Genomic DNA, 72,089 nt, shown 5'->3' on the forward strand with positions numbered 1-72,089 from the left:
TTCAGCGGCTGTTAAAAGGGTTGAGGGATCGAATGGTATTCCTGAGGAGTCCATGGTGGTGGATAGGCCTTCACTGCAGGCTGGAGTTAACTTGTCTTTCACTAACAGGACCCAGATATTTTAAAGGTTAAGAATCGACTTTGTGACCTTTTATAGCTATAGTGATTAATGGCACTGCCAAGGTGGAGAGGAAGTCCAGGAAAATAGATATTACTGTGGATGTGGCGGAGCGGTTCCTAGGACTGAAAGACTTCTCAGGGGAGTGAGTTGCATGGAGTATTGTCACAAGCCGTACCACCCTCTCAGTCCCTAGAGCCTGAGAATGGAAATACGTTGATTTGAAGGAAGGAATAAGTGTGAGTTTTGTTTTTGTCAACGTACTATTTTTATTTGGTTGCATTAAGTTAGTTTTCCCTATCAAATGGATTTTCTTTTTACCTTGTTCTTTTCAACCCCGTCCAGTTGGCAATACACCTTTTTGGGTTGTAGTCTGCCATGAAACCTACAGAAGAAGAAGAAAACAATGACATCTTCCTCGTACCATGTAAACGCTGCATAACGTTACTTGCATAGTGTTGGCTCAATTTATAACGTTTGTCGTTAGCTAGCTAGCTACCGCAGCTCTGCGGTTAGCATGATTTCAATCCACTTTTACTTGGTGATACTTTCTCCTCGATTTGGACGGCTCCGATGTCAAATAGTCCTTTAACTAGTTCCCGGTGGAACTTCGATAAGCAAACTATTTCTAATATGAAATCCACTTTTTGTGGCATGAAGTAATCCATATGTGGCCATCTATCTCGAAACGACACAACGCTCACGTGTCTTGACAGGAAAGAAGAGAAATCGTAGTAACAGTTTTGTAGCTAGTAACAATTGAAAACAAATTACATTTTGGGGAAATAAGATATGGCTGCAATCTTAACTATCGAGAATCGAATATTACTCTTTATCTACAGTTTCCAAGATGGCTTGGACTCAAGGTGTATCGTTTTGTGGTTCCAGGGGGGCCAGCTTTTCCCAAATCCTCAAAAAAATAATTTGTGCCCCACCTGGATTGATGGGGGCATACACGTCTCTGGCTGTCTCAGAAGCTAACAACAACCTCCTTGACCCAGCATGTAACACACCCAATGGTAAGCCTAAGTATTCTTGTGAAAGGGATCGTGTTGGTTTCTGTGGGCACAGTTTGTGAGGGCCTGAGCATGGTCACCCATCCCACTTCGACACTGTAGCACCAGAAGCTGACGTTTGGTTGTGTTGTTGTTCTACCACAGGTGGTGGCATCAGACCGTAAAGCATTCCCCAAGAGTTAATTGACTGGTACAAGCGAGGTGAGACCCACGCGGTGTCAGCTCTGTACCGGCTTTCTCAGGTTCTACAGTTTAAAGGTTGAGTAAAAGGAAAGGGTAACCACAGGTAAGTTCTCATTTTACAGGCTTAGACTCAGTGTACAGGCTTAGAGACCCATCCTGGAAGAGACATTTATTTGATTCTATGTTTCGTAGTTGTTGGAAAGCACATTGTTTGTCATAGTTGCTCACAGCTATTCGATTTTGATCGCCAACAATGACATTTTAAGGGTTGTTTCTGAACTTTAAGCAGTGATGGTACTGTTTCCCCTTTTACTGTACTGCAGAGCGTAAGAACCCCATCAACGAACATGTTCCCCAGGCGGTGAGAGAGTTGCTGAGTAAGATGATTGACAGCCACCTCGAGTTCTCTGTCTGTGGGAGCACAGTGGCAGCATTTGTCACTCAGTCATGTATGCAAGGAGGCGTAGTCTTCTACAATGAGAATTCCAAGAGTGTCCAAAGCTGTCATCAAGGCAAAGGGTGGCTACTTTGAAGAATCTAAAATGTAAAATATATTTCAAATTTGGTTACTACATGATTCCATATGTGTTATTTCATAGTTTTGATGTCTTCACTTTTATTCTACAACGTAGAAAATAGGAAAAAATAAGGAAAAACCCTTGAATGAGCAGGTGTGTCCAAACTTTTGACTAGTACTGTATATTGGCTACATTTTCATATTTAAGATACTATTAGTTACATTTTATATTCATTTTATTGGTTATGTTTTAAGTAGCTATTATAAACATTGCTGGTAAATGTGTTCTGTGTGTGGCCTATGATCGTCAATCCAGCCGTGTGAAGTGGTGGCCGTTGGAACAGGGAATTACAACACCGAGGAGCGCTACACCAAATGGACGGGTTCTTTACGACTCCCGTGTAGTGGTAACAGCAAGGAGTTCACTGATGCGTTACGTTTATCTCAATTGGTTTACTCATGATTTTAAATTAATGTGAAAAAAAAAACATTTAACAAACAACCCTTCAAAACACCTTCAATACACATTAATATAACAAAGCTTGGTATATTTTACACAACCTCTCTCCCTACACTGTCCCATGGATATTACTTTTAATTAATTAACATCCTCATACAATGTTCCCATACATTCACCTACACTTTCAAATTACTTTCAGGTGTGGCTGTCTACTCCTATGGGGTTTTATGTGCAGTTATCTGTACAGCCACTTGTTGCTGTTCTTCAGTAAGGATCGCAGGACGAGAACACCAAGTTGCTCAGTCTGAAAAGCAACATCACGCTCCACCTGTACATGAATCAGGTGCCCAAAGGAGCCGCTCGGATCCCTTCCAATCTGTTCGACTGGCACCTCTAAAAATCCTTATGCACCACCAGTACTCAGCTAAATCAAAAATACATACCTCTGCAGGACATAGGTGAGCAGAAAAGAATGGGATGACACGATGCCCTTAAACTGCAAGTTATTGTTCCACAGCCTACAAGGTTAAGTGTATTTTAAAAACAAAATGTTTCAATAGGTCCCAAGAAGAGGGTTTTATTTGTTGTGTCACAATGGGAAGGCAAAAAAGCTCAGTTTTCTGAAGATGTTTTGCAGAAATTGTAACGGTGCTCTAGCTCTTCCTCCTCCTCGGACGAGGAGAGGAGAGAAGGATCGGAGGACCAATACGCAGCGAGGTATGATGACATAATATTTATTTAACAAGACAAAGACGAAACGAAATACTCTTAAACAAACTACAAAACAACAAACGAAGTAGACAGACCTGGACTACGAACTTACACGTAACGAAGAACGAACAAACAAGTACTGACTACAAACAAAACGAACTCACGATACAGTCCCGTATGGTGCAACAAACACTGACACAGGAAACAACCACCCACAACAATCAAAGTGAAAACACCTACCTTAATATGGCTCTCAATCAGAGGAAATGAAAACCACCTGCCTCTAATTGAGAGCCATATCAGGTCACCCTTAAACCAACACAGAAACACATAACAAAGACTACCCACCCAAACTCACGCCCTGACCGTCAAACACATACAAAACAACAGAAAACAGGTCAGGAACGTGACAGAACCCCCCCCTCAAGGTGCGGACTCCGGGCGCACCACCAAAAGTCTAGGGAAGGGTCTGGGTGGGCGTCTGACCACGGTGGTGGCTCAGGCTCTGGGCGAGGTCCCCACCCCACCATAGTCAAACCCAACTTCCGTCTTCCCCTCTGAATGACCACCCTCCTATTCCACCCACTTACTTTAAAGGGTACCGTCGATATAAGGGGCAGCACCGGGATAAGGTAGCTCAAGACAGAGAGGTAGGTCAGGATAGAGAGGTAGGTCAGGATAGAGAGGTAGGTCAGGATAGAGGGGCAACTCCGGACTGAAGGGCAGCTCCGGACAGAGAGACAGCTCTGGACAGAGAGACAGCTCTGGACTGAGGGGCAGTTCTGGATGGCTGGCTCTGGCGGATCCTGGCTGGACGGCTCTGGCGGATCCTGGCTGGACGGCTCTGGCGGATCCTGGCTGGACAGCTCATGGCTGGCTGACGGATCTGGCTGCTCATGGCTAGCTGACGGATCTAGCTGCTCATGGCTGGCTGACGGATCTGGCTGCTCATGGCTGGCTGGCGGCTCTGGACGCTCAAGGCTGGCTGGCGGCTCTGGACGCTCAAGGCTGGCTGACGGCTCTGGACGCTCATGGCTGGCTGACGGCTCTGGACGCTCATGGCTCACTGGCGGTTCTGGACGCTCATGGCTCACTGGCGGCGCTGGCAGATCCTGTCTGGTTGGCGGCGCTGGCAGATCCTGTCCGGTTGGCGGCGCTGGCAGATCCTGTCTGGTTGGCGGCTCTGGCAGATCCTGTCTGGTTGGCGGCTCTGGCAGATCCTGTCTGGTTGGCGGCTCTGGCAGATCCTGTCTGGTTGGCGGCTCTGGCAGATCCTGTCTGGTTGGCGGATCTGGCAGATCCTGTCTGGTTGGCGGCTCTGGCAGATCCTGTCTGGTTGGCGGCTCTGGCAGATCCTGTCTGACGAATGGCTCTAGCGGCTCCTGACTGACTATCGGCTCTGACGGCTCGGGACAGACTGTAACGGTGCTCTAGCTCTTCCTCCTCCTCGGACGAGGAGAGGAGAGAAGGATCGGAGGACCAATACGCAGCGAGGTATGATTACATAATATTTATTTAACAAGACAAAGACGAAACGAAATACTCTTAAACAAACTACAAAACAACAAACGAAGTAGACAGACCTGGACTACGAACTTACACGTAACGAAGAACGAACGAACAAGTACTGACTACAAACAAAACGAACTCACGATACAGTCCCGTATGGTGCAACAAACACTGACACAGGAAACAACCACCCACAACAATCAAAGTGAAAACACCTACCTTAATATGGCTCTCAATCAGAGGAAATGAAAACCACCTGCCTCTAATTGAGAGCCATATCAGGTCACCCTTAAACCAACACAGAAACACATAACAAAGACTACCCACCCAAACTCACGCCCTGACCGTCAAACACATACAAAACAACAGAAAACAGGTCAGGAACGTGACAGAAATATATTTAGCTGATTTGCAATTTAGTTCTGTTTGCAGATACGGAATTGAATTGAAAGAAGAAAAAAAAATTATATCGAAGAAAAATATTTAGCAATTTATTTGATAGTGTGCTTTATGACAAAGAACAAAGTTGAAGATAATACTTTTTCTTCTGTAATATAGCCAAGATATTGTATGAACAAGCCCAGTCAACTCGTGATGAATAAATAAACTGCAGTAGGCATGCATCCAAAGCAATTACAAATAATATTCATGAATTTAGACTAAGGATATGCAATGCACCACTAAAGAATCCAATGTGCACTTATCAGAAGTAGTCAGCATGCACCTTGACATTGCAATTGAGAATGAAAGCCAATTGCATATCGAAGTATTATCAGCTTGTATGAAGCCATGTTATGCGTGTTCTTAGAGGTCCGTACATTATCTCACCTTGTTTGTACCGTCAGTGGCTTTCACAAGCTGGTCCCACCATCTAAGAACTAACACAGCGTCTTTACTATAGACAGCCACACACAAACAGGAAATGCTATGGTTTCCTGTGCAGGCAATGCAGCCTATATTGCTCATTCTTTTAACGTTTACACAGCCTTGTTGATGTATTAACCTGGCTTCTTTTTACTTCCTTGTACACAGGAAGAGTCTCCCGTGCATTAATGGACCCGATGCGCCAGGATCAAACGCCTGAATAGTATGTATGAACCACTCTAGATTGGATGTTTGTGTATGGGTTATCACAGAAAGCCTTTGATGTATGTAAATATGCTGCAAGGCTGGATGCAAAATTGTACATAGTGAAAGTGTCAATATGATGATATGAATGACGTTTTAAACATGAATTGACGAGTGATTATTATCAAGGCTTCGTTTGGATGCATGGAATTGCACTTTCATGTTGATAGTATATAGAAGATACTGTGGTGTTTGATGCATTTGGTTATTGACATATTCGAGTCAAGGTGGTTGTCCAAAGACCCTATGGTTGTACACACAGGGTTGGTAAGAGTGACCCTTTCTCTGATTTCATTATTCATAATCTGATTCTGAAATCACCAACTTCCAAACAACTGATCCAGATCTTTGTTATCAGGTGGGTAAATCATAGAATTAGAATACTAGAATGGACATTAACCTTATGGTAGGATAAAGCTCAGCCATTTTGGTGAGGGAGATGGTAAACCATTGTTTGCCAGTGCTGTGATAAGATATTGTGTAAAATAATTAATTTGGGGGCCTCCCGAGTGGTGCAGTGGTCTAACGCACTGCATCGCAGTTGCTAGCTGTGCCACTAGAGATTCTGGTTCGAGTCCAGGCTCTGTTGCAGCCAGCCGCGACCGGGAAACCCACTGGGTGGTGCACAATTGGCCCAGCGTCGTCCAGGTTAGGGGAGGGTTTGGCCGGCAGGGCTAGGGTGTTTCCTCTGACACATTGGTGTGGCTGGCTTCTGGGTTAAGCGGGCATTGTGTCAAGAAGCAGTGAGGCTTTGTCGTGTTTCAGAGGACACGTGGCTCTTGACCTTTGCCTCTCCTGAGTCCGTATGGGAGTTGCAGTGATGAGACAAGACTGTAACTACCAATTGGGGTGAAAAATTGGTAAAAAATAACATTTTGTCTGTACTGTACAGTATGTTTGCTGGCTAGCTAGCAACGATTCCATACATTTTTTTCAAATGAACTGCCAATATGCCAACATTCCATTCAAACAATGCAGTCAATACTTAAGTGATGATGCCCGAGAAGGCGGTGTTTGGAGGATAAATTAGCACGGGTGCTGTTAAACACCGGCTTCAGGGCATTATCACTTTTATACAACGGGTTCCCAACATATTCAAATAATGATTGACATATTTTCATAAAAAAACATTATTTTGATGAATTTATTCCCGACACAAATCTAGGGTTGTTACCCAAGCCGGCTGGTCGTTCCTTCTATCGGTTTGGTTGCCAGAGATACGACTCAGTCGTTCAGTCTTTTTGTTCTGTATCTAAAGACGCGACCCAGTCGTTTGTTCTTAATGTTCCATTGCCATACTGGCTGGCAACGTTCTTATCCCTTGCTTGCTAGCTAGCCAACTACAGCTAACTTACAGGCACGTCAAGTGCAGATAGAATAACAGCAAAGTATTTGCATTTGTTTAAGCTGTTTTCTGCAACATTTATTTGGACAAATCCATAACACGAGGCGCGATTTCGCCTGGCATAAAAAATGTGCTCACCCGTCAGGACACTGTTGTTCAGGGGAGCTAGCCAACAACACAGCTAACACAATCACTTCAAACTGAAGCTGGAAAGACTGCAAACCTTTTTTTTCCAATTTACATTTCTTTGTATATATATATCGATAAAAATGATGCCAGCTGATTCAGGATTTCGACTGGCTAAGAAACGTTGCCTGTCTCGTCCCGACTCCCAACATGTTCATTACTATGGGACAGCTGGAAATCGAATTTGAACATGGAAACAACGTTGCAAATGTCAGAGAGACAGACAGCAAAGTTTATACAAATCTCCACTGTTGAAAACTAAATGTTAGTCTAAATGAAATGTGAGATAATGTCTAATGCTTTTTATAGTGGAGATCAAGTTTATAAATTGCTTGTATGTGATGATGAGACAGTGGATTGCGCAGTCAGATGGAACAGAGTAAATTAGTCTTTTAATGTCATAGATTTAGCCGGTGGTAACATGTGGTATAGACACCGGCTGGAAAGGCAGTTTTAACCAATCAGCACTCAGGATTAGACCCACCCGTTGTATAAACAGCCATACACTGGCCAAAATCAGTTGAGGACTTAGACACGTTGTAAATGCAACAAGTAATGATATTATGTCATATATTAATAGCACAGTTTTCCAAGAAAACTGAAACAGTTAGACATTTATGGTCTAGTTCCATGTATTTTAGAAGCTATTTATACAGAAAATGTGTATAAAACCCTATATAAACTGCATTTATAATTTTATGACAATATTTTAGATTGCCAATTCTATTGAATTCCATTCAGGGAATTTTGAGTGTTTATGTCATAGCCCCTCTAGTAATTGAATAGGAACTCTATGGTGTGAATAAAGTTACACTATATATATAATAACTCTACCTACATTGACTCTGTACCGGTACCCCCCTGTATATATTGTCATTTTTTACTGCTGCTCTTTAATTACTTGTTACTTTTATCTCTTATTCTTATCCATATTTTTTTTGAAACTGCACTGTTGTTTAGGGGCTCGTAAGTAAGCATTTCACTGTAAGGTCTACTACACCTGTTGTATTCGGCGCATGTGACTAATAAAATTGGATTTGATTTATATACAAAAGTATGTGGACTCCCCTTCAAATTAGTGGATTCGGCGATTTCAGCCACACCAGTTGCTGACAGGTGTATAAAATCGAGCACACAGCCATAAAATCTCCATAGACAAACGTTTGCTGCAGAATGGCCTTACTGAAGAGCTCAGTGAATTTCAACACGGCACCGTTATAGGATGTCACCTTTTCAACAAGTCAGTTCATCAAATTTCTGCCCTGCTAGAGCTGCCCCGGTCAACTGTAAGTGCTTTTATTGTGAAGTGAAAACATCTAGGAGCAACAACGACTCAGCCGCGAAGTGGTAGGCCACACAAGCTCACAGAATGGGACCGCCGAGTGCTGAAGCGCGTAGCATTAAAAATTGTCTGTCCTCGGTTACAACACTCACTACCACTACTATTCCAAACTGCCTCTGTAAGCAACGTCAGCACAATAACTGAGGGAGCTTCATGAAATGAGCTTCATGAAATGGGTTTCCATGGCCGAGCAGCCGCACACAAGCCTAAAATCACCATGCACAATGCCAAGTGTTGGCTGGAGTGGTGTAAAGCTTGCCGCCAATGGACTCTGGAGCATTGGAAACGTGCTCTCTGGAGTGATGAATCATGCTTCACAATCTGGCAGTCCGACCAACTAATCTGAGTTTGGCAGATGACAGGAGAATGTTACCTGCCAGATTGTGAAGCATGACAGTTGACACTAAGCACTGCATAGCACTGCAGCAGTGTCAACTGTAAAGTTTGGTGGAGGAGGAACAATGGTATGGGGCTGTTTTTCATGGTTCGTGCTAGGCCCCTTAGTTCCAGTGAAGTGAAATATTAACACTACAGCATACAATGACATTCTAGACGATTCTGTGCTTACAACTTTGTGGCAACAATTTGGGGAAGGCCCTTTCCTATTTCAGCATGAAAACACACCTGTGCACAATGTGAAGTCCATACAGAAATGGTTTGTCGAGATCGGTGTGGAAGAACTTGGAAGAACCCCATTGAACACCTTTGGGATGAATTGGAACGCAGACTGCGAGCCAGGCCTAATCACCCAACACCAGTGCCCGACCTCACTAATGCTCTTGTGGTTGAATGGAAGCAAGTCCTTGCAGCAATGTTCCAGCATCTAGTGGAAAGGCTTCCCAGAAGAGTGGAGGCTATTGTAGCAGCAAAGGGGGGACGAACTCTATAATAATGCCCATCATTTTGGAAGGAGATGTTCGACGAGCAGGTGTCCACATACTTTTAGTCATGTAGTGTACTTGTCACATCAGCTCTGTCAAAATAGATGGAGATGAACAGGATTTACAATTCTCTTGATGTGGTTCCACACCGCTTTTAGACCTGCCTCTCATGTGAGTGGATAGATTTAGGTCATACAGCCCCTATCAAAAGTAGTGCTGTACATTTCATACACTCATGTTTGAGGTGGCAATGGCAATGAGTTTTCTTTTAGGCCAGTTGCAGAAGTCCAGTCCATCTTAAACATGAATCAGTTGCCTGTAACACTATTTTGTATGAGGTAATTTTCCATCCATGTACTTTATTGGTTTATTGCCCTTTAACTGACAGGGAATTTCCCCCTCCTACATGTCACATATAGGAACCCTCCTCTCATCATTGAGACGTTGGCCTGCCATTCACTCTCAATTTAGCATAGACATGCAACAACTTAGTATGACACAGTACGACTCCCCATAGTACGCAGTCCGATATTTTCATATTCAATTGAAACATACAGTAAGAGAGGGGAGGATGCTCAGTAGAGGTTCATTTAGATACAATTGAGTCGGGCTGAGAGCCCCCAGATCCTGACACGTCAGAATTTTCCCCACGTGCCAATAATCAATTTATGCTGGTACAATTAAGTGGTCCCACGAGCCTCATACGTAGGAACCCACCTATGTCTTGGCGATAAGGATTCCAGATTCGGGTGAAAGGGCATCCGACTCGTGGTCAGACTGTTCCCAGACTCTAATTCACATAAGCAACGGTAAAACAAATACACTGAACTGAACAAAAATATAAAACGCAACATGCAACAATTTCTACGATTTGACTGAGTTACAGTTCATATGAGGATATCAGTCAATTGAAATAAATAAATTAGGCCCTAATTTATGGATTTCACACGACTGGGAATAAGAGATATGTATTTTTTGGTCACAGATACCTTAAAAAATGGGCCTCGGGATCTTGTCACGGTATTTTTGTGCACTCAAATTGTCATTGATAAAATGCAATTGTATTCGTTGTCCGTAGCTTATGCCTGGCCATACCTTAACCCCACCGCCACCATGGGGCAATCTGTTCACAACGTTGGCATTAGCAAACCGCTCGCCCACACGACGCCATACACATGGTCTGCGGTTGTGAGGCCAGTTGGATGTACTGCCAAATTCTCTACAACGTCGTTGGAGGCGGCTTATGTAGAGAAATGAACATTCAATTCTCTGGCAACAGCTCTGGGGGACATTCCTGCAGTCAGCATGCCAATTGCACGCTCCCTCAAAACTTGAGACAACTGTGGCATTGCGCTGTGTGACAAAACTGCACATTTTAGAGTGGCCTTTTATTGTCCCCAACACAAGGTACACCTGTGTGATGATCATGCTGTTTAATCAGCTTCTTGATATACCACACCTGTCAGGTGGATTAATTATCTTGGCAAAGAAGAAATGCTCACTAACAGGGATGTAACTTTTGAGATAAATAAGCTTTTTGTGCATATGGAACACTTCTGGGATCTTTTATTTCAGCTCGTGAAACCAACACTTTACATGTTGCGTTTATATTTTTGTTCAGTGTATAAATGTACCTAGTTAACTACATTAGTGCTAGCAATGTTTAACACCTAAAAAAACAGCAGGCCTATTCATTTTAAATACTTTTAAATGCAACTTTATTATCAAGGTTTCGGAACAGTCCATGTGCAGAAATGAAAATATATAATAAATACGTAATAAATACATAAATAAATAACTTAATTAGAGCTTTTTAGGAGATAATTTCAAATGCATTCTAATTGAAACAGACATTGAGAACTCTGAAACACTGGCATTCAGGCACAGTATATGGAAATCACATAATGAAACAAAACATAATTAATAACATCCGTAGCACCTTCCTTCATTATGGAGGGCTTGCTATCTCCGGTTAAGGACATCCAGTGAGACATACATGACCAATGAAATTAACTGTTTTTCACATAAAAAAATGGGCCTCTAATTGTTAGAGATTATAGATTATACACATTAGAGTACCGGTGCAATGACAAACTTCCTATAACCCCCCCCCCCCCCCCCCATATAACTGTTCAGCAACTGGAAGCTACTAGAGCTTCTTTATCACTGGAACAGATAGACATGGTACTACTGTGCAATTTGGTATGGCATGTATTTTGTCCCAATTACGTAATGTTCCATATATTACAACAATCACTCTATTGCCAGCATTTATGGACTTATCCATGCTTTTCAGCATAAGCTCCAGTTAAATGTCTTATGTTCTGAATGAAGTCCTTGAAAGACTTTTCAAACCGTGTGTCTTCACAGATGCATTCTGAAGTGTCCGTTGTGCTCTGAGGAGGTAATGTAGGATTTAGTGTGATGGCATGTGAAGTGCTTAACAACACTATATGAGCTGTACATGTTTAGATGCTTGGAATAAGTAAGAATACTTACGTTCTCCTCATCAATCATCTTTTGCAGGTCCTTGGCAGTCATGTTGATCTGGTGTTGCATATTTACCAGATTGGTCGTGTTATCGAGGCATTCTTCTTTCACAGTGTACAGTTCCTTAATGGAACAGGCCAATGCTGCAACAATGCAACTACCCTGGAACCGAGAAAGAGAGCTGTTTGTCCTGGGGCTCTTTGATTTTGTGACACAGAAAGCGAGGCGGTGGTTTAATTGTAGTGAATTGCAATTGCCAAGAGAGGGGTGGGTTTTAGTTGTTCAAAGTGCTATGTGAAGTGAGAGTTGAAACACTTTCAGCAGCCTTGCTGTGTTTCCTGTACTAGTGGTCTTCTATGTGAACTGTTGAAGCGGAAATAATGCCTTAGCAACTCAGCACTAGGGCAACAGGCTGTATGTGAGTGGAAAAGGTAAAGGGCTACTGTCTTGTTCATATGCAAATATATGTTGTCAAACATATTTAGTGAGCCTTACCTCTACATCAGTTGGAGTATAGAAGACTGAATCTGGCTACAATAGGGAGAAAGATACATGTTAGTTGATCACAAAAATACAGAAAGAAATGAAATAAATTTTAACACCACTTAGCCATGAAGTGACTTACACATGTAATTTCTTTTTCTAGAAGCTCGATTCCAACGATTACAGCTTTGAGTCTGTTAATTGGTTTTCCTTGTAGACAACCGGCGAGAAAAAGCGTCAAAAAGGAAATCCTGTAAAGACGGTCCATGATAATCTGAAGGGCTTGTAGGTAGTGTCCTGTAAGGTGTACACAAGGGGAGATCTGTAAATGTTTGTCATCTCAGATTGTTAGCAGTGTTTTATATACCCTGCTGTGTGGAAAATCAAAGGGTGGGCTGAATTACTCTAGATATTACCAAATGCAAACAGCTGTATTTTTCCTCTTGATGACTGTTGGGATTTTTCTTGCTACAAGATGGTAAAATCCCTTTGGTGACCTATAGTGGCAAAGCATTAGACTGTACACAGTATTTACAGTGGTTTCAACATGTGGTGGATCAGGGCTGGTTCTTGAGCTGACGTGTGGCTTTACTAACAGGTCATATGGAGTTTGGTAATTGGTCAGTTCTAAGCAACACCTGCAAAAGTGTTGTTTGCTAAGATTTTAACTTCAAGGAGGTGGAGAGACCACAAAATATCAAATGTTGCTTTGCCAATAGCTCATTTGAAAAAAATCTCTGGTTAAGTAAAGATGTGCCAGTTGAAAAGGCATTACAACAAAGAAACTACAGCACAATGGTGCATACAGATAGCAAAATGTTCCTGTAGGATCAGCCGATATTATTTACTGCTATTATAATATGATCAGTACATTTTATTGCTGTCAATATGTTTTTAAAGGGGCAATCTGCATATATTTTTCGACTTGCAAATGAACGATATGTACCCATTGATTCTTGAGAATATCCCTCGTGAGCTTAGTTCAACTGTCTTGACCCATCAGAACCCAAAATACACTTCCCGCCATATGTATTTGGAAAGTGAAGTTAACATTTTAAATGTAGCTTTATACTTCAGCATTTTGGATTTGAGATCAAATGTTTCATTAGAGGCGACAGTACAGAATGTAATATTTTATTTGAGGATATTTTCATATCTGTTTTACCGTTTGAAAAATGTAAGCACTTTTAGGCCTCCCCATGTGAGGAAGACATAAGTATTTGGACAAATTCACTTAAGTAATGTATGCAGCATTTAATCAGCTCACAGCCATTACTATTAACATATACACTATTAACATTATCCATTTTACATGTTTGGAGAATATTGCAAATATTATCTTCAGAATTCAGCGATTCAGACAACGTTTTGTGCACATTCTTACCACAATTCTGTGAATAATTTAACATATTTATATCTGCCACACCTGGCTCATGTGGTTATGTATTCTACATCACTATAAACATTTGAAGAGTTTTTGGGGCATACTACAATTGTATTTCATATACAGTGCATTCGGAAAGTATTCAGACCCCTTCATTTTTCCACATTGTTACGTTACAGCCTTATTCTAAAATTGATTACATAATTTTTTTTCTCATCAATCTACACACTATACCCCATAATGACGAAGTGAAAACAGGTTTTTAGAAATGTTAACAAATTTATAAAACATGAAAAACAGAAATACCTTATTTTCATAAGTGTTCAGACCCTTTGATATGAAACTCGAAATGGACTCAGTTGCATTCTGTTTTCATTGATCATCCTTGAAATGATTCTACAACTTGATTGGAGTCCACCTGTGTTAAATTCAAATGATTGGACATGATTTGGAAAGGCACACACTTGTCTAAATAAGATTCCAGAGTTGACAGGTCATGTCAGAGCAAAAACCAAGCCATGAGGAATAAGGAATTGTCCGTAGAGCTCCGAGACAGGATTGTGTCAACGCACAGATCTGGGGAAGGGTACCAAAAAGTTTCTGCAGCATTGAAGGTCCCCAAGAACACAGTGGCCTCCATCATTCTTAAATGGAAAAGTTTCGAACCACCAAGACTCTTCCTAGAGCTGGCTGCCCTGCCAAACTCAGCAATCGGGGGAGAAGGGCCTTGGTCAGGGAGGTGACCAAGAACCCGATGGTCACTCTGATAGAGCTCCAGAGTTCCTCTGTGGAGATGGGAGAACCTTCCAGAAGGACAACCATCTCTGCAGCCCTCCACCAATCAGGCCTTTATGGTAGAGTGGCCAGACGGAAGCCACTCCTCAGTAAAAGGCACATGACAACCCGCTTGGAGTTTACCAAAAGGCACCTAAAGGATTCTCAGACCATGAGAAATGAGTTCCATCTGATGAAACCAAGATGGAACTCTTTGGCCTGAATGCCAAGCGTCACGTCTGGAGGAAACCAGGTACCGCTCATCACCTGGACAATACCATCCCTACAGTGAAGCATGGTGGTGGCAGCATCATGCTGTGGGGATGTTTTTCAGCGGGAGGGACTGGGAGACTAGTCAGGATCGAGGGAAAGATGAACGGAGGAAAGTACAGAGAGATCCTTGATGAAATCTTTCTCCAGAGAGCTCTGGACCTCAGACTGGGGTGAAGGATTACCTTCCAATAGGACAAGGACCCTAAGCACACAGCCAAGACAAAGCAGGAGTGGCTTTGGGACAAGTCTCTGAATGTCCTTAAATGGCCCAGCCAGAGCCTGGACTTGAACCCGATCGAACATCTCTGGAGAGACCTGAAAATAGCTGTGCAGCGACGCTTCCCATCCAACCTGACAGAGCTTGAGAGGATCTGCAAAGAAGAATGGGAGAAACTCCCCAAATACAGGTGTAGCGTCATTCCCAAGAAGACTCTAGGCTGTAATCGCTGCCAAATGTACTTCAACAAAGTACTGAGTAAAGGGTCTGAATACTTATGTAAATGTTATTTCCTTTTCTTTTTTTCTTTTTTACATTTGCAAATATTTCTAAAAACCTGTTTTTTCTTCATCATTATGGGGTACTGTGTGTAGATTGATGAGGAAATAAAACAATTGTTCTTAAAAACAATCACTATGAGACATCATCGGCCCAAGTAAGCCCGACCGTGTGTGGTGGTGACAAAGTGTATAGTAATGGGCCTCAACATCAAGTTCTGACAGGACAACACCATGGGAGATCTTAGTGAATCAGCATAAGTTACTAGCGGGTGAGGTCATATCCAGCCAACCGCTCAGACGAGCTTCAGCTAGCCATTTTTTACAGTTGTAGCTGGTGCTTTCAAAGTTGGTTACATTATATATAATTTGAAAGGTTATTTCATTACCTTTCAGAACCACTTGTCAAACAAAGTTTAAAATGTATCTGGGTTTTCTTTTTGAAGCCATTTATACAGGTAATTCTGATATGTACCCTAGAGGTCAAAGGACACAGTTCTGTTGACCTGAACATTCTGAAAGTGTATTTGAATCATAGCTGTGAATCTAATCTTTCCAGTGATGTATGATTAAAGGGTATAAGTGAGCAATAACTTCTTGTATACTGATGATGTTTGTCATAGGGGGAAATTAATGAAAGAAAGTGAAAACACAGAAAGATACCATTGCTGCACTGCTATTATACATTTTCCAACTCTAGGGACATAGACCTTAAAAACAATCACTATGAGACATCGTCGGCCCAAGTGAGCCCGACTGTAAATACACATGTACATACTTAGTTTTATATAGGCTACTGAAGGTGAGGACACATCAATTCAGTCACTAAAGAATATACCTATTTTCGGAGTGGGGAATTAAAATTATATGAGTAAAAACTGTGAACTGTCGGTTCGTAACGTATGATACAATTTTCTTACCGATTCATGCACATTTGGATCGGTTTGTCCTCCTGCGGACCGATGTACTCTTATCTAAACATTTGAACCGGATACAGTTCAGTATCAGTGAATCATTACATCCCTAGCATTGTGCATTATGAGACCGGAAACTTTTAATTTTGAAAATTTTGACATTTGATTTTATAAAATATATGTATGACCCCCCCTCCTACTGGGTGAGAGATTTCAAGGCTCAGCAGTTTATTCGCTCACCATGTGTTTCTATTGGCTGGTGCATTATTGGTGATCGGAACCCAGTACTTGTCACACTGCATGAGCCCCGTCCCCAAAATTCTGCCATGCCAGACTTTACGTTGAGGCGTCTTGGTGTTGTCTGGAGAACCGTAAGGGTATTTAATTGAATGTCGCTGCTCCCGTCGCAGCATATTTTTCAGAACATCCCATTACTTGTCCCGACCTCGAGATTTTGACACTATCCTGAAAAATGGTCTGGGAAGAGAAAAACTTAGCAAAATTGTTATATCGTGCTTCAGTGTATTCCCAAATCCTGAAAATTAAATCTCCCCTCTGGTATTAATAAAGTACCTATCATCATCATCATCAACAAATGTCCTGGTCTTGGACAATACCATATTCTTTGTGTGTGGTTAAGATATGGATTAATATTGTTTCACTCTACATTTTAGAATATTTTGATTACTTTTGAATCTGTGGTACCTTTTGGCACAGTAGTCTTATAGGGGAGAAATTGAACGGAAGACGTACAGCATAACTCATGATTTCTGAAGGGAATGAATGAAGTGCAGCATCTTTCACACCTACAAGAAACTTTGTGGAAAAGGGGTTTCCCCTATCAAACCTTGTCAGTTGGGAAACCCATTTACAGATTCAGCGGTGACCTTTTCCTATTCATACCTGCCACTTATTGGTCAGTGTCATTATAGAATAGTCCCTGTGCATGTCCTTATTCCAACAGGTCACATGATGGCTAACCGGTTACATTTGATTGTTGATATTAAGGCACTTGGTATCAGGACGGAAGAAGGTGGGGGAATTTCTATCCATTATCATGAATGCATCACATCCTGAGGTTTTGTACCTGTTTCCATGAGAGCATGCATACTCCCCTGTAAAAACACTTCCATTTTAGTTAGGTATTTATAATTTGATTGCCATATTCCAGATTTTTTGGGACTTGGTGGTTACCATGTTCAGAATCACACTAATGCAGAATATGTCACTCCACAACTGTCCACTTTATGCAGCCACTTTAATCAAATGGAATAGGAAAAAGTGTTCTGGTCAATGATTCAGTTTTTATCCCTCCCTACGAGCTTCTTTCGATTGGGTGCAGGAAAAATTACCCTCAACACAGCCTTTGTTCAGATATGTATGATTTAAATATATTTTTTGAAAAAATATCTTTCTGGTCAGATTCAATGGTATTTCAAAACTTAAGGAGCTTCTACTCTCATGGTGGAACCTGATCCCTGTGTCTTTGCCCTGAGTCATATTTGCCAAACACCCACCACAATAAGCAAAACGTGTCGCCTGTCCACCCTCTGGAACTTCCTTGAATTATGTTTTCCATTCTCGACCTGACTGGTAACCTCGAAGCCCCTCTAGTCCCTAACCGATGATTAAAGAAATTGTTTCAATAGATTGTCTGAAATTGTCATCTACGGCAACTGAGTGATTTGCTTGCACTATGTGTTTACAGCCACAGTGGTTGAGTAGTGGTTGCAGACTGGCAGTATCTAATATGTCTTTGCACATATGAGTAGCCACACTTATCAATCCATGAAAAACACAGTGGCATTGTGACTCACTTTCAAAGCATGCACAATATTTAGCCTAATGGAGGCTAACAGCTTTTAAACTCGTCAATGCTAGTGTCTTGAAAGTTGTTTTTCCTAAGGCTTGCAATGTTTCCAATAACGGCATTTTCTAAGGTGACAAAACACTTTTACCCTTGGCCTACCGCTGGAGTCTACTACTACTACTACTGCTGCTGGTGTTTGAATGTCTTGTTTCCACATTTATTAGATTCTAAAAGTGGAGCAAATTGACAGTTGATTCAGTCATTAATTGAAATCCACAGGCCATTATTTTGAGTCAATTGTGAATTATATTTGCTTTGATACTGAGCTGAAAGGCAATTTTGAACGTATGTCCAATATCTTATACACAGACACAGGCAAAAACAAAGTTGTTAGTATCACAGAGTAATAATATAACCAGTGAAAAGAACAATTAAGCCTACTGACTGTTTTTTGGAAAAGTGGAAAATGTTCCGTTGTGAAGATTAAAGGTAATTTTCAGAGAAATGCCCTTGCAGTGTTCGAGTGGGAGGTGAAGTATCATCGAGATGTGGTTTCATTCAGCATGTCTCGATAAGTAGAAATGCATTTCACACTTTCCATGGATTTACCTTTAATTGGACCAAGGGGTTCTCAAACCTTTATGGGGCTGGGAACTCCTTTTGTGATAGCACATTCACTCTAACAATCAGAACGCAACTTGAGTCAGATAAAAAATTTAGTACAAGGAGTCAATGTTTCCTCTGGAAACAATTGTAGCAGTGGGGAGAACCGGTCATGTAGAATTTTTATTACTAAGGACTGAGAAGCTGATTTACTGCCCCAAATTGAATGAAAAAAAAAATGATGCTGATTCCATATGAAACTATTTCCACTTCCAGAAATGAGCCCAATAACATATTGTTAAATTATTTTAACATGCTGGACCATGCATGGTCCATATTATCAGGTATGCTATTAGCAATAAGCATTATCACCTGTAGCCCAACTGATGCAGCATTGAGGCTATAAATAAATAGGCAACCCCATACTTCGTCTGCATTTAACCTATTGGGCTAATCATTAGCCAGATCCCAAATGTGATATTTTAACTAGTTAGCATCCTATTGATGAATTTTGTCCCCCCAAAAATGTGCATAAACACAGTGAATATAATGTAGGCCTACCTGTTGGGGTAACTTGGGGTAAACCACCACCAGGGATCACACGCCCCCTGCCAGTACTTTTTAGTAATTTAGGAGATGCTCTTATCCCTCTTATCCAGAGCAACTTACAGTTAGTTAGTGCGTTCATCTTAAGATAGCAAGGTGGGACAACCACCTATCACAGTCATAGTAACTACATTTTTCCTCAAAGTAGCTATCAGAAAAGTCTGACCTAGTGAAGGGGGCGAGGGGGGTAGTCATGTGCGAGTGTTAGTTAATGAAAGGCATATTTTGGGGCTGGTGTGTGTACCGTGGGATTATTTAAGGTACACTTTGAAGAGGTAGTGTTACAGATGTTTTCAGAAGATGGGCAGGGACTCTGCTGTCCTAGCTTCAGGGGGAATCTGGTTCCACCATTGGGGTGCCAGGACAGAGAAGAGCTTGGACTGTGTTGAGCGGGAGCTGCCCTCCCATAAGGGTGGGAGGGCCAATAGTGCAGAGGTGGCAGAACGAAGTACTCGGATTGGGGTGTAGGGTTTGTGCATAGCCTGAAGGTAGTGAGGGGCAGTTCCTCTTGCTGCTTCATAGGTAAGTACCATTGTCTTGTAATGAAACTGCTTCATGTCACCCCCCCCCAAATCTCCCCTATGCACTCATGGTGAATTGCAGAGTGGTCATGTGCTTAACCATGCCATTGCCACTGGTAGATGTGGACGGTTCAATCATCTTCAAAGTGCACCTTGGCAGAAATATTTTTTCATGTTACTTATTTTTTGGGGTGTAGCTGCAGTCATTTTGCTGTGGCGTCGTGCCACATATAAATGACTGCAGCGGAAACACTGCAAGGAGTTTTACTATGACTTTGGCAGTGCATGTGGCTGGACAAACTAATTCTCGGGCTCTGGGAAGGAACATTTTAAAGTCAGCCTCTTGGCTTCGGAGAGAAAAAATATCAGTTTTCAATCTAATTATCTGCAATTCTACAAAATTGTCATGTGGCAGAGATTTGTTTTTGTTGCAGCTTTGAAGCTAATATCCTGCAATTTTACACATTTTACCATGAGGCAGAGAACTTTGCAGTTTTAAAGCTTAATTACAGTGTATCTACTCTGAACAAAAATGTTTCATGAGCTGAAATAGAAAATCACTGAAATGTTCCCTATAACACAAAAAGTGTATTTATCTCAAATTTTGTGCATATACAGTTACAGTACCAGTCAAAAGTGTGGACACACCTACTCATGGATGGAAACAAATATAAACAAATGTAAACAAATACAGGGATGTAAACAAATACAGTACTCGTCAAAAGTTCATTTTTACTATTTTCTACATTGTAGAATAATAGCGTAGACATAAACTATGAAATAACCCATATGGAATCATGTTGTAACAAAAAGTGTTAAACAAATCAAAATATATTTAAAATTTGAGATTCTTCAAAGTAGATTCTTGTTGACAGCTTTGCACACTCTTGGCATTCTCTCAACCAGCTTCACGAGGTAGTCACCTGGAATGCATTTCACTTAACAGGTGTGCCTTGTTAAAAGTTAATTTGTGGGAATTTCTTTCCCAATAAGAAGAAGAGACTTGCTTGGGCCAAGAAACACGAGCAATGGACATTAGACCAGTGGAAATCTGACCTTTTGTCTGATGTGTCCAAATTTTGGTTCCAACCATGTCTTTGTGAGACGCAGAGCAGGTGAACAGATGATCTCTGCATGTGTGGTTCCCACCGTGAAGCATTGAGTAGGCGGTGTGATGGTTTAGGGCTGCTTAGCTGGTGACACTGTCTGGGATTTATTTAGAATTCAAGGCACACTTAACCAGTATGGCTATCACAGCATTCTGCAGCGATACGCTATCCCATCTGGTTTGCGCGTAGTGGGACTATCATTTGACTTTCAACAGGACAATGACGCAACACACCTCCAGGCTGTGTAAGGGCTATTTTACCGAGAAGGAGAGTGATGGAGTGCTGCATCAGATGACCTGGCCTCCACAATCACCCAACCTAAACCCAATTGAGATGGTTTGGGATGAGTTGGACCGCAGAGTGAAGGAAAATCAGCCAACAAGTGCTCAGCATATGTGGGAACTCCTTCAAGACTGTTGGAAAAGCTTTCCAGGTGAAGCTGGTTGAGAGAATGCCAAGAGTGTGCAAAGCTGTAATCAAGGCAAAGGGTGTTGTTTCATAGTTTTGATGTCTTTGCTATTATTCTACAATGTAGAAAATAGTAAAAATAAACGTCTGACTTGTAATGTATTCGTTTACATCTCTGTTAGTCATCCAGACCGAAATCATTGATGAATGATTGAAATAATATTTTTTTGAGTAACCTATATTATCTGGTTCAGAGAAGGACATTCTGTGTATGTGAGCATAACTTCTGTCACTAACATGGCTTTTCAGGAGAATGAGAAATCTACTGATAATTTAATTGGAATTCCAACTCTTGATACATGTTCCAAACAAAACCCGCCTTCGAGTCAGAAACTCAGTTCCCTTAACCCAGGTATTAGACAACATTGTACCATGAAACTTTTTCAAACCGTTAATCAGGCTAAAATGCTCTGGGACCCTCGTTCCAAGCCTAGAGGAATATTGGGAGGTCATCTGAATATTCGTAGCATTATTTCTAAGAGTAAACAGGTAGATTTTTTTTTTAACGACTCTCACCTAGATTTTTTAAAGAAATCTTCTCCTATTTCTGCCTTTAATGTCCCTGGATATTCCATGTTCAGGAGGGACAGGGGAGAGGGCAGAGGGTGTGGATTGCTTATGTACATGAAAGATAACTTTAAATGCAATCGTATCATATGGAAACATGTCAATGACATTGAATGTATGGGGCTGAATGTCTTCCTATCCCCTCATATGTCTCGCACTATTATTGGATTATATCGACCACCAACATCTGATATCTCATTTTATGACCATATAAATGCCATGCTTAAAGAATGTGATCATAAGAAGGAGATCATTTTCATGGGCGACTTCAATATAAACTAGGAAAACAAAACTTGCAGGAAAAAAAACTCAGAGATCACAGATTATTTCAACCTACTCAAATAATACAAGGTCCAACCAGAGTAACACAGTCATCCCAGACTCAAATTGATCTGGTGTTTACTAACAGACCTGATCGAATAATTAGGTCCAGTAACTTACTAACTGGCATACCTGACCACAATGTTACATCGGTGGTTAGAAAGCTCACTATAAAGAGATTTAAGAACCATATTAATGTGCAGCAGTACGATAAAAAAACAGAAAAGTGAGCAGAGTATCTACGATGTAGCTATAAGTCAAATTGACTGGTCTGATCTGTTAAGCAATGAATGCCCAGAGTCTGGATACAGAACATTTCTGTCAGCTATTGACAAAGTGGATACCTCTTTTACGAGGACATTTTAACGTAAGCCAAGACGGAAAACCTCTCTAACATGGCTCAATGAGGACCTCTGGAGGCAGATGAGAGAACGGGATTTTTCCTTGAAAAAAGCACTGAAGTCTGGTAAGAATGATGACAGACGTATATTTGCATCACTGAGAAATAAGGTGGTTAGGAATATAAAACAAGCAAAAGCAGAGTTCTTTCTTAGAGTGATCAATGAAGCAAAATGTATTTGGGAAAATCTCAACAAACTAACAGGGAGAGGAGGTGAAAAGTCCAAAAAACATCTTGAATTAAAGGTTAAATGGGATTCTAATTCAAGACTCCAATTTCATATCCACCACCTTTAACAATTTTTTGTTGACTCTGTCAGGGAACTGGCTAAAAGATTTTTAACCAAGACCACAGTTCTCACTCCCATATATAACAATAAACCAATATTCAGAATTCCTGAAATCTCAGCGTCAGAAGTGGACAGTATTATTAGCTTCTTCAGGAACTCTAGAACAAAATATGTATTTGGTCTAGACACTGTATTCCTGAAGAGACACACATTTTCTCAGATTGCCCCTATTGTATATCTAGTTAATCTGTCCATCAAATATGGGTTCTTACCCAATGCTTGGAAGTCTGCTGCAATGATACCTGTTATAAAATCTGTTTTAAAATCTGGTGACCCAACACTGGTGGAAATTTACTGACCTATAAGCATTCTTCCAGTGCAATCAAAAGTAGCTGTAAGATGGGTGGCTGATCATCTGACTGATCACCTCATTCAGGGCAACTCCATACATCAAATGCAATTTGGATTCAGAACTAACCATTTTCCCGAAACAGCCAATTGCTATTTTCTGGAGTGCATTAAATCTCAACTGGACATAGGTGGTGAAGTTGGCGCAGACTTTTGGGATCTTACAAATGCCTTTGATACTGTGAATCATGAGGTTCTCCTATCCAAACTATCCTCCCTTAATGTGTCCACTGAAGTCATTAGTTGGATGTATTCCTATCTGACAAACAGAAGTCAAAGGGTTTGTTCAGGGGACACTCAGTCAGACTCTCTTTACTATAACATTGGGGTCCCACAAGGGTCAACATTAGGCCCCTTTCTGTTTACCATCTACAATTGAAGTCGGAAGTTTACATACACTTAGGTTGGAGTCATTAAAACTCACTCAACAAATTCTTGTTAACAAACTATAGTTTTGGCAAGTCAGTTAGGACATCTACTTTGTGCATGACACAAGTAATTTTTCCAACAATTGTTTACAGACAGATTATTTCACTTATAATTCACTGTATCACAATTCCAGTGGGTCAGAAGTTTACATACACTAAGTTGACTGTGCCTTTAAACAGCATGGAAAATTCCAGAAAATTATGTCATGGCTTTAGAAGCTTCTGATAGGCCAATTGACATAATTTGAGGCAATTGGAGGTGTACCTGTGGATGTATTTCAAGGCCTACCTTCAAACTCAGTGCCTCTTTGCTTGACATCATGAGAAAATCAAAAGAAATCAGCCAAGACCTCAGAAGAAATATTGTAGACATCCACAAGTCTGGTTCATTCTTGGGAGCAATTTCCAAACAGGTGAAGGTACCACGTTCAGCTGTACAAACAATAGTACGCAAGTATGAACACCATGCGACGCATTCTGTCTCCTAGAGATTAATGTACTTTGGTGCAAAAAGTGCAAATCAATCCCAGAACAACAGCAAAGGACCTTGTGAAGATGCTGGAGGAAACCGGTACAAAAGTATCTATATCCACAGGATATTTGATTATTATATCATTTTTTCATTTATGGGAAAGGGCAGTATGGAGTGCAATAGAGATTGCATAATTCGTGGATTTGTTAGGGAAGTATGCAAATTGGAGTGGGTCTAGGGTTTCGGGGATAGGGGTGTTGATGTGAGCCATGACCAGCCTTTCAAAGCACTTCATGGCTACAGAAGCGAGTGCTATGGGTCGGTAGTCATTTAGGCAGGTTACCTCAGTGTTCTCGGGCACAGGGACTATGGTGGTCTGCTTGAAACATGTTGGTATTACAGACTCAGACAGGGAGAGGTTGAAAATGTCAGTAAAGACACTTGCCAGTTAGTCAGCGCATTCTCGGAGTACACATCCTGGTAATCCGGCTGCGGAGAGCGTGATCACACAGTCGTCCGGAACAGCTGATGCTCTCATGCATGTTTTAGTGTTACTTGCCTCGATTTTAGCTTGTGTTACTGGGCAGCTCTCGGCTGTGCTTCCCTTCATAGTCTGTGATAGTTTGCAAGCCCTGCCACATCCGACGAGCGTCGGAGACAGTGTAGTATGATTCGATCTTAGTCCTGTATTGACGTTTTGCCTGTTTGATGTTTCATCTGAGGGCATAGCGGGATTTCTTATAAGCTTCCGGGTTAGAGTCCATCGCTACCCATTAGTTCAGTGCAAATGTTGCCTGTAATCCATGGCTTCTGATTGGGGTATGTACGTACAGTCACTGTGGGGACGACGTCATCGATGCACTTATTGATTAAGCTAGTGACTGATGTAGTGTACTCCACAATGCCATCGGAAGAATCTCAGAACATATTCCAGTCTGTGCTAGCAAAACAGTCCTTTAGCTTAGCATCTGCTTCATCTGACCACTTTTTTATTGATCAACGTTTACGACAGCGTGTTCCAGTTCTTGCCCATATCCAGCAACTTCGCACAGCCATTGAAGAGGAGTGGACATCATTCCACAGGCCACAATCAACAGCCTGATCTGAACTCTATGCGAAGGGATGTGTCGCACAGCATGAGACAAATGGTGGTCACAACAGATACTGACTGGTTTTCTGATCCACGCACCTTCTTTTTTTTTAAAGATATCTGTGACCAACAAAAACAGCTGATGAATGCTGCCGTGGTGGTTCTTACAATTTTTTGTGAATACTTTTAATTATCTGATTATTATATCATTTTTTCATTTATTTTATATCTAGTATTTTATACCCAGTTTTTATTATTTATTTTGGATCCAGTGACGCGGATAGCCACAGTGCTGGGGCAGCTAGATTTATCCATGGATCATTTTAGTAGCCTTTTAGTAGTCTATTGGCTAGCAAGCAAAATGGCTGAATTGAGTAAAGGGTGTTCTCCTGCTTCTACACAAAGCAGTGAAAACTCCTTTGACTCTATCGCCGACCGTAAGGCCATTAAATGTATTTTATGAGAGATGTTCACAGTCATCCCTGTGAAGGACTTTTCTGAAAACTTCACCTGTGTCAAATGCCACAAACTAAATGCTGCCAAGAAGAGGATCATTACTTTACTTGAGGAAATTAAACATCTGGATGAGCGTCGGTTGACTGTAATGGAACTTTTATGGAGCTTGAGCATTTCCCCACCTTACGGCATTCTGAACCTAGCCAAAACTCAGATGCTTTCAGCTCTACCCCTGGCGGGGGTGAATGGAGTGGGATTGGATCCAGCAGGAGGAAGAGACACGCATGCCAGTGTTCCGTTTTTGTCTTGCAACGCTGTGATATTAAACTCTCAAATCGTTTTTAGCCACTGTCCCCGCTGTTTTCCTCAGGGCGTACGGACACTGGGTACGCATATGCTGTAGCTTCTACACTGACGACCACCTACACTACTGGGACTCCCCCCTGGCAATCGGGATCTACGCAGCCTTCTCCCCAGCCGATTTCTGCGGCTCCTGTCGCTGATCGGAGTTACGGTAGCGGGGGGATCCGACCGGCGCTCATCATTGGAAGTTCAATGGTAAGGAACATCTCCTTGCCAGGAATTAAAACGCTATGCTATCCGGGTGCAAAAGTTAAGGATATCACTACGCCACTTCCTGAAGCCATAAACCAAAATCCACAGACGGCTACTGTTATAGTACATGTGGGATTTAATGACACTAAGTTGGCCAGCTCTGAACTGCTTAAACGTTACTTAATGGAACTAATTGCAAAACTGAAATAACTAAACAAGCGCCTCATTATATCGGGTCCCATAACCACGATGAGACGTGGATACGGTAGATACAGTAGGTTGCTATCACTTCATGTCTGGCTAAAGAGTTATTGTAACTCTGTCAATGTGGTCTTTATTGATAACTTTTACACTTTTTGGAAAGAGAAAAGATTCTACAAAGAAGACGGAATTCACTCAAACTATCTTGGAGCTTATACATTGGCAAGGCCATTTTAGGGCTGCTCTGTGAGACTAACTGGGATATAACCTGCACTCTACCCAGGTTATCCCAACTATCATCACACATCAAACTATACTCTAGTCAAGTCAAGGAAATCTTCATTATCCCTGTCTTAATTTCAGTAGGATTTAAACAGCCACCAAATACATGCAGCCTCCGGCCCATCGGGGAACGCTTTGATAACCTAATTTGGATTCCTATGAAATCTCCTGACTGACCTAACGATCAAGTTTATAATGACCTGCTTAGGGTAAATATGGACACCCCTGCTGTTTTTAAGTCTCGCAAAGGGCTGGCTTTGTTACATGTAAATGTGCAAAGTATGATGTCAAAGATGGACTTTATCGATATCTGGATGGATGGATGCATGACACAAACACAGAAATTCTTGTTTTATCAGAGACTTGGTTAAATGATTAGATCATGGATAAGGACATTGACGTTGCTAATTACAACATTTTTTAGATGTGATAGGCAGAGAAAATGCGGAGGGGTGCTGATGTATGTGAAATCCACTTTTGTAACATCATGTGCTCTTAATGTCACTATACCACAGAAATGTGAAATCCTGGTTTTAGGTGTGACCATGAGCCAAAACGTGCACGTATTTGTTGCTGGAGTGTGTAGGCCTCCTGCTGCTTTAGTTGATGCGATTAGTACCATAGCTGAGTATTTAGAACAATTTCTATCATCTGAACTGATGGTCTTAGGTGACTTTAACCTGGACTGGCTGACACATCTCGGATAACTTAATTCCTCTCCTTCCCTACCCAAGCAAGTTATACTGAACTCTGACATAATTCTACTTTTTTTAATGGGATAGGTCATGCTTTTAATCAACATTTTATGTCCTCTGTTTTTTTGTTTGAAAGAAATCTTGGTTTAATAGACCCGGGTCAGTCAGTAAACTGCTCATCCCTCTCCCAGCCGCTAGTCCCTCTCCCAGCCGCTAGTCCCTCTCCCAGCCGCTAGTCCTTCTCCCAGCCGCAAGTCCCTCTCCCAGCCGCTAGTCGACTTGAAAGAGGACCAGACAACCCCCAGTGAATCATTGTACTCTCTGGAGCAACTGTCTACTTCTGATGTATTGGAACAACTACTTATGATTGATGTTAAAAAAATATGATATGCTTGATCCCTTATTACAGCTTTCTGCTCCATTGATTGTGGAAGCATTAACACGTATGTTTAACTTGACAATTATATCAAGTACTATCCCTAGAGTTTGGAAGGCAGCCCATGTGCTTCTTCTACGTAAAGGTGGTGACCCTAGTGATTTAAATTATTATCGTCACATTTCCAAACCTCTCTTGCCTAGCAAAAATCCTGGAATCATTGTTTAATACTCAGCTTAGATCCCTTTTAACTGCTACATCTTTTCTGTAAAACAGTCAGAGTTCAGACCAGGTCATAGTACCATCTCTGCTACTTCTATGGTTTTATATTATGTTATAAATAGTTTGGATATGAAGAAACACTGTGCTGTCCTCTTCATTGACCTGTCCAAGGCATTCGACTTTGTGGATCACACTTTACTTATTCAGAAACTCTCTATGATTGGCTTCGATCAGGCTGCTTGTAGCTGGGTTGAGAATTTTTTTAAATACAGAACACAGTGTGTACTTACTGATGCCGTTAAATCAGGATTTCTAGACATAACAAAAGGTGTCGCACATGGTTCGAATCTTGGTCCAGTTCTTTTCACTATTTCTATTAACAGCATTGGTTTATTTGTACAAAACTGTAACTTCCATCTGTAGCATATGACACTGTTGTATACGCTACTGCCCCCACAGCAGCTAAGGCTCTGTTGACTCTTCAATCTGTTTTTACTACCTTGCAGAAAGCCTTGGTTGACCTGAAGTTAGTACTAAATGCTGGTATAACCAAGTACATGTTATTTTCCAAATCATGTAGTAAGTAAAAGTAATTTCGATGGTGCCCCCATTGATTGTGTCCGTGCCTATAAATATCTGGACATCTGGATTGACGAAAAGCTTTAAAAAGCACGTTGACGAGTTAGTCAAGAAATTAAGAATTAGGTTGGGCTTCTTCTATAGGAATAGGGCTTGCCTTTCATTAAATAGTAGAAAACAGATCATTCAGTCCACATTTATTCCTGTTCTAGATTATGGCGATATTATATACATAAATGCAGCTACCAGTGTTTTGAAGCCCTTGGACACAATTTATCGTAGCGCACTTCGTTTTATAACATCTGATAGTTTTGACACTCACTGCATCGTTTATCATCAAGTTGGTTGGACCTCGCTAAAGACACGTAGGTCACTTCATCATTCTGTTTTTGTTTATAAAGCCTTACTCTATAAACTACCAATTTACTTAACTTCATTGTTGAAATATAGAAACTGGGGTTACAACACTAGATCACAGGGTTGGTTAACTTCTTGACGGAAACTTCACATGTATCCACAGAGTTCGGTAAATCTGCCTTTTCCTACCAGGTCCCTGTCATGTGGAATAATCTCCAAGTAAACTTTCATTTGGATGGGAGACCACATGCTGCTGGAAGTGGTGTTGGAGGGCCAGCAGGAGGCATTCTTTCCTCTGGTCTAAAAATATCCCAATGCCCCAGGGCAGTGATTGGGGACATTGCCCTGTGTAGGGTGCTGTCTTTTGGATGGGACGTTAAACGGGTGTCCTGACTCTCTGAGGTCATTAAAGATCCCATGGCACTTATTGTAAGTGTAGGGGTGTTAACCCCGGTGTCCTGGCTAAATTCCCAAGCTGTCCCTCATACCGTCACGGTCACCTAATCATCCCCAGCTTACAATTGGCTCATTCATCCCCCTCCTCTCCCCTGTAACTATTCCCCAGGTTGTTGCTGTAAATGAGAATGTGTTCTCAGTCAACTTAACTGGTTAATATAAAAATAAATGTGTTTGATTGTGTATATAATATTTGCTATTTATTTAATTTTGTGTTTTAAATTGTGTATAATTTCATTTTCTGTAATGTTCCCAGGACACATTTGCAAATGAGACCTAGGTCTCAATGTGTTTTTCCCTAGTTAAATAAAGTGAATAAAAAATATCTGTATTGCCAGTCATGAAAAATCCAAAGATTAGCTCCTAATGAATTTATTTGACTGATTGCCTGGTATGAACTGTAACTCAGTAAAGTCTTTGAAATTGTTGCATGTTGCATTTATATTTTTGTAGATTACTAATGCATTAATTCAATGGATAGAGGACATTATTCTGGTCAGCACTACTTTATTTAGTCTTCTGGGGCAACAAGTTATGTCAAACTGTTGTTGACAAACAAATGTCATACCAAATGTTGGAAATTATAATATAGCCTACCAAATGTCTGAAATTATAAGCAGAAAATGTATTACAATTTTAGTGAATTAATAATAGTAGGTTAAATTATAATGGAATTATTATGGCGGATTGAACTGCGACAATTTTTTGAAGTGATTTGTTTGCCAATCAGATGAAAACATCACACAACACTCATGATATGCGAAACAGCCTACGCAGACCGCAAAAACAACAGTAAACGGGATAAAATGTTTACATGCCACAGTATCCCGTTTTAGATCAGCATATCCCAGGCATCTAATATGGGTTTCTTATAACTGGGATACAAGTTTTTTGGGGTTATTGTAAATGGGATGTGATGTTTATATGTGTCAACTCAAAAACAGAATACTTGACTTTACCGAATAATAGAGGGATATTGGTGTGCATGTAAACATTGTCAGTGTACATATATACTGAACAAAAATATAAACACAACATGCAACAATTTCAAATATTTTACTGAGTTACAGTTCATACAGTATAAGGAAATCATTCAATTTAAATAAATTACTTTGGCCCTAATTTATGGATTTCACATGACTGGGAATACAGATATGCATCAATTGGTCACAGATAACTTTTTTTTTAAGTAGGGGCGTGGATCAGAAAACCAGTCAGTATCTGTTGTGACCACAATTTGCTTCATGCAGCGCGACACGTCTCCTTTGCATAGACTTGATCAGGCTGTTGATTGTGGCCTGTGGAATGTTTTCCCGCTCTTCGAAGGCTGTGCAAAGTTGCTGGATATTGGCGTAAACTCAATCACGCTGTTGATCCAGAGCATTCCAGACTTGTTCTCGGAGACATGTCTGGTAAGTATGCAGGCCTTGGAAGAATTGGGACATTTTCAGCTTCCAGGAATTGTGTACAGATCCTTACGACATGGGGCTGTGCTTAATCATGCTGAAACATGAGGTGATGGCGGCGGATGAATTGTATGACAATGAGCTTCAGGATCTCGTCACAGTAGATCAAATGCAATTGTGTTCGTTGTCCGTAGTTTATGCCTGCCCATACCATAACCCCACCGCTACCATGGGGCATTCTGTTCACAACTTTGAAATCAGCAAACCACTCGCCCACACAACTCCATACACATGGTCTAAGATTATGAGGCCGGTTGGATGTACTGTAAAATTCTATAAAATGAAGTTGGCGTCGAGAAATTAACATTATATTATCTGGCAACATCTCTGGTGTACATTCCTGCAGTCAGCATGACAATTGCACACTGCCTCAAAACTTGAGACATTTGTGGCGTTGTGTGACAAAACTGCACATTTAAGAGTGGCCTTTTATTGTCCCCAGCACAAGGTGCGCCTGTGCAATAATCATGCTGTTTAATCAGCTTCTTGATATGCCACACCTGCAGGTGGATGGATTATCTTGGCAAAGTTTACATGCTCACTAACTGGGATGTAAACAAATCTGTGTGCCACATTTCAAAGAAATAAGCTTTTTGTATGTATGGAACATTTCTGGGATCTTTTATTTCAGCTCATGAAACATGGGACCAACACTTTACATATTGCATTTATATTTTTGTCAGTGTAAATCAGGGCTCTCCAACCCTGTTCCTGGAGAGCTACCATCCTGTAGGTTTTATCTCCACACCTAATCTAGCGCACCTGGTTCTAATAATTTGCTGATTGATAAGCTGAATTAGGTTAGTTATAAATGGGGTTTGCGCAAAAACCTACAGGTTAGTTCTCCAGGAACAGGGTTGGAGAGCAGGCCGTCATTGTAAATAAGAATTAGCGCTTAACTGGCACGCCTGGATAAAAAAAAAATATATATAGTTGAATAAGCTAACATTTCTGAAAATACATGTGCTGAATTAGTCAGCTAAGTTGGCCATAAATGTAATATATATGTAGTTTCCCTTCAGGCAAAGGTGAGAGTCAGGGGTGTTCAGCTTTGTCATAGTGAAAAAATCTTCCTGCATGGTTACCACCACGTTTGACCACTCATAATGGGTGGACTACTTCATTTGTGTAGGTGTTGTCATTTGGATTGAACATAAAACTGAAAGGTCAGTGTGCGGTGTCCAACCTTCAGTGGACAGTTGATGTTCAATTGAATACAAGAAAAACAGATCTAATTCCAACTGTCTTTAATTTTCTGTTCTTGATAGTGAGGCTTGAGAGGAAGAGTTGAGGGAAGCTTCAAACCACAGACCACTGCACAGTCACATACTCAGGTGGTGACTTTGTCGCAGCTACTATGTATGTGTCATTGAGGAACACCACATCATGAATTAAAGTGTGGGCTGTTGGGTGGATGCTTCACTCCACGATTTTGTTCAAGGTGCCCACACATTTGCGTCAATCAGTTGTACCTGAAACTTTGTGTAGGTCAGCTATCTTGTCCCTTTTGGGGCCTTTACTTGAAGTGTGGAAGGGTTTATAATGCCACCAAATTTCACACACAGCTAGGTCAAAACCTTAGAAGTGTTTCTAGCTATAGTGCCATTTCAGATGTGTTATATTCCCCTTCTAATATGGCCGCCAATTAGCGCCATTGGGCCATATTAGACAAGTGTCACATGGCCATATTTCCATAAATAATAGATACATACAGCCTAATGAGGGCTTAAAATGTTTGAGGGTGTCTAGTGAACACAATAAGATGGCCCAAATATGCCATTTATATATCCTTTAAAATTTTAGTAGAAGAGTGATGATAAAGTGCCCAAAATACATTTAAAAATATATATATATTCAATACAATAGTTCAATATTTTACATGTAAACACTGTGTTCCCTGAAGTCTGCTGATTACAATGATACATAATATGATAATGCATTCCTATGGGATTTTATGTAATATGTCCAGCAGGGAGACGGGTAACCCATTTTAACCAAAGGCCTTTGACACCATTCAACCTTTACAAAAAGCAATTAAAGGTCCAAATAAAGATGTCTAGCAATAGTGCCATTGCAGATTTAGCCCATTATAGTCTAAAGAACCATTTTTCTAGAATGTCTGGATTCACATTGCCGTATCTCCATAAATAATTGGTACATTCAGCCCAATGATGGATAAAAATACTGGTGTTGAAAAATGTATAATGTCCTAAGTATCCTTTAAAATATATGCACAATAGTGGTCAAAAGCTGCCATCAAATTGCTGTTTTGTCATTTTCAACTGACCGTAACTTCGTCAATAAGTGGTACATTAAGTCTATTGATGGCCACACCAGTAGAAATCCACTTTTTAGAGCTCAAAGGTGGTCAGAGCTTAACCATGATGTTGCACAACAATGTAAGACATTGTTCACTTTAGTCAAAGTATGATATATTTTGTCTTGAAGTGCCAAATCCGAATGTGTCACTTCTGATGTTTCCGTGAGTCTTGCGTGTCTTTTCCTATAACATGACGTACAAAATCTTTTCATCCTATGTTTAGTTTCAGGGCTGGGTTTTAATTAAATGTTAACACCCACCGGAATGGCAATGTTTATTAATCAGAAACACCTGCTGCAAAGTTCTTCCTATTCGTGAGTCGTCTGAGAGCCATGGAGCAAATTAAAATAGGGGTTGCAAGTGCAAGCTGTTTTTGCACATTTTAGTACCCTACTCCCAGCATTGGTGAGGTCGGGCACTGATATTGAGCGATTAGGCCTGGCTCGCAGTCGGTGTTCCAATTCAGCCCAAAAGATGTTCAGTGGGGTTGAGGTCAGGGCTCTGTTCTTCCACACCGATCTCGACAAACCATTACTGTATAGACCAGAGAACCATTACTGTCACTCCAGAGAAAGCGTTTCCACTGCTCCAGAGTCCAATGGCGGCGAGCTTTATACCACTCCAGCCGATGCTTTGCATTGCTCATGGTGATCTTAGGCTTGTGTGTGGCTGGTCGGCCATGGAAACCCATTTCATGAAGCTCCCGACAAACAGTTAGTGTGCTGACGTTGCTTCCAGAGGCAGTTTGGAACTCGGTAGTGAGTGTTGCAAACGAGGACAGACGTTTTTTACGCGCTTCAACACTCAGTGGTCCCAATCTGTGGGCTTGTGGCCTACCACTTTGCCGTTGCTCCTCGACATTTCCACTTCACAATAACAGCACATACAGTTGACCGGGGCAGTTCCAGCAAGGCAGAAATTTGACGAACCGACGTGTTGGAAAGGTGGCATCCTATGACATTGCCACGTTGAAAGTCACTGAGCTCTTCAGTATGGGCCATTCTACTGCCAATGTCTATGGAGATTTCATGGCTGTGTGCTCAATTTTATACACCTGTCAGCAATGGGCGTGGCTGAAATAGCCGAATCCACAAATTTGAAGGGGTGTCTAGAAACCTTTGGCCATGTAATATACACTGCTCAAAAAAATTAAGGGAACACTTAAACAACACAATGTAACTCCAAGTCAATCACACTTCTGTGAAATCAAACTGTCCACTTAGGAAGCAACACTGATTGACAATAAATTTCACATGCTGTTGTACAAATGGAATAGACAAAAAGGTGGAAATTATAGGCAATTAGCAAGACACCCCCAATAAAGGAGTGATTCTGCAGGTGGTGACCACAGACCACTTCTCAGTTCCTATGCTTCCTGGCTGATGTTTTGGTCACTTTTGAATGCTGGCGGTGCTTTCACTCTAGTGGTAGCATGAGACGGACTCTACAACCCACACAAGTGGCTCAGGTAGCGCAGCTCATCCAGGATGGCACATCAATGCGAGCTGTGGCAAGAAGGTTTGCTGTGTCTGTCAGCGTAGTGTCCAGAGCATGGAGGCGCTACCAGGAGACAGGCCAGTACATCAGGAGACGTGGAGGAGGCAGTAGGAGGGCAACAACCCAGCAGCAGGACCGCTACCTCCGCCTTTGTGCAAGGGGCCACCTCCAACGTTGTTTTAGAGAATTTGGCAGTACGTCCAACCGGCCTCACAACCGCTGACCACGTGTAACCACACAAGCTACACACAATATCCCAGTTTTTTATAAATGTTTGCAAAAAACAGAAATACCTTATTTACACAAGTTTTGTTTTTTTTAAAGACCCATTGCTATGAGACTCGAAATTTAGCTCAGGTGCATCCTGTTTCCATTGATCATCCTTGAGATGTTTCTCCAACTTGATCGGAGTCCACCTGTGGTAAATTCAATGGATTTGGAAAGGCACACACCTGTCTATATAAGGTCCCACGGTTGACAGTGCATGTCAGAGCAAAAACCAAACCATGGCATCAAAGTTATTGTTCGTAGAGCTCCGAGACAGGATTGTGTCAAGGCACAGATCTGGGGAAGGGTACCAAAAAATGTCTGCAGCATTGAAGTTCCCCAAGAAAACAGTGGCCTCCATCATTCTCCATCATTTTTCCTAGAGCTGGCCGCCCTGCAATTGGGGGATGGCCTTTGACAGGGAGTTGATCAAGAACCCGATGGTCACTCTGACAGCTCCAGTGTTCCTCTGTGGAGATGGAAGAACCTTCCAGGACAACCATCTCTGCAGCACTCCACCAATCAGGCGTTTATGGTAGAGTGGCCAGACGGAAGCCACTCCTCAGTAAAAGGCACATGACAGCCCGCTTGGAGTTTGCCGAAAGGCACCTAAAGGACTCTCAGTCCATGAGAAACAAGATTCTCTGGTCTGATGAAACCAAGATTGAACTTTGACCTGAATGCAAAGCGTCACGTCTGGAGGAAACCTGCCACCATCTCTACGGTGAAGCATGGTGGTGGCAGCATCATGCTGTGAGGATGTTTATCTGCGTCAGGGACTGGGATACTAGTAAGGATCATGGGAAAGATGAACGGAGCAAAGTACAGAGAGATCCTTGATGAAAACCTGATCCAGAGCGCTCAGGACCTCAGACTGGGATGAAGGTTCACATTCCAACAGGACAACGACCCTAAGCACACAATCAAGACAATGCAGGAGAGGCTTCGGGACAGGTCTCTGAATCTCTGGAGAGACCTGAAAATAGCTGTGCAGCGATGCTCCCCATCCATCCTGGCAGAACTTTGATAGGATCTGCGGAGAAGAATGGGAGAAACTACCCAAATACAGGTGTGCCAAGCTTGTAGCGTCATACCCAAGAAGACTCGAGGCTGTAATCGCTGCCAAAGGTGTTTCAACAAAGTACTGAGTAAAGCGTCTGAATTCTTATGTAAATGTGATCTTTCAGTTTTCAATTTCAATTTCTAAAAACCTGTTTTTGCTTTGTGATTATTGGGTACTGTGTGTAGATTGTTGAAGGGGGAAAAAAACTATTTAATCCATTTTAAAATAAGGCTGTAACGTAACAAAAAAATTGAAAAATGTCAAGGGGTCTGAATACTTTCCGAATGCACTGTATTGTAGGCTACAATATGAGGAGGAAATCATAGTCCTAAACATGCTTTCCAGTTTCACTGACACGCCCAATGATGTGCAGCTCACTCGCCGGTGATGGTTGATGCGTTCGTGCCAAAAAACGTATCTCGCTCTTTGATTAACTTTGTAAAACAATATTTGGAAGTTTATCAAATATTTTGTTAGCTTACAGCAGACAGATTAGAGTCTTCTATTTTCAACAGGAGCCATTTGGTTTTCAAGTTGTGTTTTCCCGTGATTGCATTTGAAATATTGCGAAAGGCCTGTTTTGTCTGCATGCTGTTGTTCACTGACAGACGTGCCGCACGTTCCCAACTGTAGGCCGTGCCATGTTATTGGGCTACACACAATCCACAGCTAGTACATTTTTAAAAAAGAAGCTATGTTCTTCTGTGGATAAATGATGGGCATTTTCATGGTGTAGTAGGCTATTCTGAATTATTACATTTCTTTCTGAACAGACAGTAGTTATTCTATAACTTTGGCAAATGTATTTGAATTCATCAGGCGTGCCACATCTCCTCCAGAACCCTTCGCGTGGCTATGATTCTACAAAGAAATAAATGATGAAGTGCAATGCGGGAGAGATTAGTTACAGGCTCATGTCCATCAGAGCAGATAGAGGGAGAGAGATCATAGAAAGTGAATCTCATTCTAGTTCTGTGAGAGATAAAGGCATGCTACTCACACAGCCATGGTCACGCATTGGTCTCAAACATACAGTTGAAGTCGGACGTTTACCTACACTTAGGTTGGTGTAATTAAAACTCGTTTTTCAACCACTCCACAAATTTCTTGTCAACAAACTATAGTTTTGGCAAGTCGGTTAGGACATCTACTTTGTGCATGACACAAGTCATTTTTACAACAATTGTTTACAGACAGATTATGTCACTTATAATTCACTGTATCACAATTCCAGTGGGTCAGATGTTTACATACACTAAGTTGACTGTGCCTTTAAAGAGCTTGGAAAATGCAGTGCCTTTTTACTTGACATCATTGGAAAATCAAAAGAAATCAGCCGAGACCTAAGAATTTTTTTTGTAAACCTCCACCAGTCTGGTTCATCCTTGGGAGCAATTTCCAAACGCCTGACGGTACCAAGTTCATCTGTACAAACAATAGTATGCAAGTATAAACACCATGGGACCACACAGCCGTCATACCGCTCTGGAAGGAGACGCGTTCTGTCTCCTAGAGATGAACGTACTTTGGTGCCTGAAAAGTGCAAAACAATCCCAGAACAACAGCAAAGGACCTTGTGAAGATGCTGGAGGAAACAGGTACAAAAGTATCTATATCCACAGTAAAACGAGTCCTATATCGACATAACCTGAAAGGCCGCTCAGCAAGGAAGTAGCCACTGCTCCAAAACCGCCATAAACAAGCCAAACAGATCGTACTTTTTGGAGAAATGCCCTCTGGTCTGATGAAACAGAAATTGAACTGTTTGGCCATAATGACCATCGATATGTTTGGAGGAAAAAGGGGGAGGCTTGCAAGCCAAAGAAGTGGCAGCATCATGTTCAAATCAGTTCACAGGGTTCAATTCTCGGGCCGACTCTCTTCTCTGTATACATCAATGATGTCGCTCTCGCTGCTGGTGATTCTTTGATCCACCTCTACGCAGACGACACCATTCTGTATACCTCTGGCCCTTCGTTGGACACTGTATTAACTAACCTCCAGATGAGCTTCAATGCCATACAACTCTCCTTCCGTGGCCTCCAACTGCTCTTAAATGCAAATAAAACTAAATGCATGCTCTTCAACCAATCGCTGCCTGCACCTGCACACCCCGTCCAGCATCACTACTCTGGACGGTTCTGACTTAGAATATGTGGGCAACTATAAATACCTAGGTGTCTGGTTAGACCTTCCAGACTCACATTAAACACCTCCAATCCAAAATTAGATCTAGAATCAGCTTCCTATTTTGCAACAAAGCATTCTTCACTCATGCTGCCAAACATACCCTCGTAAAACTGACCACCCTACCGATCCTCGACTTCGGCGATGTCATTTACAAAATAGCCTCCAACACTCTACTCAACAAATTGGATGCAGTCTATCAGTGCCATCCGTTTTGTCACCAAAGCCCCATATACTACCCACCACTGCGACCTGTATGATCTCGTTGGCTGTCCCTCGCTTCATACTCGTCGCCAGACCCACTGGCTCCAGGTCATCTATAAGTCTCTGCTAGGTAAAGCCCCGCCTTATCTCAGCTCACTGGTCACCATAGCAGCACCCACCGGTAGCACGCACTCCAGCAAGTATATCTCACTGGTCACCCCCAAAGCCAATTCTTCCTTTGTCCGCCTCTCCTTCCAGTTCTCTGCTGCCAATGACTGGAACGAACTGCAAAAATATCTGAAGCTGGAGACTCTTACCTCCCTCACTAGCTTTAAGCACCAGCTGTCAGAGCAGCTCACAGATCACTGCACCTGTACATAGCTCATCTGTAAGTAGCCCATCCAATCTACCTCATCCCCATACTGTATGTATTTATTTATTTATTTATTTATCTTGGTCCTTTGCACCCCAGTATCTCAACTTGCACATTCATCTTCTGCACATCCTACCATTCCAGTGTTTAATTGCTATATTGTAATTACTTTGCCACCATGGCCTATTTCTTGCCTTACCTCTCTTATCCTACCTCATTTGCACATGCTGTATATAGATTTTTCTACACTATTATTGATTGTATGTTTGTTTATTCCATGTGTAACTCTGTGTTATTGTATGTGTCGAACTGCTTTGCTTTATCTTGGCCAGGTCGCAGTTGCAAATGAGAACTTGTTCTCAACTAGCCTACCTGGTTAAATAAAGGTGAAATAAAAATACTGTGGGGGTGCTTTTCTGCAGGAGCGACTGGTGCACTTCACAAAACAGATGGCATCATGAGGCAGGAAAATGATGTGGATATATTGAACTAACATCTCAAGACATCAGTCAGGAAGTTAAAGCTTGGTTGCAAAAAGGGTCTTCCAAATGGATAATGACCACAAGCATACTTCCAAAGTTGTGGCAAAATGGCTTAAGGACAACAAAGTCAAGGTACTGGAGTGGGCATCACAAAGCCCTGACCTCAATCCTATAGAAAATGTGTGAGCAGAACTGAAAAAGCGTGTGCGAGCAAGGAGGCCTACAAACCTGACTCAGTTACACCAGCTCTGTCAGGAGGAATGGGCGAAAATTCACCCAACTTATTGTAGGTAGCTTGTGGAAGGCTACCTGAAACGTTTGACCCAAGTTAAACAATTTAAAGGCAATGCTACCAAATACTAATTGAGTGTATGTAAACTTCTGACACACTGGGAATGTGATGAAAGAAATAAACGCTGAAATAAATCATTATCTCTACTATTATTCTGACGTTTCACTTTCTTAAAATAAAGTGGTGATCCTATCTGACCTAATACAGGAAATCTTTACTCAGATTAAATGTCAGGAATTGTGAAAAACGGAGTTTAAATGTATTTGGCAAAGATGTATGTAAACTTCCGACTTCAACTGTAGGTGACAATGTTATGCAAACCATAAGCCCGGGGGGGGGGGGGTGACAATTAACAAAGATGCATTTTTTCATGCCATGAGTGGTACCGGATCCGGATAGATTCCAGAACAAAACAGTCCCAAACAGAGAAGTGCAGGATCCTGTTCCGGCAAGATCCGGCTCAAATTAAGCACTGGGTTTATAGGGCTCGAATTTCTTGGGAAAAGGAATATTTTTGTCACGAATCCCGCTTCCTGAGTCTGTTTTTGCCTGTGTTCTGTCCTGGAGTGTTTTTCCGGTGTCCTGGAACGCACCCTGTCTGGTTGCCGGGCGACGTAGCTAGTTGGGAGATCTCTGATTACCCGCACCTGTATCCCATCAGCTATCTGCACACCTGGTCCTGATCATAAGCTCTGACCTGACATCCATTCCCTGCCGGATCGTTAGCCATGAACAGTATGTTGTGCCAGCGTATCAGCCTCCAGTTTGATAGAGTTTGTTTTGTTGTTTTGTACGTCTTGCTTGCCTTGAACTTACCTCCGTTTGTTCTATCTACAGTCATTCACCCGGAACACTCACCCCATCCCTGCCTGGTCGTCGGTGGCTTCTGTTACTCCCTTGGATCTGCCTATTCACTCCAATCAACTCACCTCCGCTGCCCGCTCCGCCACCTGGATCTTTCTACCTCTACGTTTAAACTTGTAAATAAATACTCACCTTCGTCCTACTCTCCTTGTCCTGGTCTGCTTCTGGGTTCTACTTTAGAAAACCGTGACAATTTTAAGATTGGGATGCCATGAAATAAAATTTTACATACGGTAATAGTCCTCCTTTCTGTAATCTGTTACATCTAAATACATTATCATAATAATAATTTTCTTCAATGTCTTTATCCGAGACAGAACCATTTAGCCATGTTTTCCGAGAGAACCAGAATGTCTGGACACATGTCCTATACCCAAATGTCAATTGTGTCCATTTTTTATGTTATCATATTTGGCACATTTAGATGCATTAGCTCAAGCCCCCTACAAGATTTAAAGTCAGATGGGGTATTCCGCTCATTCCCATAAGACCTAACAGGCATACAGTACGGTCATCTGCAGCTATTTATTGAGTGAGCTGAGACTTTGCCAAGGTCCCTAGCCAACCACGTGAGAGCAGAGCAGACTGAGCATTCGACAGACCTCCCTTAAAGTCGCTGGATGCAGGGGCTGGGGCGGGAACTAGGTGAGCAATGTTGGCAGAGCTCAGTCCACCCGGATGAAGCTCCCTCCAAAGGAGTGGAGCTGCTGCAGTGGACCGGAGTGGCTGCCAATGCTCCATTCTGGGTGTGCACAGGAGGCCTTGGTGTGGCTCCTGTTGCATGGTTGGGGCAGGAGTGTCTCAGGCCTGTCCTGGGGATGGGAGTAGGGAGGGTAACCAAAACTAGCCTGAGAGGGAGGTTGTGGGAGGAATTGAGGAGGGTGGTGTGGAGGGCAGTGTAGCTGGAAAAGCTCCAAACTCAGAATATGAGGGCTGATGATGTGAGTGATCCATGGTGTGGACTGCATCATGTGGTGCACTACCCTCAACAGTGTTTTGGTCTGGTAGAGCTCTAATGGGCAGGGTCTGGCTGTGCTGTGATGGTCCGGGTCTGGTAGAGTTGTGATGGGCCGGGTCTGGTTGTGCTGTGCTGTGATGTGATGGCTCGGGTTTAGTAGAGCTGTGGTGGGCCTGGTCTGGTCGTGCTGTGCTGAGGCGGGCTCGGTCTGGTAACATGGGAGGGAGGTTGTGGGAGGAATTGAAGAGAATGGTGTGGATGTCAGTGTGGCCGGCTGTTCTCCAGTCTCTGAGGCACCACCACATGCAGATCTATTGGAGCATCTGATTTGTCTCAGGGAGTTGCTGGCTGGTCTGCTGATCCTGTGGGGTGAGGTGGACTAGCCACCCAGAGAAACATTCTTTAACGTCCTGGCAAAGTGTGCATTATCATACAGACAGTCCAGACTAATGGTGGGCCAATTTTACATTTTGCTATTTAGCACAGTCCCAGAAGAGGCTCGCATTTATCCTCTCGATTGTGGCAGGGTGAAAATCTCTCCTCTGAAGCAGGGTGGACATGGACCCTGGCATCTGGGAAGGTGGTAGAGGCCCTCTCCATCACCCTCCTAAGTGATGTGGCCACCTTTTCCTGTTGAGCATGCAAGTCATTGTTTCCAGCATGTAAAATGATAAGGCTTGGTGAGCCAAGCTGGGCCACGGTCAGAAGCTCCATGGCTCTCTCAGATGGGGGGCACCATTAACACTAGAACCGCTAAAGCAGTAATTTTGACTGCTCTGGATTTTTATTTTTTTATTACTCTTACTCTCATTTAAGTCATGCCCCACACTGTCCTTGACGTTTCTTAAATAAATCTATATAGCACACCGCCATTGTCAGAATCTTAATATCACAAACAGAACTGTAGTTATAACCAGTTTTAGGAAGGCAGGTTTACCCCCATTGCCCCCCCTTCTCCCAACAGTAGGGCCTGCTCTGTTCCTTCTTCAGACAGTTGAAAGTGCAGTGCCCAGCTGATAATCACCCTGACAATTGCCCCTTAATTGAACCTAAACTATACCTAACAAATATAAACACAACATGTAAAGTGTTGGTCCCATGTTTCATGACAGTACATCCAACCAGCCTCACAACCTCAGACCATATGTAACCACGCCAGCCCAGGACCTCCACATCCGGAGTCTACACCTGTGGGATCGTCAGAAACCAGCCACCCGGACAGTTGATGAAACTGAGGAGTATTTTTGTCTGTATTAAAGCCCTTAAAAAAAAAAAATACAAAAATAAAGCCCTTTTGTAGGGAAAAAACTAATTCTGATTGGCTGGGCGTTGCCCTCCCAGGCCCACCCCATGGCTGTGCCCCTGCTCAGTAACGTGAAATCCATAGATTAAGGCCTAATGAATTTATTTCAATTGACTGATTTCCTTACATGAACTGTAACACTGTAACTGTAAGTAAAATCGTTGAAATTGTTGCACGTTGCGTTTATATTCTTGTTCAGTATAACTTCACACAACAGATTCAATAAAGTATGTATAGGATGATGGGGAGAATGGGGGAGTTGATGAGCAGGGGAAGCGAACGATGCATAATGTAATCACGAATTGTGAATAAAGAACAGGCGGCTATTCTATTGTATTGATCCATTCTAATTATAGGCCTAATCTTAAAATGGTAGGTTACCTATATCAGTTCACCGAATCTAAGCACTGCTATCAGTCTCCTCTGGCTTACTTGGAGTAGGCTACACAATGAGAGCGGGGTAATTGTACATGCTGAACAGCTTTCAATATCGGGCAGCAGGCGAGAGTGTCGGGGGATGTGGTGATGAGGCTTGTGGTATCTTACCTTGACAAGGGGAGCAATGTCACCATGGACAATGTCTTCACATCACTGTCATTGGCGAACAAGTTGCTTGCAAAGAAAACAAGTCTGGCCTGCAACTTGAACAAAGTGAGACATCTGCACAGCTGCGGAAGAATGACAAGACAACGCGACCAGTGGAGATTTTAGCATGTAAATCTTGGTAGGGCAAACCCATTTTTTTTTTGTTGATGCATGCCAGCAAAGCCACTACACAACACATTAATTGCACTATAATGGTGACAAACGGTGCTCACAAACTGTTAGGGCCTACATAAAGCTGTCCCAACAGCAGAGTCCCAACACCTTACCACTGCTACACCTGGCTATCAGCGGAGCCTTGTCTGGCAGCTAAACAGTTACTTCAGCCTCATTTAATGCCTTTTTAAAAAACAGCTGATATAGCTGACTTGCTTAAACAAATGTGGTTTATAGTGACAATTGAGATATACAAATTATGCAGTGGTGATTTTAGCATGTAAATCTTGGTGGGGCAAAAAATATATATATTTGGGATGCATGCCAGCAAAGCCACTACACAACACTAAACAATACATTAATATCACTATAATGGTGACAAACGGTGCCCACATACTGTTAGAGCCTATATAAAGCTGTCCCAACAGCGGAGTCCCAACAGCAGTCCCAACACCTTACCACTGCTACACCTGGCTAGCAGTGGAGCCTTGTCGGGCAGCAAAACAGTTCATTCAGCCTCATTTACTGCCTTTAAAAAAAACATAGCTGACATGGCTGAGTTGCTTAAACAAATGTGGTTTCTACTGACAATTGAGATGTACAAACTATAGCATAAGGGGGCGACAAGTGGATAAGAGGCAATCCGTAATTTCGTTAGAGACATTAATGAGCGAGATAGGACGGACGTAGTCAATATAACTGTTTGTCCAACACTTTTGAAATGTACAGCGACATAATTCAGAACATGGGCCATTCTTACAGTATTCTCCCTGTACACCAAGTCAGAACCGTAAGATAAATAAAGGGGGCATATTTTTATTTTACCTTTATATAACTAGGCAAGTCAGTTACGAACAAATTCTTATTTTCAATGACAGCCTGGGAAAAGTGGGTTAACTGCCTTGTTCAGGGTGCAGAACGACAGATTTTTACCTTGTCAGCTCCGGGATTCAATCTAGCAACCTTTTGGGTTACTGGTCCAACCCTCTAACCACTATGCTACCTGCAGGCAATGAATATTACAATATTCTATGATTAAATTTCTCTAATAAAGGTTATAGGCTGCATGTGCACCACCAAGTCAGAACAGTAGGCGAAATTAAGAGGGGAAAATAGACCAATGACCTTGAGCCTTCTTGGATGGGCACTGCTAATGTAACTCTATGGCAGCACCCAAAGGGCTTGAATTTTCTAGTTCTACTCTTAGATTTGGTGGTGACGTAGTGTCCCCATGAGTGACACTTTGATTTGTTTAGCACTTTTTTGGTTACTACATGATTCCATATGTGTTATTTCATAGTTTTGATGTCTTCACTATTATTCTACAATGTAGAAAATAGTAAAAAGAAAGAAAAACCCTTGAATGAGTAGGTGTGTCCAAACTTTTGACTGGTACTGTATACTAACTGCAAAATAGCTGGTTATAAAGTGGTGGAATTGTCCTTTAAGTATGTAGTGATATCTGACCACAGTGGGAATTCTGCAAAAACCAACAAGGGAAAACCCACCATCTCCAACCACCACTGGAGAGACCGCTAGGGGTTTACCAAAACCACTTGTAACATGTTGTGGCATGTCAGGCTCAGGCATACTTCTGTGGTCGAATGGATAATGTTTTTCATTGCTGTGAACTGAAACAATTTGTTAAGTCACGTGTACTGTGATATGACAGGAAAATGAGGCCAGAGATGATGCTTGTGCAAGTTGACCTGCTTCTGCTCATCACAGGACCCTCAGTTGCCACTGAAGATCCCCTTCTATTGACCACTGTAGTTTGATAGCAGTAGTATGTTTGAAAAGCCACGTTGGTCTAAGTGTTTCAAGTATTTGAGCTAGCAGATGTGGTATGGTGCACACCTCGTAGAGGTTGAAGACGTTTTGGCTGCCTTGAAAACATGAAACTTGAAATCCCCTCCATGGCTGCTGGGAAGTCCACCGTGCTGTTGTTGTCATCATAGTTCAAAAAAGATGCTGCACCTGTTAACTTGAGAACTGACAGGGTGACCTGGGTTAACCTCGTTGCATGATTTTGCAAAGAAAAGTCAAGTTCATGTTTACTCCCATGTCATGTGTAAATGCATACATTGGAAACCTTGGAGCATGTTTAAAATAGTTTAAAAAAAAATGTGAATAGCCAAATACAAAGAGATGGATTAAATCCAGTCAATGGATTTAAGGTACATTGGCTAAATAAGGAGCAGCTACCACTCAGATGTCGCTGTTGTCAAAGATTCCAGTCATCTTTACATGTTCTGTCAAATGTATTGAGACTTTTTAATATTGTTCTTTTCATTATTTATTTTTGATATTAACTTACAGGAGGAGCTCCTATGGCCTCTGCATTTTGCCCCCCATGCAGTTGGAGAGTTGAACCCTGTTCAACACCCAGACTCAGGTCTGTCTACCGTTCCTCTCAGCGCAACAGTTTGCACTTAAATTCACTGGGTTTAGAAATTATAGCTCAAACTAATGCTGGAAAGAGAAACAAACGTCATTTAGGCAATTCAATGCATGATTTCCATAGGCAACTTGGGCTATTTCAAAAGCACAGTTAGAGTTTATACCTATTTTTACTCTAATTTAGGACTATAGAACACAGTAGCGGTGCGTGGGTAAAATCACCAGGGCAGCCAATCCAGAAAAATAAACATATTACAACCTATGTGTTGTGATCATTGTGTTGTTTGCTCCATAACCTGTTAGTTCATATGCCTCTATAACCTGTTAGTTCATATGCCTCTATAACCTGTTAGTTCATATGCCTCTATAACCTGTTAGTTCATATGCCTCTATAACCTGTTAGTTCATATGCCTCCATAACCTGTTAGTTCATATGCCTCTATAACCTGTTAGTTCATATGCCTCTATAACCTGTTAGTTCATATGCCTCTATAACCTGTTAGTTCATATGCCTCTATAACCTGTTAGTTCATATGCCTCTATAACCTGTTAGTTCATATGCCTCTATAACCTGTTAGTTCATATGCCTCTATAACCTGTTAGTTCATATGCCTCTATAACCTGTTAGTTCATATGCCTCTATAACCTGTTAGTTCATATGCCTCTATAACCTGTTAGTTCATATGCCTCTATAACCTGTTAGTTCATATGCCTCTATAACCTGTTAGTTCATATGCCTCTATAACCTGTTAGTTCATATGCCTCTATAACCTGTTAGTTCATATGCCTCCATAACCTGTTAGTTCATATGCCTCTATAACCTGTTAGTTCATATGCCTCTATAACCTGTTAGTTCATATGCCTCTATAACCTGTTAGTTCATATGCCTCTATAACCTGTTAGTTCATATGCCTCTATAACCTGTTAGTTCATATGCCTCTATAACCTGTTAGTTCATATGCCTCTATAACCTGTTAGTTCATATGCCTCTATAACCTGTTAGTTCATATGCCTCTATAACCTGTTAGTTCATATGCCTCTATAACCTGTTAGTTCATATGCCTCTATAACCTGTTAGTTCATATGCCTCTATAACCTGTTAGTTCATATGCCTCTATAACCTGTTAGTTCATATGCCTCTATAACCTGTTAGTTCATATGCCTCCATAACCTGTTAGTTCATATGCCTCTATAACCTGTTAGTTCATATGCCTCTATAACCTGTTAGTTCATATGCCTCTATAACCTGTTAGTTCATATGCCTCTATAACCTGTTAGTTCATATGCCTCTATAACCTGTTAGTTCATATGCCTCTATAACCTGTTAGTTCATATGCCTCTATAACCTGTTAGTTCATATGCCTCTATAACCTGTTAGTTCATATGCCTCTATAACCTGTTAGTTCATATGCCTCTATAACCTGTTAGTTCATATGCCTTGACACCATGATATATGGGCCTAAAGTCGAGACAATAAGAAGACACAGTGGCAGAATAAATTCAACCAGACATTTGTTTCATTACAAAACCGGAGAGCAACATCTGTCCGGTGAAGTCCACAAAACATATTTCATGTAACAAACAGTTACATTACCTACAGCATTGTCAAGCGAGGTAATGTTCCCGACATTTTCAGACTACTAAACAGCTATTGATTTTGAGAGTTACTGCAAGTAGCAAAGAAAACAGGAGCTACCTCCACTGTTCGTGCACCATTTCAGCTTCAACATTTCAACATCATCTATGTCACGCCTTGACCTTAGAGAGCCTTTTTATGTCTCTATTTGGTTTGGTCAGGGTGTGATTTGAGGTGGGCATTCTGTTTTGTTTTCTATGATTTTGTGTTTCTATGTTTTGGCCGGGTATGGTTCTCAATCAGGGACAGCTGTCTATCGTTGTCTCTGATTGGGAACCATACTTAGGTAGCCCTTTTTCCCTCCTTTCGTTGTGGGTAGTTGTCTTTGTTTGTGGCACTATAGCCCTTCAGCTTCACGGTAGTTTTGTATGGTTTATTGTTTTTGTTGGCGTCCTTTTAAATAAAGGGAAAATGTACGCTCACCACGCTGCACTTTGGTCCAGTTCTTTCGACGGCCGTGACAATCTAATCATCTATGCTTAGTCTAATACAGTGATAACTAAAAGATAACAAAACAAATTTAGTCCAATCAACATAAGCTAAATATGATGTGGCTGTCCATGGTACGGATGTTGACTCACCCTACTTGTAAAGAAATGCCAATGTCATCCTCCTCTCTTTCATGTTGCCTAAACGGTCTATGACTCTGTCATACAGTAGACACTTTTAGTTTTTGTTGTCCTAGGCTACCTGGCTAAAATTCTTGCTCGCTAGCCCAGCTTCCTGTCATGGACAACGATACACCAGGCCAGCTAGTTAACATTAGCATACATCCTATGTTGAACTTCCATCCTCTCAGGCCATGGCACAATATATGAATTCATGGTTAGATCAGAATTGCTGTTATAATCATTGGCCAGTATGGAGAATTAAGTAAAACCATAAGTCCAAATCCCTATCTCTAGAGGGACAATTTTAGCTAGCTAGCTAGCTAGCTAGCCACCGGAGGACAACAGCACAACGAGATGCAACAATTCAAGTTTTTTCCTGTCAATAATGACATTTGGCTTATTATGTAATTGGTCAGAAGCCAAATCCAAACTGGCTTCCCTTGACACTTTTTTTTGTTGGTGCGCCAGGACCATTCACAGCTGAGCTCACTCAGTTTAGCTAAATACTGATTGGCTAAATACTATTTTTTTTAAATTATTATCAATGGAGGCCAAATGCTCGCTGGATCCCCTTGCATTCAATGCTACGGGCGGTAACAATGTCATGCGCTTTCTGACCAGACGGCATCAGATAGATACGCTACACATACAGAGACAGAGGGGGCGCTGTTTTGCTCGCTCGGATGCTTTAACCGGAGAGATACAGCCTCTCGCAAATTGAAGGACGTGTGAAACACAGAGAGACGAAATATACATTATTTTGTATGGTTTTTCTTTTCTTGGTCAGTTTTTGGGTGAAGCCTGGCTTCCATTGGCCTCCATGAATACAAGCAACTGGTAGAACGTGTTTTAACCCTTAGCTGTTGCTGTGGAATGAATGGCATAAATCAGGGGTGTCAAACATGCATATATACAGTATATACAGTTGCAGCCAAATAAACTCGGCAAAAAAAGAAACGTCCCTTTTTCAGGACCCTGTCTTTCAAAGATAATTCATAAAAATCAACATAACTTCACAGATCTTCATTGTAAAGGGTTTAAACACTGTTTCCCATGCTTGTTCAAAGAACCATAAACAATTAATGAACAGGCACCTGTGGAACGGTCGTTAAGACACTAACAGCTTACAGACGGTAGGCAATAAAGGTCACAGTTATGAAAACTTAGGACACTAAAGAGGCCTTTCTACTGACTCTGAAAAACACCAAAGAAAGATTCCCAGGGTCTCTGCTCATCTGCGTGAACATGCCTTAGGTATGCTGCAAGGAGGCATAAGGACTGCAGATGTGGCCAGGGCATTAAATTGCAATGTCCGTACTGTGAAATGCCTAAGACAGCACTACAGGGAGACAGGACAGACAGCTGATCGTCCTCACAGTGGCAGACCACGTGTAACAACACCTGCACAGGATCGGTACATCTGAACATCACACCTGCGGGACAGGTACAGGATGGCAACAACAACTGCCCGAGTTACACCAGGAACGCACAATCCCTCCATCAGTGCTCAGACTGATGGAGGGAGGCTGGACTGAGGGCTTGTAGGCCTGTTGTAAGGCAGGTCCTCACCAGACATCACCGGCAACAACGTCGCCTATGGGCACAAACCCACCGTCGCTGGACCAGACAGGACTGGCAAAAAGTGCTCTTCACTGACGAGTCGCGGTTTTGTCTTACTGGGGGTAATGGTCGGATTCGCGTTTATCGTCAAAGGAATGAGCGTTACACCGAGGCCTGTACTCTGGAGTGGGATCGATTTGGAGGTGGAGGGTCCATCATGGTCTGGGGTAGGACTGAGCTTGTTGTCAGTGCAGGCAATCTCAACGCTGTGCATTACACGGAAGACATCCTCCTCCCTCATGTGGTACCCTTCCTGCAGGCTCATCCTGACATGACCCTCCAGCATGCCGGGTCCACCAGCCATACTGCTTGTCCTGTGCGTGATTTCCTACAAGACAGGGATGTCAGTGTTTTGCCATGGCCAGTGAAGAGCCCGGACCTCAATCACATTGAGCACGTCTGGGACCTGTTGGAACGGAGGGTGAGGGCTAGGGCCATTCCCCCCAGAAATGTCCGGGAACTTGCAGGTGCCTTGGTGGAAGAGTGGGGTAACATCTCACAGCAAGAACTGGCAAATCTGGTGCAGTCCATGATGAGGAGATGCACTGCAGTACTTAATGCAGCTGGTGGCCACACCAGATACTGACTGTTACTTTTGATTTTGACCCCCCCTTTGTTCAGGGGGTCACATGTCTGTGGAACTTGTTCAGTTTATGTCTCAGTTGTTGAATCTTGTTATGTTCATACAAATATTTACACATGTTAAGTTTGCTGAAAATGAGCGCAGTCGACAGTGAGAGGACTTTTCTTTTTTTGCTGAGTTTATATTGTCACCCTTGCACTTTTCTTAGATAATTCCCTATTTCTCTTAAAATAAGATGACATTAAAAACAACTTTTGGTTTCCACACCTTGTTATTAGATTTTCAACATTGCAGAACCATTTTTATTTTTGTAAACTTACGTTTAGAATTTTTATCTAGAAAATAAAATAAAATGGCAAGGAGGAACTTATTGGCACACTGGAGCTAGTACTTGGTTACACAGCTTTCAGCACTCTTTAGCAGCACACTGTTCTAAATCTTCAACATTTGAGGTGTTCCCTCCACTAACTGCTGTTTTCAGATCTCGCCATAGGTCTTGGATGTGATTCAGATATGGACTCTTTGCTGGCCACTCCAGAACAGTCTCACATTTATTCTTGAACCATTCCTGTGTGCTTTTTGATGTGTGTTTGGGGTCGGTGTCCTGCTGGAAGACCCACCACCTTCAAAGGAGACTAAGTTTCTGTACACTGGTATGAACATTGGACTCCAAAACACCTGATTTCATGATTCCTTCCACACGTTTAAGGTCCCCAGTACCAAGGGCAGCAAAGCAACTCCACAACATTATCAAACCTCACCCATGTTTGATTATATGATGGCGCCGGAGGAAATGGCTGCCATTTTACAGGCTCCTAACCAATTGTGCTATTGTGTGTGTTTTTTATGTTATTTGTAACTTATATTGTACATAATGTTGCTGCCACCGTCTCTTATGACCGAAAAGAGCTTCTGGATATCAGGACAACGATTACTCTCCTCGTACTGGACGAAGATTTTTTTCTTTAACGAGTCGGACGTGAAGGATTTACTTCACCCGACAATGCTCAAATCACTGTCATTCACATGAAGAAGAGACAGAGATATCGGGGACGTAGGTCGGGGTGACTTGTAAGGATCCGAAGGCGAGTGAGTAATCCCCCTCTACCATCAGTCTTATTAGCCAACGTCCAATCATTGGATAATAAAATGGATGCGCTCCGATCAAGACTATCCTACCAAGGGGACATTAAAAACTGTAATATCTTATGTTTCATCAGCAAGACAGAACAGCTGCCTCCGGTAAGACAAGGGCTGGCGGTCTGGGTCAATTTGTAACTAACAGCTGGTGCTCAAATTCTCGAGGTTTTCCTCGCCTGAGGTAGAGTATCTCATAATAAGCTGTAGACTACACTATTTACAAAGAGATTTTTCATCTATATATATTTCGTAGCTGTTTATTTACCACCGTAAACCAATGCTGGCACTAAGACAGCACTCAAAGAGCTGTATAAGGCCATAAGCAAACAAGAAAATGCTCATCCAGGGGCGGCGCTCCTAGTGGCCGGGGACATTAATGCAGGGAAACTTAAATCCGTTTTACCTCATTTCTACCAGCATGTTAAATGTGCAACCAGAGGGAAAAAAACTCTAGACCACCTTTACTCCACAGACAGAGACGTGTACAAAGCTCTCCCTCGCCCTTCATTTGGCAAACCTTACCTTAACTCTATCCTCCTGATTCCTGCTTTCAAGCTAAAATGTAAGCAGGAAGTACCAGTGACTCGCTCAATAAGGAAGTGGTCAGATGACGCAGATGCTAAGCTACAGGACTGTTTTGCTACCACAGACTGGAATATGTTCTGGGATTCATCCGATGGCATTGAGGAGTACACCACATCAGTCACTGGCTTCATCAATAAGTGCATCGATGATGTCGTCCCCACAGTGACCAAACGTACCCCAACCAGAAGCCATGGATTACAGACAACATCCGCACTGAGCTAAAGGGTAGAGCTGCCGCTTTCAAGGATTGGGACTCGAACCCGGATGCTTATAAGAAATCCCGCTATGCCCTCAGATGAACCATCAAACAGGCAAAGTGTCAATACAGGACTAAGATTGAATTGTACTACACCGGCTCCGGCGCTCGTCGGATTTGGCAAGGCTTACAAACTATTATAGACACAAGCCTCTGGATGAGATAAATAACTTCCATGCTCGCTTTGAGGAAAGAAACACGGAAGCATGCTTGAGAACATCAGCTGCTACAAACGACTGTGTGGTCACAGTAAGTAAGACCTTTAAACAGGTCAACATTCACAAAGCTCCAGGGCCAGACGGATTACCAGGATGTGTACTCTGAGCATGCGCTGACCAACTGGCAAGTGTCTTCACTGACATTTTTAACCTGTCCCTGACCGAGTCTGTAATACCAACATGCTTCAAGCAGACCACCATATTCCCTGTGCCCAAGAACACCAGGGTAACCTGCCTAAACGACTACCGACCCGTAGGACTCACGTCTGTAGCCATGAAGTGCATTGAAAGGCTGGTCATGGCTCACATCAACACCATTATTTCAGAAACCAATTTGCATACCGCCCCAACAGATCCACAGATGATGCAATCTCTATTGCACTCCACACTGCCCTTTCACACCTGGACAAAAGGAACACCTACGTGAGAATGCTATTCATTGACTACAGCTCAGTGTTCAACACTATAGTGCCCTCAAAGCATATCAATAAGCTAAGGACCCTGGGACTAAACACCTCCCTCTGGAACTGGATCCCGGACTTCCTGACAGTCTGCCCCAGGTGGTAAGGGTAGGTAACAACACATCTGCCATAATGATCCTCAACACGGGGCCCCTCAGGGGTGTGTGCTCAGTCCCCTCCTGTACTCCCTGTTCACCTATGACTGCATGGCCAAGCACGAATCCAACACCATCATTAAGTTTTCCGACAACATAACAGTGGTAGGCCTGATCACCGACAACAATGAGACAGCCTATAAGGAGGAGGTCAGAAACCTGGCAGTGTGGTGCCAGGATAACAACCTCTCTCTCAACGTGATCAAGATAAAGGAGCTGATTGTGGACTACAAGAAAAGGAGGACCGAGCACGCCCCCATTCTCATCAACGGGGCTGTAGTGGAGTAGGTTGAGAGCTTCCTTGGTGTCCACATCCCAAACAAACTACCATTGTCCAAGCACACCAAGACAGTCATGAAGAGGGAACGACAAAGCCTATTCCCCCTCAGGAAACTGAAAAGATTTGGCATGGGTTCTCAGATCCTCAACAAGTTCTACAGCTGCGCCATCGAGAGCATCCTGACTGGTTGCGTCACCGCCTGGTATGGCAACTGCTCAGCCTCCAACCGCAAGGCACTACAGAGGGTAGTGTGTATGGCCCAGTACATCACTGGGGCCAAGCTTCCTGCCATCCAGGACCTCTATACCAGGCGGTGTTAGAGGAAGGCCCAAAAAATTGCCAGACTCCAGCCACCCTAGTCAAGGACTGTTCTCTCTGCTACCGCACAGTAAGCAGTACCGGAGTGCCAAGTCTATGTCCAAGAGGCTTCATAACAGCTTCTACCTCCAAGCCGTTAGATTCCTGAACAGCTAATCAAATGGCTACCTGGACTATTTGCATTGCACCCCCCCCCCCCCCCCCCACACCCATTTTTACACTGCTGCTACTCTCTGTTTATTATCCATGCATAGTCACTTTACCTCTATCTTCATGTACATATTACCTCAATTACCTGGACTAACTGGTTCCCCCACACATTGACTCTGTACCGGTACCCCCTGTATATAGCCTCGCTACTGTTATTTTATTGTTGCTCCTTAAATATTTGCGCAACGCTGTCATCAAGGCAAAGGGTGGCTACTTTGAAGAATCTCAAATAAAAAATATATTTTGATTTGTTTTACACTTTTTTGGTTACTACATTATTCCATATTTGTTATTTCATAGTTTTGATGTCTTCACTATTATTCTACAATGTAGAAAATAGTAAAAAATACATTAAAACCCTTGAATGTATAGGTGTGTCCAGACAGCAAGAAATAAAATATATTTTAAGTGCGACACTCCAGACCTCAGTGAGGACCGAATGTGTTTGCAGGGAAACATTTATGGACACCCCTGGCCTAAATTGTCTTTGTTATTCAAATGGACTCAAAATAATCATTGTCAGAACACAAATACAGTATTAGTTATTTAATATTCTCACATTCAATGAAATGTTTTTGATAAAATACAAATACAAAAAGCAACAGTAATTTCATTACCTTTTCAAGCAATTTAATCTCATTGTGAGATACTTAATTTTGATATAATAAAATACATAGTTTGGCGTAATGGATGAGATATAGCTTTGAGAGCTAACAATGTTAAATATATAGTATACAAACATACAAATAGGTTCATGTGAATAAATAAAGAAATATTAAAACGTCAATGATAAACTGCATGGATGTCTTTTTTACACTAGGTGGCACCAAAGCAGCTTTCTTGTGGGAATTAAATAATTATTTAGCTCTTGAGTAGGATAACACCATTTCATAAATAAATATTAAATAAATATTATTATTAAATATAATTATAACTTAATCAATATGATCATTTCTCTGTCTGTATTTCTTACTTTTGTTTTTCTTTTGAGTGGCAGTCCACGGGTACATGTGATATGAAATTATATATGATTTGATATAAATATTGTACCTGTAACCCCCCCAACAAAATAATGACAAAACAAATATAATCTTGGCCACAAAAATAAAATAACAAATGACATAGAATAGTAGGATGGCCAGAATGGCCATAGCCATGTCTCTGATGTGTTCACAGAGTAGTGTCTTCTACACAGTCCCATGTCTTTTTCCACGGTTTGTTCCAGTCATATCCTCACACCAGTCTATTCATACCCTGAAAATCATATTTTTGTAGTTAGCACACTGCACACTACCACCATTTTCTCTCATTGAAGTGTAGATATTGTTGTTAAAAGTCTGACTTATTTCATAATAACCTGTTGAAGAAGAGATTCCAACTGTTGTACAAATTCCCTGCTGTCCTTCATTGGGTAGGAATCACATCCTTGGCAGACTTTGTTCTGAGGGAATAAAGGAACACCGAAAATGTTAACATAGTTGGCCCACACAATTTAACTTTTAAAAGTTAAAATACAAATTTCAAGTTACTCTTAGATTTGGACTGAACATAGGCCTAGTAAAGTAACTACTACCCCTAACTTACTTTCCACATTCCCTCACATAATTCTTATGTGATTATGTTTAATAATGATAATGCTATTAATGTCATTTGGAAAATAATGGCAAGGCTCACCTCTCTCTCCTCCCGACTGCAGGAGTCCACACCTCTAAACTAAAACCAGAACAAAGCAACATGTTAATATTTTACCACAATCTTGCTATGTACATTTCTAAACATTAAGAACACCGGCGCTTGACCATGACATAGACTGATCAGGTGACTCGAGATGAACACTATGATCCCTTATTGATGTAACAAGATAAATAAGGATTTTTAAGCCTTGAGAAAATTGTGACATGGATTGTTTATTTGTGCCATTCAGAGGGTGAATGGGCAAGACAAGACTTAAGTGTTGTCTTTCCCATTCTTGCCCGCTCAACAGTTTCCCATGTGTATCAAGAATGGTCCAGCACCCAAAGGACACCCAACCAAATTCACACAACTGTGGGAAGCATTGGAGTCAAATGGGCCAGCATCCCTGTGGAACGCTTTCGACACCTTGTAGAGTCCATGCCCGCATGAATTGTGAATTGAAGCTGTTCTGAGGGCAAACGGAGGGGGGTGCAACTCAATATTAGGAAGGTGTTAATGTTTTGTTCAACTCAGTGTACATTATTCTTGTTTTCTGAAGTGACTCACAGTCAGTGGGCGGAGGTTTCTGATAACTTTACGCTGCAATTTCTTTAGTTTGGCGTTGAGACGAGGTACCATCTTCTGGAAGCACTCCAAGGCAGATAGGAAACAGCACTCCTGTAAAAAGCAAAATGACACACTAAATGATGGATGTTGGATAAAACAAGACTGCTTATTTTCCACTAATGAAACAAGTTGAGGCAAATCATTTGAAAGTCTTTTGATACTTTTTTACACACACATCAAAACGTTGTAATGTGGAATGAGAACCACTGGAAAGAGCTGCTGTATAGTAAATTAACCCACATACTATCTTCAAGATGAGTTAGACATTTGACACACTTCTACATTTGAGCATATTTCATTAACCTGAACCTCAACCAGAATATATACAATATTTTCCAGTTCATACCAGCCAAATGTATTCTATTGAGCCACATACAACACCTGATTCCCATATAATAACATGAGCCGCTCTCAAGTATGATACTCCTCTCAGAGACATAGTTAAGTTGTAGTAATTTTAATTACAATTTATATAACTTTAAAAAAAACATTTTAGTAATTTAGCAGATGCTCTTATCCAGAGTGACTTGCAGGACCAATTAGGGTGCCTTGCTCAAGGGCACATCGACAGATTTTTCACCTAGTCGGCTCTGGGATTCGAACCAGCAACTATTTGGTTACTGGCCCAACGGACTTAACCGCTAGGCTACCCTCCACCCTATACTGATGGTCTTATCATTTCCTATAAAACTGTGACTCACAAGTCATATTCTGTTTATCAGAGTAAGACTTTCTCATTCTACACACTAGCACGTCCAAACTCCGACAAAGCCAAAGCGATCAAGAAACAATGTTTCCACCAACGTATCTCATACAGAAACATGTCTTTCCCAGCTTCACTGAGATTAAGTAGACATTTTCACTGTTTTCACTTGCTGCCTGTTTCCAGTTTCCCCACTTTGGCTGGGCGTTTCACAGAATAGATAGAAAATAGCTCTCTCTTTGACATGAAAACACATTTTCCAGGTTGAGGCTTTCGTTTGTCTCTACCATTAGGCAATGATATTTTCCTCATGCTGTGGGCCTCAAACTCTTGAGTTGTCAAACAATAACTGACCAACGTTAGTTAGACAGCTAGTGTAAAAACGAGAGCATGGCAACCTTTGATCAAGCGTTCACCCGTGGAATATTGGTAACAGACTGGTTCCATGGTATACTAATGAATTATTTGGTCCAGTTTAGGACAACCATGTTCAACTAACTTCAAGATATAGTCAAACATTTTCTAAAGCAGTAGCACAGTTTGTCTCTCGGGTAAAAGCCACAGAGGCGTGAGTGCGATTACTCATCACATTTCTCCTAAATGTGCACAAGTAACTCCAAGAGACATGGAGATCACTTTCACATTGACTCATTCATGCACAGAACTCTGACAAAAACACATGCCAAACTGGATTGACTGTTATTGCAACTGAAAAATAGCTGAAAGAAATACTGATCTTTTATCAAGTGGATGTTTTCTTAAGTTACATCCATAGTGTTGTTTTTTGGACGAAAGAGTGATTCTGACGAGTGTGTGTCCCTCTACTCGCTACAATCATCTTATGTTAACACTGTAAATGTACTCCACCTACTAAGATAAAACAAACATTTGTAATTAGGTAGACTGTCCATTAAAGTAATTGTCCAGTGTTTCCAGATTTCTATGAAATATGACCTATAATTAATTACAATGAGTGAAATAGTTTTCCTTCCCCCCCTTTTTTTAATTAAGTATGCTAAAAGCAGTTTTTCTGTGTTGGAATGGTGGTGAGTGTATACATGTCATTACAAATATTCATGTGAGTAGATCGCTGGTTGGCCAGCTAACAACATTATTTGGGTATGAGTTAGTAGAATATGAACTTTTAAAAGTGACATTTTCACCAGACGGTTACTTTAATACCGTCAGTTAGTTTATTTGGTTTAGTTTCAAGTAATTCACATATTGTCAAATCAATCGGCCCTACCCATGCTAGTAATTTACCTGAAACTATTTCTAGTTCAACAAATTCATTTTGCGTAAAAATAAGTAATACTGTGCACCTTTCCTTTCTTTAATGACAAAAGGATTACTGAACATATTAATACAAATTAGACTATATGAAACTAAGTATTTACTAATTATTGGTGATATAAACAATTAACTATACACATCATTTATGCAACTCTATTACAAATGTAATTGCTTTATACTATTGATGATTATAATTTTTACCATAAGATCATTATTTCTTGACCTCACAAGACCACATTCGCCGGCTATAGTACTAGCGTGCTACATTATGCGATATACAGTACAGTAGGTGTGAGAGCAAGACTAATAGCAATCACAATAACAGAGGTCATTCCTTGTCTGTGAGTTTTCTGACAATGTTTTGCTTGTAAAGTAAATAAGGTATAGTAGATTTTCTTGAGAAAAAGGGCTTACCTCTATATCCAGGGTAGGAGTGTTCAACATCACGCCGTTGTGCTGCAAGAACAACAAAAAACAGAGGTGTTGGTACTGAGGTTGCATCTTATACATATCAACCCCCCAAAAATAGAGGGGTGAGAAATTGTGGTAATACTTTCTATGAACCATTTACAGCCTTTATAAATGTAAAAAGGCAATAGACGCATTCCATCACACAGTTAGTATAATGCATAATAAAACGTGCTATGATCATTAGTAAAAGCTCATGGTTTCTTGCAAGAATCCATGAAATACATAAGCTTCGAGAAAAGGTGTTCGATAAATTGCAGATTGACCTACCTCCACACTTTTGTTCAGTTGTCTTAACTCCTTTAGTACTTCAGTCAGCTTCATTATTCTCTCGACCTTGTCTACATTCGCCAAAACACAACAGGTGATGCCTAGGAGGCAACAAACAAGCAGCTTCATCCTTTCTTAACCTGCTTTAACGATGGCACAAATTACCCAAAGGATGCTGTTCAAAACGTTTACTGGTAATGTGGACAGGTGTTTAACTTACCTATATATTTGTCCATCAGGACACAGGAAAACCACATTTGAGAGATTGGAAAACTGCTGAAAGTATGAATGAATGAGTAATGACTTTTTCTTTTCCACTGGCCACTACGTGAGCTCAGAGTTGTGCATGCGTGGGGCGTAGGGATGCAAGTGCGTGAACGAAAACATACTTTCTGCACACAAGGCAGGAAACTACAGAGCACCGTTAGTTCCCATTTTCACTTTGAATCAGAGGACCTATAGCTGGCTATACAGTATGTATCATTGGTGACAACCTGAACGTACAAAACATTATGAACACCTGCACTTTCCTTGACTAACCAGGTGAATCCAGGTGAAAGCTATGAAACCTTATTGATGTCACTTTTTAAATCCACTTCAATCAGTGTAGATGAAGTGGAAGGGACAGGTTAAAGAGGGATTTTGAAGCCTTGAGACAATTGAGACATGGATTGTGTGTGTGCCATTCAGAGGGTGAAAGGGCGAGACATAAAATTGAAGTGCCTTTGAAGGGAGTATGGTAGTAGGTGCCAGGCGCACTGGTTTATGTCAAGAACTGAAACGCTGCTAGATTTTTTTTATGCTCAAGTTTTTGGTGTTTATCAAGAATGGTCCACCACCCAAAGGACATCCAGCCAACTTCGACACAACTGTGGGAAGCATTGGAGTCAACAAGGGCCAGCATCCCTGTGGAACGCTTGTAGAGATGCCCTGACAGATTGAGGCTGTTCTGAGGGGAAAAGGAGGGGTGGGGGGGGGGGGGGGTGCAACTCAATATTAGGAAGGTGTCCTTAATGTTTTGTACACTCAGTGTATCTACAGACACACCAAAGAGATATTTGTGTGTGTGTGTGTGTGTGTGTGTGTGTGTGTGTGTGTGTGTGTGTGTGTGTGTGTGTGTGTGTGTGTGTGTGTGTGTGTGTGTGTGTGTGTGTGTGTGTGTGTGTGTGTGTGTGTGTGTGTGTGTGTGTGTGTGTGTGTGTGTGTGTGTGTGTGTGTGTGTGTGTGTGTGTGTGTGTGTGTGTGTGTGTGTGTGGTTGGCTTCCTACACGAACATAACCTGTAAGAACAACAGGAAATTCTTTGAAGGACTACAGCAATGACAGTACAAAGGCCAAGGGCACTTCGCAATATTTCCTTCTTCTGGGAGGATATCCTTTTGCACCAAAACAGAAAGGAAGCCTTGAAACCGAATTCCGGTGACTCCCACCTGAAACCTATCCCGAGACTGAGGCCGGCTGTTTATTACTCCTGAAACCTAATTCAAATTAAACTTATATGAATTCATTTTCTGTCCTTATAGTATTGCTCATTTTGGGAATTGTACAATATTTGTGAATTTTGGGGAAATTCTGCATCAGTCTCAAACAAACAATTGAATAGGTACCAGTCAAAACTGGAGACATAGCTTTGCAGGAGACTGTTGATTTCAATTAAAGACAGTGGGTGTGGGTGATGGGGATGGGTGTGTAACGTCCGTCGTTAAATGAAGACCAAGGTGCAGCGTGGTAGGCGTACATTTTTTTTCATTTTAAATGTTACACCAAAAACAATAAACAACTCAACCAACGTAAAGCTAGGAGTGCAACACATGCAACAAACAAAGACAAGATCCCACAACAGAAGGTGGGAAAAAGGGCTGCCTAAGTATGATCCCCAATCAGAGACGATAGACAGCTGCCTCTGATTGGGAACCATACTCGGCCAACAAAGAAATATAAACATAGATTTCCCACCCTAGTCACACCCTGACCTACCAAATAGAGAATTTAAAGGATCTCTAAGGTCAGGGCGTGACAGTGTGTGGGTGATGTTACCAGTGTGTGTAGGTCCCTAGCTAAAGTTCAGCAGAAACAATATTTTTGCTATGTATTGTTGTGTGTAATGATTGCATCTTTAGGTTGGTGTGTGGGTCGCTGAATCATAGACTCACTAGTCAATGAAGATGAATAACAAGTAATGAAAGTAGTCTTAAAACATCTGCGGTGGCTGAGTGTATGGCAAAACTGTGATCATAATGTATTTATGGCACTTAACTCATACATTTGAAATGGAACAAATACACAGAGTATACAAAACATTAGGAACACCTGCTCTTTCCATGACATAGACTGACCAGGTGAAATCCAGGTGAAAAGCTATGTTCTGTTATTGATGTCACTTGTTAGATCCACTTCAATCGGTGTAGATGAAGGAGAGGAGACAGGTTAAAGAAGGATTTATAAGCCTAGAGACAATTGAGACATGGACTGTGTATTTGTGCCATTCAGAGGGAGAATGTGCGAGACAAAATATTTAAGTGCTTTTGAACAGGGTATGGTAGTAGGTGCCAGGCGCACCGGTTTAAGTGTGTCAAGAATTGCAAAGCTGCTGGGGTTCCCCCGCTCAACAGTTTCCCGTGTGTATCAAGAATGGTCCACCACTCAAAGGACATCCAGCCAACTTGACACAACTGTGGGAAGCATTGGAGTCAACATACAGTAGGCCAGCATCCCTGTGGAACGCTTTTGACACCTTGTAGAGTCCATGCCCCGACGAATTGAGGCTGTTCTGAGGGCTTAAAGGGGTGCAACTTGTCTGGTCACAAATCATACCTTTTCATTTGATAATCAAAATGGGAAAAGTATTTTTAATTAACACTATTTGCCATTATCTTAGCGCTCCTTTTAACACTTCACGTGTTCTTTTTAACCTCTGTGTCATCTTATTTAATTATTTTATTCCAAACAGTGTCATAATAATTCCCTGTTGGGGGGGAATCCTCCCCATGATTTCATTTGATATAACCTCTCGTGTTAGTCAGACAGGAAGCAGTGTAGTGTCCAAGTGTACTTAACCCAGTTTCTGCAGCGTCAGCATTCTTAGTTTACCAAAGGAGTTCCATCCTCTCACGGAGCGGAAGCTATACTACTGGCTGCTATCTTGAGAGGAGGAAGTGAGCTTGTGACAGATTAGAGAGAACCCCTCCTTCTCTGTCTCCCTGGTCATTGTTTCAGCATAAAGGAAATAGTGGGTGGGGACTGTGCCTACGAGCTGTGAAGCAACAAACACTAGTACTACACATAGTGACACCGTATAGGGGAAAGGCCCTCACGAGCCTCCCTTATCATCCTGCGGTAAGGTGTATCTCTGTGGAACTGGCTGTTCCATTACTAAAGGAGTCTGAGAGTTGGTTATGACACATGGAAGGGATTTGTGTCCTCAGGTAGATATGAGACGAATCAGAACTTTCCTTGTCCAGTCATATACCAATACGACCTGGTGTGATAGTGTGGGATAGGCCTGTGCGAGCCATTTGGCATTGAGTAAAGGTGGGTGTCGGGGAGAACTCTGTCACTGTGAAATCAGAAAGGGAGAGTTGTTTGGCTAAATTACAGCCGTACAGATATTGTTCCTTAACTGTGATAATGAACTAAATAATGATCTACTTTTATTTTGTAACATTTTATTTTCTGATTGTTTATTGAACGTGAACTATCAAAATTAGGGGCTTAGTATACAGTGCATTCGGAAAGTATTCCGACCCCTTTACTTTTTCCACATTTTGTTACGTTACAGCCTTATTCTAAAATGTATTTTAAAAATCCTTATCAAGCTATATACACCATAATGACAAAGCGAAAACAGGTTTTTTGAATTTTTTTGTAAATGTATAAAACTTAAAAAAACAGAAATAGCTTATTTACATAAGTATTCAGACCCTTTGCTATGAGACTCGAATTTGAGCTCAGGTGCATCCTGTTTCCATTGATCATCCTTGAGATGTTTCTACAACTTGATTGGAGTCCACCTGTGGTAATTTCAATTGATTGCACATGATTTGGAAAGGCGCACACCTGTCTATATAAGGCCCCACAGTTGACAAGTCATGTCAGAGCAAAAACCAAGCCACGAGGTAGAAGGAATTGTCGTAGAGTCCGAGACAGGAAGCCGGAAGCCACTCCTCAGTAAAATGCACGACAGCCTGCTTGGAGTTTGCCGAAAGGCACCTAAAGACTCTCAGACCATAAGAAACTAAATTCTCTGGTCTGATGAAACCAAGATTGAACTCTTTGGCCTGAATGCCAAGCGTCACGTCTGGAGGAAACCTGGCACCATCCCTACTACGGTGAAGCATGGTGGTGGCAGCATCATTCTGTGGGGATGTTTTTCAGTGGCAGGGACTTTGAGACTAGAGCAAAGTATAGAGAAAGATCCTTGATGAAAACCTGCTCCAGAGTGCTCAGGACCTCAGACTGGGGCGAAGGTTGACCTTCCAACATGACAACGACCCTAAGCACACAGCCAAAACAATGCAGGAGTGACTTTGGGACAAGTGTCTGAATGTCATTGTGGCCCAACCAGAGCCTATATTTGAACCCGATCGAACATCTCTGGAGAGACCTGAAAATAGCTGTGCAGTGATGCTCCCCATCTAACCTGACAGAGCTTGAGAGGATCTGCAGAGAAGAATGGGCACCCCAAATACAGGTCTGCTAAGCTTGTAGCGTCCTATCCAAGAAGACTCGAGGCTATAATCGCTGCCAAATATGCTTCAACAAAGTACTGAGTATAGGGTCTGAATACTTATGTAAATGTGATATTTACATTTTAAATTTGTACTGTTTTTGCTTTGTCATTATGGGGTATTGTGTATTGATAGATTGGTGAGGAAAAACATATATTCAATCAATTTCATAATAAGGCTGTAACGTATCAAAATGTGGGAAAAGTCAAGGGGTCTGAATACTTTACGAATGCACTGTACCCTTTTTTTCACAAGAATACCGAAAGAATACCATCATGTCTGTGTATTGACAAATGACAAATTAATTCAAAATACAACTGTATGGTTCTTTCTCCAGGGATAACATGTTTTGTCATCTGTTATTATCAGGTGCTTTTCTGTAATCTGCTGGGGACTACAGATGGAAATGAGTGGTTAGCTAAATCTGGTTCAACGCATAATATCTCAGTTTTCTGAGACTTATGTTTTAGTTGTATACAATTTTATCCCTGAAGGGAGGGTATAAAATAAGTGACCTGCTACTGAGAAATATTATGTACCACGTTCTTGACAATCAACCCTTTGATGGTAAAATAATTGTAAATGTCATTTATTATTTGAGCTTTATATCAACTAAAGACTAAGTACAGGAGTTTATGGTAGATTTAAGCAACCTTAAACAGAATACAATCTAACAGCTAAAATCAAACTTTCCAAATTTGAAGATTAAATCAATGGAATTCACTGCAATTCTTTATTTTTTTGATGTATATCGGTTGCATTGGATAATCATATCATCGTTGGACGAGGACAGGCTGTTTCATTATGTTATAAATAATGATCATTCATGAAATACAAAACACTCGATTGTGACAGATACTCTGTACACCCACTTACAGTGTTGATATTTCCAACACTGCGGTCTCCTCGCTGTAGAGTGTTAATGAGCATTTCCGGAGGGGCTGACGATAACGCTCAACACACTGGGCATGTAGCCAAGTTGATTGTTCAAGATTGTTTATTTGTTTCTTTTGTGATGAATATTCTGAAAAGAGAAAATTGTCACAGTTTGAAACATATGGTTAAATTAAATAACAGGACTATGCAATCTGGAACTGTGTTGGTTAAAGGTGGTGTACCTGCTTTTAGGATGATTCAAAATGAGAAAACAGAACAACAAATTGACAATAATACGGTAAGTATACATGCAGGATGAAGAAATGCCGTGGGTGGGGGATCGCCTCTGTTGGTCCTCCACATCAAAAGGAAGCCATTGATTCAACCTATTGTTGTAACAATGCCAACCTGTTACTGTAAAATTTAACTCAGTAACATACATTTATTGACATAATAGGCACATATGAGTTCCCCCAAAAAGGTTATCAAGATGAAGGCATGCTTGACTGAGATCAAATCTAAAAGGCAAACATATCGAAAATATTTTTGTTATTGACCTGAAACAAATTGTATTACTTTCAATAAGTAGAAGTAACACAGTCTACTCCAGCCTACTTTGTTTGATCACATATTGTTGTTATTTTCCTTTATGCTCAACAGTGTCAACTTCTTTTGACCCTACACTGAATATTCATAAATTACATGTATAGAATATTTGTGATGATTTGTGATATTATAAAAATATTATATGAACATGTGTGTTCTTAAATGTTTTATGCTTCCCTTTACTTACTGTAATCTGATTTTTCTTATGTTTTATTGTGAAAGGAAAGGGTGAAATTCACACGGTTTAAACAACAACATCCATAAGAAATCCATCATGGGAGACTCTTTTTTAAAGCTGGATCATGTTGTATGTTTTAATTCTGTAATGTATTGATTGTTGCTGCCTTCTTGGCCAGGTCTCCCTTGTAAAAAAGAGACTCTAGGTCTCAATGGGATTTTTCCTGGTTAAATAAAGGATAAATAAAATATTAATGAAACATGATACTTTGATACACCTTTATTGATTAAAGATTCATATTAATAAAATATTTCATAATTGTTCAACCTCTTGCATAAGTGGTTTGATAAACACCTCAAACTACACTGAATTCTACCGCTTTACAATTCCAAATCTGTTTCTAAATACTTTAATTCAGCAATTGTAATATATTCCGAATAACGATAAATTTTCAATGTCTTAATACAGAGCTTGTAAGTGACCATTAAAATCACCCGGTGCCCTTCAAGAATGTCACATTCAGTACTTTCTATTCAAAAGACTTCATTCAGCTACTCTAGGAGGTTCAAATAAAGATGTACATACCATTAAGGTAATCAACCTTCGTAAACCTCAACCAAGACCAATGTGATCTCTTTCACTTTAACTTATGCTTAGACCACTGATTAAATAATGGCTCCTTCTAAATAGTCATAAGAATGACACATACTTGACCTTTGGAGTCAACGGTTACCATCTTTAACAAGTAAAGATGAAAGGGCATTAAGAGCTTTGGTAATTGGTCGATTTATGGGAATAGAGCAAAAGCAGCCTGGGTGTAGGAGTATTTCAACAAATGAAGAGAAGTTTTCTGAACAGATCTTCAACCACAAGAATAGGGGAATAACACTCAATGGGGGGCTGAATTCAACCAGTCTTGTGTATCGACGGTACAATGGTTCTCGTCAGGGGCGTTAAAAGGCTGCCTTCAAGATGTTTACCGTCTAATACTAGCTATTAGGCCTATATCTCCATTTATCCACTAACTAGAAATTATTATGGGATAATAACAAGATATGGCTGAGGCCATGGTGACTGTTCACTAAACACTAGACAGTGATGTTTCCTTTCTCAATCTCACCTTGGTCAAGTTGAGAAAGTGGACTGACTAATTTGACTCATGGACCTATTCTTAAAATGTGATATTCTATGCTGGTTTGTTATACACTTAGGTTACTTGATTAATACACATCTGTAATTACAAACATAATTAGATCCTAGGTACATTTCCTAAGACATACTACAGTGCCTCAGAAAGTATTCATACCCCTCAACTTATTCCACATTTTGTTGTTTCAAAATAGATTTAAAAAAAAAATTCTCTCACCCATCTACACACAATACCCCATAACGACAAAGTGAAAACATGTTTTTAGAAATGTTTGCAAATTTATTAAATAGTCAATACTTTGTAGAAGCATATTTGGCAGCGATTACAGCTGTGAGCCTTTCTGGATAATTCTCAAAGAGTTTTCCACACCCATTATTATTTTCTAAATTATTCACAACATTGGTTGTTCATCATTGATAGACAGCCATTGTCAGGTCTTACCATAGATGTTCAAGTAGATTTAAGTCAAAACTGTAACTACGCCACTCAGAAACATTCACATTCTTCTTGGTAAGCAACTCCAGTGTAGATTGGCCTAGTTCTTTAGGTTATTGTCCTGCTGAAAGGTGAATCCATCTCCCAGTGTCTAGTGTAAAGCAGACTGAACCAGGTTTTACTCTTTTGCTTGTGCTTAGCTCCATTCGGTTTCTTTTTTATCCTGGAAAACTCCTTAACGATTACAAGCATACCCATAACATGATGCAGCCACCACTATGCTTGAAAATATGGAGAGTGGTACACAGTAACGTGTTCTATTGGATTTTCCCCAAACATAACACTGTATTCAGGACAAATAAATGTATTCCTTTGCCACATTTTTTGCAGTATAACTTTAGTGCCTTGTGGCAAAGGATGATTCCAAATCAGGATGCATGTTTTTGAATATTTGTATTCTGTACAGACTGCGTTCTTTTCACTCTGTCAGTTAGGTTAGTATTGTGGAGACAAAACTACAATTTTGTTGATCCATCCTTAGTTCTCATATCACAGCCATTAAACTCTGTAAATATTTTAAAGTCACCATTGGCCTCAGATTGAAATCCCTGAGCCGTTCCTTGCTCTCCGACAACTGAGTTAGGAAGGACGCCTGTATCTTTGTAGTGACTGGGTGTATTGCTACACCATCCAAAGTGTAATTAATAATTACAACACCATCCAAAGTGTAATTAATAATTACAACATGCTCTAAGGGATATTCAATGTCGTTTTTTATATATATATTATTTGCAAGGCATTGGAAAACCTCCCTGGTCTTTGTGGTTGAATCTGTGTTGGAAATTCATGGCTCGACTGAGGGACCTTACAGAAATTGTATGTGTGGAGTACCAGAGATGAGGTAGTCATTACAAAAATCTTGTCAAACACTATTATTGCACACAGAGTGAGTCCATGCAACTTATTATGTGACTTGTTAAGAAAATGTTTACTTTAGGCTTGTCATAACAAATTATTTGATTACTTTTTGACTCAAGACATTTAAGCTTTTCATCTTAATTCATTAATAAAAATGTCAAAACACATAATTTGACACTTTGACATTATGGGCTATTGTGTGCAGGGCAGGGACCCCAAAAAATCTAAATGTAATAAATATTATATTTAGGCTGTAACACAACAAAACTTGGGAAAAGGGGTGTGAATACTTTCTGAAGGCACTGGATGTTTACTAATGCAATACCATGTTAGAAGCTTGAGGCACATTTAATATAAATTGCTTCCATTCATGTTTTCCATCTGATTCTCTCTGAATCAGGTTATCAGAACTTTGACGATAAGAAGCATCGTCAAAATAATACAGTTGTACGAGGCTCGGAAAAATACGTCAGCATTATATCCTGTTTATTAGGGCAGAGCAGAATGGTACATTTTCTTAGACTCCTACGTGTCATGCTTTATCTGAGTGCCTGATCATCTCATCTCTCGTCTCTGTGTTACCATACTTGTATTCATGTCATTCAAACTTTGTTGTCCATGTTTCGGTTTTAATACTACCGTCGTGTTTTTGGCTTGAATGTTTACATAAGTCAAAAGGCCAAGACCCTGTAAATGTTCAAGTCATGGTGATGTTATGCGGTCAATACACGAGGAAGCAGGATGGCAGTCTGCCATTGGCAGAATAAGCCAGATCAAATGAATTATGGTTACTGACTCACCAAGTGATCACTTTTACTGACAGTTAGTCATCTTAAATTCAACCCAGTCATTTCTTATACCGTGCATTGAGTTATCCGAGAGTGACTTAGTCATAACACATTCAGCCAGTCTTAGCATATGTTCATCCGATTTCTTAGATTCAGAGCAGTGAGTTTGTCTCTAGCTAAGGCGAAGGGTATAATCAAAATATATTTGGATGATCGAACTGTTTAACTGAGCTTGAGAAAAAGGCAAAATCATGTAAATCTAAGTCAAGACAATTATAGCTGCACTTCATTTTATGTGTCACAAGAGGGAACCAAATAGCCATACAGTAATGTTAGGTGCAAGGGTGTTTGAATAAACTTGATAATTTCACTTCCACGGTAAATAGGAGACATTAACTTAGATAAAAGCTATGATTTAATTGAAAAAGTCTAGATATTTTTGAAATTATTAAATATGTTTTATTTTTTCTCAAATATCATACAATCGGTGTATTGAGCTGTTAAAATAATTTACAACCCATATGAAAAAAGCCACTATATCACTATATCATAAAGTACCCTTAAAAGAATCAAAGACATATAAGTGAGAGTGTTCCAGCAGTGGAAAATAAACGTTGGGAAACATAAGACATTCAATATAGACTTGTCTTTTTCATTATCCTTAGAAACTCCTGCTCGTTGATCTCTCCATCTCCATCTCGGTCTGCTTCGTCAATCATTTCCTTTGAAAGATACATTGTTTTAACAGTAGGATTGCTGCACTGAATATGTTTAGGAGGTGAAACGGAAGATCAACAAGTTACAAGTTAGGATATAACATACCTGCAATTCCTCATCTGTCAGGTTTTCGCCTAGCTCCTTGGCAACTCTCTTTAGATTTTTGAAGGAGATTTTGCCCGTGCCGTCATCATCAAATAAGCGGAAAGCCTTCAGAATTTCTTCTTTTGAGTCTTTTTCACTCTAACAAAAAAAAAAGAATAAAAATCTAATGATGTCTATCAAGATCATGTAGGGGAGACCAAGTCCAACCAAAGATCTGCAAAAGATTTCATCTCTTCTCGACTAAAAAAATACATACCATTTTCTGTGTCATCATACAGAGAAAGTCATTAAAATCAATGGTCCCAGAGCCCTCCTTGTCAATGTCTGCAATCATCTTCTTGATCTCTTCTTTCTTTGGTTCAAAGCCAAGGGCACGCATGGCAACCTGGAGCAGCAGAAATAAATGAATTGGTTATATTCAATAAAAGAAAGAAAAACATTTTCACAAAAAAATTAAGCATACTCTGAACCAGTAGATGGCATTATGGCGACTAGTTGAGTGTGCTGTTCATATTGGTATAGCCTACCTTGAGTTCCTTCACGTCAATTGTGCCCGACCCATCTGTATCAAACAAGTCAAAGGCCTCTCTGATCTCCTGCTTTTGTTCCTCTGTCAAGTCTGGTTTAGGACCTGCCTTTTTCCTCTGGTTGGAAGTGGTGTTGGGTTTTCTGTAGCCTGAAGCCTGTAACATAACAACAAGCCGACAGTTTAACTTTGTAAAGCTGAACATGAGACAAACATGAACTAGAATCACTATTACCTCCACAGTTCATTGTAGATGGCTGGCTGTTGTTATACCCTAGCTGTAGATTAGGTGCAGGTCCTGAAATTAGTCTAGTGGTAACTGGTCAGATTTAGCCAACACCTTTTATTCATAGCAGATTTAGCATGATGCACTGTTTACAGCATTTATGAAGTGCATATACATTCCCATGAATAAAATACATGTTAGCTACCTATTTAGCTAAATGCCCTGTGGCTGGTCAAAATGTATGGATGGTTCGTTTTGGGCCCTGCTCAGTGAGATGTAACACATTCTTCTTCCTAGCTAAAACTTAAGATAGTGCATGGAGCAGGGGGACATTTTTTATTTAACCTTTATTTAATTAGGCAAGTCAGTTAAGAACAAAATCTTATTTACAATGACGGCCTACACCGGCCAAACCCGGACGACGCTGGGCCAATTGTGCTCCGCCCTATGGGACTCCCAATCATGACCGGTTGTGATACAGCCTGGAAATCAGCCATTGTAATCCTTGGGTGGGCCGCCTTAGCGTTTTTTCGGGTCGCCTAAATTCAAACTGTGTAAATATACAGTACCAGTCAAAAGTTTGGACACTCATTTTTCTTTATTTTTTATTATTTTCTACATTGTAGAATAATAGTGAAGACATCAAAACTATGAAATAACATATATGGAATCATGTAGTATTATGTAGTGTTAAACAAATCAAAATATATTTGAGATTTTTCAAAGTAGCCACCCTTTGCCTTGATGACAGCTTTGCCTACTCTTGGCATTCTCTCAACCAGCTTCACCTGGAATGCTTTTCCAACAGTCTTGGAGTTCGCACCTATGCTGAGCACTTGTTAGCTGCTTTTCCCTCCCTCTGTGGTCCAACTTATCCCAAACCATCTCAATTAGGTTGAGGTCGGGTGATTGTGGAGGCCAGGTCATCTGATGCAGCCCTCCATCACTCTCCTTTCTCAAATAGCCCTTACACAGCCTAGGTCATTTTGTCCTGTTGAAAAACTAATGATAGTCCTACTAAGCGCAAACCAGATGGGATGTCTTCACTATTATTCTACAATGTAGAAAATAGTACATATGAAGAAAATCCCTGGAATGAGTAGGTGTGTCCAAACTTTTGACTGGTATTGTATATAATTAATTGTATACATTTTCGAGAGGGAAAAACGCTTTAAGTGTAAACCTATTCAACTAAAACCAGATAACGTATGCAGAAAAGATAATGGACCTATATATCTTTTTATTATATAATCTTTGAGAACTAATAATTACCAAAAAAAAGCTTGACAGTCAGGGAGAATTACAAATTCCAAAACAATACATTTAGCAGTATTAATTTTTGTTATTATGTTTAAGCAAAAGAACACGGCATTATCCATGGCAGAATACGTCAAATTGCAGGAAATTTGCTTTAACAATGCAACACTGTCTCTCAGCTGCATGGCAAAATGTGTAGCATTTTTTAAAAAAAAGCTCCATGGAGAAATTGGCTTTAAAATGCTACAATTTCTCTACAGAGCACCAAGATGGGGGGGCTCTAACACATTGCCACGCCCCCTACCACACCCACCACCTAAGCCCCTTTTTGATCCAGAAATTAACCTGGAAATATCAAGAAATGAATACCATGACCTAGCCCAAGTCAATGAAGCTAACACAATAAGTCAACTTAGATACATAGAAAAGTTAAGCAAGCAGAAACATCGTAGCTGGGTCATTCCACCAATTAGGTGCCTTTTGAGTAGTGTAACTTTGTGAAAAAAACTTTCACCTAATTTTAACATTCTGTCACAAAGAGCACATGTTCAACTTAATA

At 41.1% G+C, this 72,089-nt stretch overlaps 2 protein-coding genes and 1 long non-coding RNA gene across 3 annotated transcripts in view; 1 reads left to right on the forward strand and 2 right to left on the reverse strand.

Annotated features, from left to right (window-relative positions):
• The first annotated feature begins 5,482 nt into the window (after window positions 1-5,482).
• LOC139580224 (uncharacterized) lies at window positions 5,483-40,637 on the forward strand. Its single transcript, XR_011676004.1, has 2 exons — window positions 5,483-5,600; window positions 40,468-40,637. It is a non-coding gene; the product is annotated as an uncharacterized lncRNA (long non-coding RNA).
• Window positions 40,638-55,115: 14,478 nt separating this feature from the next.
• LOC139580225 (interleukin-21-like) lies at window positions 55,116-59,218 on the reverse strand. Its single transcript, XM_071408787.1, has 6 exons — window positions 59,023-59,218; window positions 58,699-58,740; window positions 56,229-56,339; window positions 55,662-55,700; window positions 55,345-55,428; window positions 55,116-55,241 (listed from the first exon to the last, which is right to left on the reverse strand). Exons 1-6 carry the CDS (start codon window positions 59,149-59,151, stop codon window positions 55,221-55,223), a joined length of 426 nt encoding a protein of 141 aa, XP_071264888.1. The 5' UTR covers window positions 59,152-59,218; the 3' UTR covers window positions 55,116-55,220.
• Window positions 59,219-69,135: 9,917 nt separating this feature from the next.
• The window catches only part of cetn4 (centrin 4), a 4,399-nt gene continuing 1,445 nt past the window's right edge, over window positions 69,136-72,089 (reverse strand). Inside the window, exons 2-5 of the mRNA XM_071410623.1 lie at window positions 70,049-70,204; window positions 69,778-69,906; window positions 69,522-69,659; window positions 69,136-69,421 (exon numbers count right to left, since the gene is read on the reverse strand). Of these exons, the coding sequence (XP_071266724.1) occupies window positions 69,332-69,421; window positions 69,522-69,659; window positions 69,778-69,906; window positions 70,049-70,204 (513 nt within the window). The 3' untranslated portion in view covers window positions 69,136-69,331. The remainder of the gene's footprint in view (window positions 69,422-69,521; window positions 69,660-69,777; window positions 69,907-70,048; window positions 70,205-72,089) is intronic.

Source organism: Salvelinus alpinus, chromosome 7 (genome assembly GCF_045679555.1).
Source record: "Salvelinus alpinus chromosome 7, SLU_Salpinus.1, whole genome shotgun sequence".
Lineage (NCBI taxonomy): Eukaryota > Metazoa > Chordata > Actinopteri > Salmoniformes > Salmonidae > Salvelinus > Salvelinus alpinus.

Bases quoted from the DNA above. Each gene is read 5' to 3' on its own strand.
- LOC139580225 (XM_071408787.1), bottom strand. From the start codon at position 59,151: ATGAAGCTGCTTGTTTGTTGCCTCCTAGGCATCACCTGTTGTGTTTTG. The intron at 56,340-58,698 runs GTAAGCCCTTTT...TGCTTTTTACAG, and splicing joins CTCCTACCCTGGATATAGAG to GAGTGCTGTTTCCTATCTGC. The intron at 55,429-55,661 runs GTGAGCCTTGCC...TTATTCCCTCAG, and splicing joins GCAGTCGGGAGGAGAGAGAG to AACAAAGTCTGCCAAGGATG.